Raw genomic sequence first — 72,089 nt, 5'->3', positions numbered from 1 at the left:
TGGATTATTTTTTGTTCTTATTATTACTTGTGAGAAGCTTAATAATCATAACTATTAAACCACTCTTTTACCTTAACCCATGATAATAATAAAGATATTTCACGATTCATGAATTCAGTCCAATATAATATACAAATTCAATTATAATTTTAGTCTTTATTATTTTATTTTTTCTTATCTTATCTTTATTTGCTTTTATTTTTTATAGGCCAATGCTCTATATATACTTAATTTTACCTTCATAGTTTATAATTTTCAATCAATCAACAATCAATAATTTTTTTTATTTTTTCTTTTCTTTCATTATTCTTTCACAATTTTATTATCTTTGCATACTACTCTTTTCATTTTATTATGGTACCTCTTGAACTTTGCTGACATCCATGGATAAACCAACCAATTCAGACTCCTTCAACTTCCCCGCTTACTATGAATAATCAACCTTCTTACTCTGTTCTAGGTCAAGGAGAAAGAGCACACCAGCAAGCAACTTCATTTGGAGTCTCTTTTGGACCTGATACTTCCTTTCAATAAAGAAGCTCGCCCTTCAAACCAACTTGAGCTTTGTCTAACTACTCATTATCTTTGTTCTTTCAATACTTTTTTTATTATTAACAATTTCTCAAATCGAGATTCATTTTTGAACACTTGGATCATTGATTCTGGTGCACAGATCACATTGCACCAAGTTTATCTTGGTTTATTTCTTACACACAAATTTCTTCTATTATTGTTCATTTACCAAATGGTTCTCAAATTACTGTTTCTTATAAAGGTATTGTTCAATTTTTACCATTCTTGATTCTTCATTATGTTCGTTATTTACCTCATTTCAACTTCAATATTATCTTCATCTCAAAAATTACTTCAGCACTCATATGTGAACTCACTTTTTCATCTTCTTCTTGTACTCTACAGAACAACAATTTGGGGACGGTTGATTTGGACAGAATGAGAGAGGGATTATATGTCTTTGAACTCAATTTTGGTAAAAATTGATCCACTACATATTCCATAAATTTCATCCAATCCCCACCTATTACACCTTCAAATATATGGCATTTTTATTTAGGACATTTTTCTGGACAAAGACTTAGTATGTGTTTAGATTTCAGTTTGTAAACGAGAGTTTGTGTAAAATTGATTTTACAAACTTAATTTTGATGAAAAGTAAGTTTGTATTAAAGTGTTTGGTAATCTTTATATTAAAATGGATTATAGTAAAGTAAATATTGTTTGGATTACACTACTCAAAATTACTTTTAGATAAAAAATTACTAAAATAGACATCAACTTAAATAAACTTTTTATATTATTCTATCATTTTAATTTAGATATTTAAATAGATATTATTATTTAATTTTATAATAAAATTAATATTTACTTACTAAAATAAAAATAATATATAAAAATTGACAAAATATATTTTTATATCAAAAGCAAAAATAATATATAAAAAATATATCAAAATATATTTTATTAAATTATATTACTTATAATTTTTTTAATACTCTTGGTATTCTTTTATTTAATACTATTTTAAACTATAAATTTTAATTATTTATGATTTTATTCTTAGTTATAATTAATCTTTTATTTACTTTGTTCTTTTTGATAGGATCAATAATTTATATTATAACAAAATTATAATAATAAATTAATATACAAGAATTACACTTACAAATTTTAACAAAGCCAAACAAAAATATATTTTTTATACAAAATTAAAAGTAAAAATTTAATAAAAAATATAGTTATATATTTAAAATATTTGAATACTAAAGAGACTACAAGCAAGAAAGTAAAGGGTAGAATTGGTAAAACAAAATAAATTCAATCCTAAACGTGATTTTCTAAATGCAGAAGCTACAATTTCCAGCTTCTTATAAACGTACGTTACGAACCTAAAATCACGTTGGCGTTTAGGAAAAAAAAAAGCATCCAAACAAAAAGAGGAAGCGTTCAATGCACTTAAACGTGCTTCTCTTCTTTCTAACGCAAAACCAAACACACCCTTAATCATTTACATAAACAATTTTCTTTTATCTCTATGCATTATGATGAGGCTTGTGACATTTATCATCTTTCTAAACAAAAGAAACTTTCATTTTTTCAAAGTTTTAACAAAACCAATACAAATTTTGATTTATTACATTTTGATATTTAGGGTCCGTTTCGTTTCGACAAAATTCTATTTGTAATCATAAATATTTTTTTACTATTGTTGATGATTTTAGCCGCTTTACATGGGTTATTTTATTAAAATCAAAAGGAGAAGTGCAAAATCATGTAAAAAAATTTATTACTTTAGTTGAAACACAATTCAATTCTAAAGTCAAAACTATTCATTCCGATAATGGACCAGAATTTATTTTACATGATTTTTATGCTTCAAATGACATTATTCATCAACGTAGTTATGTTGAAACTCCTCAACAAAATGGAAGGGTAGAACGCAAGTATCAACATATTTTGAATATAGCTCGTGCTCTTATGTTTCAATCTAATTTACCACAATCTTTTTGGTCTTATGCTGTTAAACATGTTGTTTATTTACTTAACAGAGTTTCATCATCTGCAATTAATTTTAAAACACCATTTGAGATTTTATTCAATCATTCACCAAATTATCATAACCTTAAAGTTTTTGGATGCTTATGTTTTGTTTCTATCCTAATGGCAAACAGATCGAAATTTGATCCAAAAAGGCTGTGTTTATTGGCTTTCAACATGGTTTTAAAGGATATATTGTTTATGTTTTAGAAGATAAAAGAATTGAGATTTCTAGAAACGTGATTTTTTATGAAATGATCCTGCCCTTAGTTACCAAAAATATCTAATTCCATACACTCAGCCCAACATTACCAAACAGGTCTTCTTAAAAACAAGATTCAGTTAGTCTTCCAGTTGAACCCTCACCCATACTCATTAACCCAACTCCATCTAATTATTAATTTTCTCCAACAACCTCTCCTTCTTCCTCACTGTCGTTTCTTAACCAAGTTGAATCCATAATCACCGAATCTCTCTCAAGGCACACACCCTTCTCTCTTTCCACACTAGATACCAGTCCACCATCACCTTCTCATTCCCTATCACTTTTTTCACTACCTGAGCAACTTTATCCTCGTCATTCCAACTAGCCTCACCGATGTCCAGCATATCTCTCTGATTGTTTGTGCAATTCCTCTCTCATCTCTACAAATCAATCTCCCTTAAAGTACAAGTATCCTTTATCTTCAGTCATGTCTTTTTTCTTTTCTTTCATCTTCACATAAAAGTTTCTTTTATCTCTACATTTTGACGTTGAGTCAAAATCTTTTAAGGATGTCAATCAACACTCTAATTGGCGTAGTGCTATGAAAGATGAGTTGGATGCTCTTGAACTGAATAAAATTTGGCGTCTTGTTAATTGCCTTAAGCCGGTTGCCTGTAAATGGGTTTATTGCATCAAACGCAAGCCTGATGGTTCAGTTGATCGATATAAAGCACGCCTTGTGGCTAAAGGGTTCACTCAAATTGAAGGTGTTGATTTTTTGAAAATTTTCTCTCCTGTTGTCAAGCCTGCCACCATCAGATTAGTTTTGGCATTGGCCTCTATGAAGTTAAATTCACTGGTGCTCAAATTTCTATGATTCTAGTCTATGTTGACGACATTGTTCTCACTGGTAATTTCATTTATGAACTTACTGCCATTAAGTCTATTTTGCACCAACACTTCCTAATTAAAGACTTGGGTCCATTAAAATATTTTTGGGTATTGAGGTTGTTCAATCAGTGAAGGAAATTTGCTTATCTCAAAGAAAATATTGTCTTGATCTTTTGGAGGATTCTGGTTTATTAGGTGCTAAACCTGCTTCTGTTCCAATGGATAGTATCACAAAACTATATCAAGACAAAAATCCCCTACTATCTGACCGTTTTGTGTATCACCGTTTAGTTGGCCATCTTATTTATCTCACCACTACTCGACCGGACATTATGTATGCCACTCAACAATTAAGTCAATTTATAGCCTCTCCTACTGAATCTCAAGCATGTGTTACGATATCTGAAAACTAGTTCCGGCAAAGGACTTTTTTTCAAGAAAATACAAAATTCAGCTTCTCGGCTTCAGTGACTCTGATTGGGCCGAATGTCCTGACACTCGGCGATCTTTAACAGGTTATTGTTTCTTTTTAGATAGTTCTTCAAGAAAATCCACCGTTGCCTGCTCATCCATTGAAGTAGAATATCGTGCACTTGCCAACACAACTTGTGAACTTCAATGGATACTAAATATGTTACGATTTTTACGCAGCTCTCATATCTGCCCACCAGTTTTATATTGTGATAATCAGAGTGCTCTTCATATGGATGCTAACCTGATTTTTCATGAACGGACAAAATATTTAGAGGTTGATTGTCACTTGTTTCGACAAAAAGCTCAAGTTGGAGTAATAAAATTTCTCCCAATTCTCTTTGGGCAATTAGCTTACATCTTCACCAAACTTTTGTGTTCTCAAGCCTTCCATCTTAATCTGAATAAACCCAATGTTCTTGACATCTTTCATCCTCCAGCTTGCGGAGCGTATTTAAGCACTCTTTTATCTTAGCCCATGACAACAATAAAGACGTCTCACGGCCCACAAATTCAACCCAACAAAATACACAAATTCAATTATAATTTCAGTCTTTATTATTTTATTTTATCTTATCTTTATCCTTATCTTATCTTTATTTGCTTTTATTTTTCATAGGTTAATGTTCTATATATACTTAATTTTACCTTTATAGTTTATAATTTTCAATCAATTAACAATTAATAATTTTTTTTTATTTTTTTATTTTTTTTACAATATTATTATCTTTACGTACTCTTTAGGTACTCTTTTCCGTTTTATTAATAACCATGCATGCTTCTAGAATGTTTGTTCTATTATATATTTATACTATGACCTTAACTATTATTATCAATAATGCATGTGTCTTACTTCTCATTTGTGTTTTGATATTTGATAGTGATAAGCGATGAAGAAGGTGGAGACTTAATTTATAAATTATTAATGATGAGTTATCTAGTGAAACAAAAACGTTTAGGGCTAATTTATTCACAAATTGGGAAAGGCCATGTGACTTTGTCTGTCCTCGTACTCCTTTTATATAATTAAGTGGAATAATAATGAATGATTATAACATCATTAATTTTAATTTTTTTACTATCTTTATCTAGTACTAATTTTATTTTTTTTGTTTTCTGTTATTAACTAATGAACTTTTAACACTTATTTAAATAGACTAATGAGCTGATTATAGTTGGTTTATCTGTTTATATAGTACTATTTAGTGCAATATTAAAATCATTGCAACAATTTTAAATTTTAAACCTAAATCCGGTAACTTCTAAAACATAAAAATATCATAATACAAAAGTCACATTCCTTTTTCAGTTACTAAAAATAAAAATAAACTCTTAAATAAGTTTTTGTTTACTACAAATTAAAATTATTTGTTTTCTTTTTATTTTATAAGTTCCTAGAAAATTTTCATTTTAATTTTAGTTTAATATAATTTAAAAGTTGTTTATTTTAGTCGTAGTTGTTAGCTTGTTTTGTTAAATATTTGCCAAACATGTTAAATGTTGGTGTAGTATATATATCCTATCATGTCAACATTTTAGTTTGCACCATAAGCCCTTTTAATAAATAACAAGTAAGAATGAATTAAATATTTTATTGAAACTAAAAATTTATTTAAGCTATTATTTTTCATTTAAAATGTTAATATACAATTTTTAATGTCTACAATATACATTTCTTTTAACTTTATTTTTCTCTATATATTTGGATAGAATATGACATTTTGAAGTGGAAATGAAATAAATGTTAATAATACTCACGAAGATAATGATGAAAAGGAGATTCAGAAGAAACAAAAAAAATATGATGTTTTTCTTATAATTTTTTTTAGTAATTTGAATATTGTATATACTAATAAACAAAAATGGAAGTTATAAACTCATAAAAGTTAAAAGAAAGTGATTTTAATCATGCCCATCATTTATATTTTCCGCTTAATAACTGCATTTAGAAATTGAATCTAATATAACATATACGTCCAACTAATTAATAACATGTGCTTGCTCCTCATTTTAAGGACATCACACGATGGCAAGACAACTTTTAATTTAATACATAATCCTCTTATTATTGCTGATGTGTGTAAATTAAAGGATACAATAATAATTTAATACACAATACAATGTTTAATTTTGCTTGGGAAAAATTCTAATTGGCATTCCAAGGGATGGGAGTGGAAGAGGATCCATGATGATTGGTTCCTGTGGATGAAGTAAGAACCACTCATATCTTGTCACAACATAATGCACAAGAATTAGTATATTGATCTTTGCTAATTGATACCCAGCACACACTCTTGGTCCTCCTCCAAATGGAACAAATGCATATTGTGGTATTTCTTCTTCAAACCTACTTGGCTTGAAACTTTGAGCCTCCTTAAAATACTCTTCATTGTAATGTGTCCCATACGTTGTCCATAACACCTAAAATAAGCCACAAAATACTTCACATTTAATTGATAAATTGAAAACTGTATAAAAAAAATTAATCATAAATATATTATTTAATTATACTGGTCTGACTTGAATCATATCAAATTAACTAAATTCTTTATATTGAGTGATTGATTAAGATGTATTTTTGTTAAGTTGGACTGCTGTGACTAATATATCTAACTATTTTGGACAATTTTCAACTGTGATTTAGTGAATAATTAGGTTAATAAATTTAGAAATTAAATCCATACATAAAAATATATAAGAAGCAAATATTATTATAAAATTCACCTTCCATCCTTTAGGTATGGTGTATCCCTCATATTCAATATCAGTAATTGCTTTCCTAAAAGAGCCAAAAATAGGAGGGAACAATCTCATGCTTTCTCTAGCAACTTGCCATGTATACTTCATCTTCTTTATATCGTTGATCGATAAATTTTCCTCTCTTCTTTTGTTGTTCGCTATATCAATATGTTCTGCGTAAAAATAACAATTCCTTGAATAAAATTTAAAAAATAAATTTAAAAATACAGTCTGTCTAATTATCTGTTTAAATATATTAATTTTTTAATGTAATGAAAAAAAAAGCTACGTCATCTATCATTGTTACCTTGAAGCAACTTTCTATAGCATTCAGGATGCTCTGCAAGCATCCTGAAAGTCATAGCAATGGCAAAAGAAGTTGTATCATGAGCTGCAAAAACCAACAACACCACATTATCAATGACCTCTTTTTCATTAATCTCACCATGTATCAATCCATTGACCAATTTTGAAAGAAGCATTCCATCTTTCTCATTATGCAAATTCTCTTCCATCTCCTTCCTCTTCTCTCTAACTGCTTTGGTAAGAGCCTTTTCTATCTCCATCCTTGCCTTCTTTGCCCTCGAAAACCTCGAGCCAGGGAACATAATTGCCGGTGAAAACACCCCTTCTAGAACTCTCTCAAATGTCTCTAGCATCCCTTGTTCCACTTTGATTCCCAACAAGCACTCGAAAACTATGCTAAAAGTTAGGATTTTGGTGGACCGATAAAGACTAATTGTGTTTCCATGACCCTGCCATTTAGATTCCAGGAAGAATCTAACATGGTTGCATAGTTTTGGAACTAGATTCTCTAGTCCTGCATAGCTAAGGCTAGTTCCAATCAAGGAACGAAGGAATCGATGCCTTTCGCCGTCTTTCTCCATAATTGAATCAGTTCCCATGAGCTGAACAGAGGAAGAAGGCCAAGAACTCTTCACCAACTTAAACTCATTGGTTAGAAAGAATTTGTTTGCTTCAGAACCATTAACAACCACGGTTGGAGACCCCATTATCCTTGTTTTGAAGATCTTTCCGTACTTTAGAATTCGTGGGTGGACAAATTCCTCGAACAATTGGTTCCTCCTCTGAGCATTGAAGAACTCTATTGTCTCACCAATCAATGGGAACTTCATGTTCCCTGGTGGAAGCCGCTTCTTTTCTCTTTGACAACATTGCTTGTGTCGCAAGAAATTGAACGAGACTATCACAAGAAGGATTGGTAACAGGATCAATAATAGAACATCATAGATCATGTCCATAGACATTTTTTTTGTTTGAATAATCCGTGGATTTTTGTTGTGTGGTTTGGATACTGATTTGTGAACATATATATAGAAACCTTTGGTGGATGAAGTCAATGTATAATAATGTTAATTTATTTTGAAGTCACTTCCTTTCTAATAAAATTGTTATATAAATTAAGAAACCTATGTGTTACTTAAATTATTTTTTTATTAATTTAATATTGATAATAATTAATTATAATAGGAATACATAAAAATAATAAAAAAAGAAAAATTTTATGTACTCTTTACATACTCTTATTATATTTAATTATTATTAATATTAAACTATTAAAAAAAATAATATAGATAACACTATGATCTGATCAACTTGACTACAACACAAGGATACTAGTAGCTATAGCACCATATCTTTGTGAAATATAATATAATAAAATAAATAAATATTCTGCAGCATTATACTCTTGAAAGGAATACATTTATACATTATCCTTTATCCATAAGCTGCATGGCTCTTACTAGTTGAGGCACTACATATAGAGAAACAGACGGTTCCTGCTGTTTTCTAGTTTAACTTTTTTTTATATTTTTTAATATATTATTTTGTATTAATTTTTATCTGTTTTTGTGTTTCTATAATTTTTTAAAATAAATTAAGAATAATTATATACGTATTTACTTTTTAGTAGTGTACGAGTTTGTTTGGTAAACTTTTACGAAAATATATTTTTTAAGTGATTTTTAAAAATAATTTTAAAAAAATAAAAATAATTTTATGTTTAAATATTTTATGTAAAAATATTTTTTTATTTAATAATTATATTTAGATATAATAATATAAATTTTTTGTTTATTTATTATGTTAAAAATATTTTTTTAAAGTAAAATATAAAAAATTTTTAAAAAATAAATATAAATTATAAATTTTAAAAAAATATTTTTAATTTTTAAAGTATTTTTATTTTATTATTAAAATTTTATCAAATATACTAAAAATTAAAAATAATTTTTTATTATTTTTTTAATAATTTAATAATACCCAAACAAATTCTATATAAATCAGATTATAAGTATATCACTGTTGAATTGGACCAATTTCTTAATCAAAGATATGTATTTATGGATGAGATTACAAGTAGGATTATTTGAGCCAATAGTAATACCATAAATAAAATTCAATTATGGTACGTTTACACAAAAAAATAATTATTAAATTAGTTATTTATTTAAAAAATATATTAAAATATAAAATAATAAGATAAATAAAACATATATTTATACATAAATACTTAATGACAGATTTTTTTTAACAATAACATTTTTAATAACAAATTTATCCAACAAGACTGAATTACGGCCAACTTTTAATGTTCTAAATTAAAAAAAAAAAACCAGGATTACACATACAAAAATGATGAATAATAAGAAAATAGTAAATTTCTTCCTCTTCTTCAAATTGAAACAGGATCCACATTACATTCATGATAAAACAAAATTATAAGTCCTGAAAAGTCTGAGCAAGACTTTTGAATATTTCCCAAACCTTAAAAGAATGACACGTAATCATCATTATGTACCTGAGAAATTCATTAAAAAAAAACATTAATCTCTTGATTTAGGTCAACGTTAGAAGGTGTTCTAAATTATCCAAAAATCCCTACAAATCTGGTTAAGTATTATTATTTTGTGAGACCTTGGAGCCATATATGATTGCTAATTATGGCAGCAACATTGAGATATGAGACATTAATGGTGTTAGTATCACCGTGTCACCGTCTTTTGTTAACTATATATAATTTTTTTTCAAAGGGTAGGCTAATACAACCGTTTAGGGACATAGATAATGTTATTTGCAACCGCCTAAAACCTAATATGGTTGGAACATTTTTGCACAAGTTGTTTTCAGACAATAGAATTGGGAAATATCCAAAGAATCATAGTCATATATGTTATGAAACTGGATTCTGTGAATCTATATAGCTTCTTGTGGATATTATTTTGCATAGGAATTAAAGGTTCATTAACCGTTGTTATTATTATTATTATTATGGTGCATGTCAAATAATGAAGCGAAAGCAAGCTGGGAATGGATTGTATACAGTTGTTGTTTTACAAGTAATAATATTACAACCATACACAAAAAATAAGGTTATAAAAATTGAACTGACCGACCAATAAAATTAGATATTTAAAAATTCAATTAAAATTCAACTAAGATTGAAGTTAACATAATAAAATAATATATTTATGTATGAAATATATTTTTAAAAATAATTTTTTATATTATATTATTTTAAATTGATTAACTATTAAAAATGATAATGAAGAGATATCGTAATAATAAAAAGAATCTATGGTATTTATTGATTTGGAAAAAGCATATAATAGGGTGTTAAGGGAGGTCTTATGGAAGGTTTTAGAAAAGAAGAGGATAAAGATCGCATATATTCGTATAATTAAATATATGTATGATGGGACTACAACTAGTATGAATACTCAAGGTGGTGTGACAAAAATTTTTTTTATTAGTATAGGATTACACCAGGGATCATTCTTAAGTCCATACCTTCTCACATTAGTCTTGGAGGAACTCACAGAGCATATCCAAGAGCCTGTACCATGGTGCATGCTTTTTGCCGATGTTATCGTCCTTATGGGAGAGTCAAGGGAATACCTAAATAAGAAGTTGGAGTTATGGAGAGAAGCTCTAGAAGTGTATGGTCTGCGTATAAGCCATAGCAAGACGGAATATATGAAATGTAAGTTCGGCCTGCAAAGGAAAAACCCTAATATAGAGATGAAGATTGGAGACAACATCCTAAGAAAAGTGAAGAGTTTTAAGTATCTTGGGTGCATTATACAGGATAATGAAGAGATTGAACAAGATGTAAATCATAGGATCCAAGCAAATTGGTTAAAATGGCAAAGTACGTCTGATTTTATATGTGACAAAAAAGTACTTTTAAAATTTAAAGGTAAATTCTATCGCACTACTATCAGACTGGCTATACTTTATGGTACATAGTGTTGGGCGGCCAAAGGAGAACACAAACATAAGTTAAGTATGGCAGGGATTAAGATGTTGAGATGGATGAATGGTCATACGCGATTGGATAAAATAAGGAATGAAGATATAAGAGAGAGGGTTGAAGTAGCATCTATTGTGAAAAAGATGGTAGAATCGCGGCTCAGGTGGTTCGGACATGTGAGAAGAAGACCGACAAAACACCCAGTCAGGAGAGTGAATAGGATGGAAGATGGATAAGGGGTGAAAAGTAGAGGAAGATCTAAGAAGACCATCCATAAGGTGGTCAAATCAGATCTACATGTAAACGGTCTCTCTATAGACATAAATACATGATAGAGCTCAATAACATTGTTTGATTCATATAGCCAACTTTATCTAGTAAGACAAGGCTTTGTTGTTGTTGTTTGATTAACTATTAAAAAAATAAAACAGTTCAATAAGTTTACTATTTTTTTTACCAAAATTTTTTCAATTTTTACTCGCAACTGTAATTTGCCATGAAATGAACTAATTAATTTAATAGCTAGTTTCTGATAACTCCCTTAAATCAGGCACTGCGATTTGGTTTTATATATATATAATTTTATATTTGGTATTCATGAAAATGTTTAATTATTAGTCTATAATGACATATTTGATTATTTTGCTTGAAATATTTGATTATATTCTAATAGCCAATTACTTTATAAAAAAATATATATGAAATAACATATATAAAATATACACAAATATATGGTAATTTATTTAGTGACTAATTTTTTGTATTTATACAAATTTTTAATAATCTTATTATCATAAATTAAAATCAAGATCAATATTTGGTGTTATCTTAGAAGCTACTAATTAAATCAAGATCAATCTTGTTGAATTTTAGTGAAATTATGGGAAGAAAAGAGGTATACAATAATCAAGAAGAACTAATAATTTAAATTAACAGAATTATGTCCTATTTTTTAAATATGATTTTACTGATAGGGTAACATGTTTCTTGTAGCAATGAGCTGGCTCCATGAGAAATGCAACTAAGAACCAATAGTAGTAGAATTTCATACTTGGCAGCTACTATTATATTCTTTATGGTAAATATATAAATTAATTAATTAAACTAAGAAAGAAAAATAAATTAAATTAACAACTTTTGTATTTTAAGTTGGTTCATCCTATCACAAGAACTTCACATGGGAAACTTCAGATTATGGTAACCACCGGAGGATATGGCAAATTGGGTGAATGTGTCAATGCAAGTGGCAAAGCTTCGTAAAGAACACACACATGAATGAATCATAGTGTCTGCATGCATGTAATGTCCATAGCTCTTAAATGTTTGCATTCAATGCAGTTTTATTTAAACATTGTCATCATATGTAGTAGTGGCAGTTTTTTCTTATGTCACTAATACAAATCAAACTAGTGCTGTAATTTTCAGAATTTTTTTACACTCCTATTTAGCATAAGTTTGTTTATTATGTGAGAGCAAGATAATATTTGATTATTTTCAACGTGAAAATTGATTTTCTTCAACAAATTTACTCAATTTTTTGTCAACAACTAAAAAATATCATTTATTTAAAACTAAAATGAAATATTATTATAATTTCTTTTCAGTACCATGAACAAAGATTATTAAATTATTGAGGAAATATTTTGTCGATAAATTATAATATGATTTATACATTGGCACACAAATACCGTGTTATTATTGGCCAATTCTTAAACGCTATTTATTAAGTAAAGAGTGTTGCACTTCATGTTTATTAAACAAATCTTAGTTTTTTATTTATTATATTTTATATCAATGATTAAAATTTAGCACTTTAGATTTAGAATTTAAGATTAATTTTTTTTTCTCATTATTTAACAAGTTAGGTTTTAGAGAGAATTACACTCCTTAATTTCTTTAAAGCGCATTAATGTTCTCCGTTATTATTGCTTGTATAATTCATTATTTAAGAGGTGGTCCTTGTAAAACAAGTTATTTTTTATGTCAAGTCCCTTCAAAAAACTAAAATCACATTATCATCTTACTAAAAAACCTAATAGAGTATACAATTTTTAGAAAACCTAAGGTTCATAATGTTACGATGAAGAGTTAAATTTTGGTAAAAAATGAATATTATTTTTTTTTACTAAATTAATAAAATACATCATAACATGCAAAATCGAGAAAAACAATCAATATCAATATTTTATATTAAAAGCTGTCCTCAGCTTCTCTACCGGATGCAGCAATACAACACTTGTGCTATTGCAAAGGTAGCACCTTTATTAACAAACACCTCAAAAGCTTTCTGGGTTTTGCTTAAAAAGTTTATCTTGACATGATTCAGTTGTAAAGTTGGTTGAAACAACATACAGGATCAGAGAAAAATAACCAATAGGTCAATGTTTTCCTTTTTATTAAATAATGCTTGCTACATGCAACTTTTCAATTTAAGGTGCATGGTATGGTAAAAAAAATATCTTAAGGTAAATATCTTATGACATTTGAAGGATCAACAGAGAATCCCAGAGAAAAGTACCAAAGCACCCTTTTCAAAAAGGCAAAAACATTCAGAATCTGTGGATGTGAGTAAGGCTTAAAGCAGCAGTATTGGCAGAGTTTCCAGTTCTTTACATAGAATAATTACCAAAAATAAATTTTCTCATCTGTTACAAGAGAAATATTTAGTGTACTTATTTTACACGAGACCATATCGACTCATTTATTATTTAAAATAAAAGTCGATATGGTATCTCGTGTAAAATAAGTATAATAACCTTCTGCCTGCCCATATAGGCAGCTTGAAACCCAGTTGTGTTCTACTGTTCTGGGTACACTGTCATTTATACTAGTAAAATAATTGCATTTAGGACCCCCCATGAATTTTCTGCAAGGACAATTGAAACCTTGTAAACTGAAAATGAATGTAAATTTATTATAAGAATTCAAACCATCAGTTCATAGCTGCTGACACAATTGTAGTTTAAATTCTGGAGTTGTCACTTTGAAAAATGCTTTCACTTAATCACTATTCAAGTCTCAAAATTGCATGAGCAATCAACTAAGGTCCCCATAATCATACTTGATGTATAATGCAAGAACTTAAGCAACTTAAAATACCACGTGGTTATGGACAAATCACTGAAACCGACACACCAAAGTAACCATTTGATTTATTCCACATATCCAATGTGATGACACTTCATAATCCTTTAAGGGAAAAGAAAAATAAAGCAATCCACATTCACTACCATAGCAACATTATTGTTCAGCCTCAACTACCCTCTGTCACAGTAATAACTCCCTCACAATTGTAACTTCAGATATTTGGGTCCCTTTTTTCTTGTAGCTTTTTCCCACCTTGAATTGCCTTATCTTAATATTGATCTCATGTGCTTATTAGAAAGAACTGATAGCTAATTAAGTATTTGAATTTGCATGCTAAAATTGTCTTGAATAATGATATCAAAAAATTTTAATTATAAGATTAAGATATTAAGGGGAAAAACTAGATTTGAGTGAATAAGATTACTAGTTGTGTGACCTAAACAGAAAATAATACATATTAATCTTTGGAAGGCCTTCTTTCTAAACCAGAAGTTCCAAGGTGAGAAAAATAGATATAAAAAGAAGAAAAAGAACACGTAGGATGCAAATTGGCAAATCAAATTGATATGTCAGGGAATTCAAATCCTGCATTGTGTATGCAGCAACTCCTTGTCCAGCTGCAGACCCTTAAATAGAGTTCTGATCTGCAGTTGATTAGTTATTAACCTGTCGGATTGGGGGATACTATATAAAAAAAAAAGGTTTAATTACTCTGTTGGTCCCTATAGTTTTGCAAAATTTTCAATTAGATCCCTATACTTTTTTTCCTTTTAATTGGGTCCTTGTACCAATTTTTTTTTCAATTAGGTCCCTCTTAGTAGTAATTGGCTTAATTATATACAGACCTACCTAAAACAAAAAAAATTGGTGCAAGGACCCAAATAAAAAGGAAAAAAAGTGTAGGGACCCAATTAAAAAAACAAATTGGTGCAAGGATTCAATCAAAAGGAAAAAAAGTATAGAGACCTAATTAAAAATTTCGCGAAACTATAGGGGTCAACAGAATAAATAAACAAAAAAAAAATTATCGGTTTTGATTACACCAAGCTTCCACATTATACTACCCTTGCTAATTTACAAGTTTAGATCTCTAAATAGAGCTTATGGGTGTGTTTTACTATTCAAATATACTTAAACTATGAGTTCAGATGAACTCTTGAATTTAATAACCTTGATACTATGAACTTTGACATATCTAATATATAAATGCAGGGTGCAATGCATATAGATCTTATGTTGATCAAGCAAGCAATTTCTGAGAAGATCATTTATGGCCATTGACAAATCGTTTCTGGGACATGTCTCCATCAATTCCCATAAATGTAGGGTTGGGAGATTAAGATGCCAAGTCTCTGAAATCATGTTTAAGAGGGCACCCTAATTTAATTGAGTCAGAAAGAGTATGCAACACCAAGCATTTTATTGTTTTTCATATCAAAAAAAAAAAAAAAAAAACTGATTTGAAGAGAAGTTTTCATCTCATTGTCTGAAGATACAACAAAAGATGGAATGGTATAACCATTTTAAGTTGATTCAACCAATTGCCTCCCATTTCAGTCAAATTAGAGGTCTAAAAGATAAGATTATTGAATAAAATGGAATGGAATGAGCTTCATCAAATACCAATCCATTTCATCTTGTTTTAAAGCCCAAGCAAAATTTAAATAAATTATACTGTCATTTCATGTGGTTAGGCAAAATTACATATGACACTCCCAATTATAAATAGTACACTAACCTCCCTGATATTTAGGTTATAAGGTAGCTGACACCCTTATATTTTATGAGAGAGTATATTATTAAAAATATCCTCCAAAAATTTAGTTGTTAACAAAAATACCCCTCAAAAATGAAAACAACAAAGATATCCTAAAAATTTAAAAAACGTGACAAAGTGTCTCGACGCAAAGTAAAAACAGATACATACTTACTTTATGTCAGGACACTTTTGTCACGGCTTTAAAACTTTTGAGGATATTTTTGTCTTTTAAATCTCTGGAGGGTATTTCTTTCAGCAACTAAATCTTTAAAGAACATTTTTTGTGGGGTTACTCTTGAGAAATGTTGCACTTCCTTTATAAACATGACACTGAGTATTAGTGTGTAATATCACATAACATCAGATCATGAGCGTAATTTATTCAATTATATTCCATGTTTTTCAATCAATTCAAAAATAGATTAACTTTCTTTCTTTCCTTTTTCTTTTTTGGACTTTTAACTCAACTTTCATAATAATAAAATTGAGTAATCAAAGTAAATGGAGGATACCTGCAATTAGTTTCATGATTTATCCCATTGGAGCATCAAAGTTATCTAGAAAAAGCAAATGAACAATTTTTGCACACAATCCGAATCCAGTGTTAGAGATCAACAGGAGAGAAATAGGACTTAAGAGAGAGACAGAGAGAGAGTATAGGTTTATGTTAAACTTAATTAATCATCTGTTTCTAAGTAAATTTTGGAAATTTTGGAAATATATGCATTATGGCATGAAGTAGTAAATAGTGTAGTAAATGCACCCTGCAAAAGATCAACTAACCCGCAAACCAATCTCACCTGCTAATATTTACTTCCTTCTCTGAACTTGTTTATATGTGCTGTCCACTCCCCTCTCCATCTCCAAAGCATTTCAAAATCTCTAAGCTAGAGTGTTCCATCTTGGCAGTCAGTGATAATGGAGAGAAAAAGAAGTTATCATGGTTTACTTACCATGTTAACATTGCTGGCTTTGCTTTCTCAGCACCTTGTCATTCCTGTAATATCCACCACTGTTGAAGGCCACAATAAGGCTCCCAAAAAGGGTGTATCCACCTCTCTATGTAATTTCTCTAACTTAAATATCTATTATACATCATTATTCACGCAAAGTAGTATATATATTTATAGGATCATAGGCTAACATGAAGCAATTTATATCTAACTCTCGCCTAATAGCATGCATACTATGTTTTTCATTTCTTTTTCATGAAGGCTCATGTTTTCTGTTTCTTTTGAAGGCTCACACCATGGTCACCATTCTCATCATCATAGCTCTGGATGTGGAAGCTCAACACCCTCTCATGGAGGTAGTGGAAGCTCCGGGGGTGGTGGAAGCTACAATCCAACCCCATCACCACCTTCAGGTGGTGGAAGCTACAATCCAAGCCCCTCATCACCCTCAGGTGGTGGAAGCTGCAGCCCAAGCCCTTCACCACCCTCTGATAGTGGAAGCGGAAGTGGAAGTTATAATCCAACCCCATCACCACCCTCAGGTGGCAATTGTGGATCACCACCAGAGGGATCATCTCCAACAACACCATCAAACCCTCCCTCAGGAGGTGGTGGCTACTATGGATCACCACCTGATGAACCTTCTCCATCAACACCCTCAACTCCAGACACACCATCAAGCCCTCCCTCAGGTGGTGGTGGAAGCTACAATCCAACCCCATCACCACCCTCAGGTGGTGGTGGAAGCTACAATCCAACCCCTTCACCGCCCTCAGGTGGTGGTGGAAGCTACAATCCAACCCCATCACCACCCTCAGGTAGTGGTAGTGGAAGTTATAATCCAACGCCATCACCACCCTCAGGTGGCAATTGTGGATCACCACCTGAAGGATCATCTCCAACAACACCCGCTACTCCAGAAACACCCTTATCTCCAGATGCACCATCAAACCCTCCCTCAGGAGGTGGTGGCTACTATGGATCACCACCTGATGAACCTTCTCCAACAACACCCACTACTCCAGAAACACCCTTATCTCCAGATGCACCGTCAAGCCCTCCCTCAAGTGGTGGTGGTTACTATGGATCACCACCACAAGAACCTTCTACTCCAACACCCTTAACTCCAGATGCACCATCAAACCCTCCCTCCGGAGGTGGTGGATACTATGGATCACCACCACAGGAACCTTCTACTCCAACGCCTTTAACTCCAGATGCACCATCAAACCCACCCTCAGGTGGTGGTTACTATAACTCCCCACCAACTTATGGAGGCTCTCCACCAACTTATGGAGGAAATAGCCCTCCAACACCAATTGATCCAGGAACCAATCCAACCCCACCCTACATTCCTGCCCCATCTCCCTTCACGGGTACATGCAAGTAAGTTCCTTTCACTACGCTAGTACACTACACCAACTTTCATGCTAATATATATTGCAACACTGTTATGCAACCTGTTAAGTCCTTTTTTTCTCTAAACTGCAGCTACTGGAGGACTCACCCAGGAATCATCTGGGGATTGCTTGGCTGGTGGGGCTCCTTAGGGAATGCATTCGGTGTCACCAGCATGCCCGGGCTCGGTACAGGTCTGAGCTTGCCACAAGCACTTTCCAACACAAGAACTGATGGGTTTGGAGCACTCTACAGAGAAGGGACAGCTTCTTTCCTCAACTCCTTGGTGAACAACAAGTTCCCTTACACAACAGCACAAGTTAGAGACAGATTTGCAGCATCACTTATCTCAAACAAGGCAGCAGAAGCACAAGCCAACCTATTCAGGATGGCCAATGAGGGGAAAATGAAGCCTCGGACATGATATAATTAACTTGGTTTGTGTGTTAGTAGTTTATGGAGTTAAGAGCATTATTATATCTAAAGTTTCTGTTAAGAGTGTGTTATTTAGGTACTTATCAATTATCATGTGTGAATTTACCTTAAGATGGATGATATCAAGGTACTTTAGAATTTAATGTTAGCTATTATGGTTTTATTATATTTGAATAAAAGTTAATATATAGTTATTTTGATAATTCAAGATCCATTCAGAAGATTCAAGTATGAAGTCCTATATATGAAGTACTTATAATAACAGAACTATCACTTCAAATACCAGAATTCTATAATATCGTGCACCAAACAAAAACTAAGGATTATTCTATTACACAATAGAAGGTGCCAAAAAAAAAAAAATAGACGAGTGAAAAATAATGGGGATCTGCAAGTATTAATTATTAGTATTTGGTAGTTGAAACATGGAAGTTTTCTCATTGAATGAGAGGATTCAACATAAATGGACATATAACCTCTCAAAATGAATTGATTATCTAAATAGGGTAATAATGAACTAGCCATACTCAAGACATGACACCTGTTCATACTATATCAATAGCATTCAAGTGATTAGCATGATTGAGTGTGCCCCAAGAAAATATGTGCAAGGTCCATCCTACATGACTGTATCCTAATGAAATCCAAGAAAATGGTTTTGTTGTCAACATATACACAAAAAGCAATTAAAAACAAATGGACCAAGATGCTAGATGGGGTGCCCTTATATGAAATGGAAAGTTCTGAGTCATGTAGTGTGGCACTAGAGACATTGAACAGCTACATTGCCCATTTATGTACCCTGAACAGGAAATGTACAAGGCTGTCGTTTGGTTCAGAGCAAATTTATAAGGGTAGCTAAGCCCTATAAATAAAAGGCAGTCTTCAATAGAAAAGTCGAAAGTATCATTTAAAAAGAAAAACAAGGACACCAACAATTGTCTTCAAGTTACCAATTTTCCAAATATGAGTAAGATATTAACTAAGGGTCCATTACCACTGCAGGTTCACATCACAATAAAGCAATAATTATTTAGGAGAACCACAAAAAAATTAAGAAGGAATCCAAGAACACAAGAGACCCCCCCCCCTTTTTTTTAGACGTTTCTGATCTCAAACAAGTAATGCAAATACAAATCATCAAAATCTCAGTCTGTTAAAACACTTGGAATAATAAATGAATTGATCTGCTTGCTCAAAATTAATGTCTAATAGCCAGATATATAAAGGTTTAATTGATTATTTATTACAAATTTCTTATGTTGAATAATTAATGGGTAACTTGGAGCTTGAAAATTTCAAGCATGTAGGCAAATATGAAGCTGAGTTAATACTATAGATAACATAAGAGCACTTCTGTATATATATATATTTTTTCCTTTTTTTTGAATCAATAAAGAAAGTCATACATCCTCTACTAAGGGTAGCTTTGTATTACTATCTCCTCCTACATTAAAGCTAGCTTCTTATTTCAAATCAACAAGACAAAATTTTCTTCCTAAATTTCATTTTGTCATATATTAAGCTACAAGAAGTGGGTTAAGTGCATTGGCTACACCAATCTAACGACTGATTTTTCCGAATTTCAAAGGCATACCTTTCAAACTGATAACTTCAGACAGTGACATCCAATTAGAAAATTTCAGCCCTTTGGATTGGATACAGTTTTCATTTTTCAGGAGATAGCATTAGCAATTTAAACACGAGAGCGCATCGCAATTCTGGTCTGTTCAGCTCATATGAGATTCAAACCACTTGAAGATTTTATCTGAATGCACACTAGTCATCTCATGATACGCAAATGCAAGGTTTAGCTCCTCCTGGATATGAGGTACGAGATGCTTATCCACCAAGAAATTTTTCTTCTCCTGAAGTACCTTTCTCCATTTTGTTACCCGGCCGTCTTTCTTCATATATCCATTGCGATCAATAAATCCCTCTTTGCGAAAGAATTCGAATAACCTTCGGGAAAGTCTCTGATCAAGACCTGGAACTCTATCTGCTAAAAAGTTTGGTGATAATGGGAGCTCCATGCATTCAACAACATCAGCAGCAATCCCTTTCTCTTTCAAAATCTCCACATATTCATCTATTTTCTGCTGCCTATACAGATCCTTTGGCATGTGAACGAATAGGGTAGGCGGGTAGTTTTCTTCAACATCAAATTTCTCAAACATTCCCTCGGCAATCATGAGGACAATACTATTAAACTTCATAATGGTTGGAAGCAATGATACAAAATATCCCCCAGACGAAGCACCAAGAGCCACCAGGGGAAGTTTCTCAAGCTTCTCTTTACCAACAAACCATTTGATAATGTCTTTGACTACAAACTTTTCCACACCATTATAAGCCCAACATCTTCCAGCACTCGAAATGGTGATCACGGCAAAACCCCGAGCAAGGGCGTTAAGAACAAGCAGCCGTTCTTCAGGCAAACCAACGCAATCAGGGCACTGAGGGGATCGGTCCCAAAAGTTAACGGCACGGCCATCGCATCCATGTGCCAGAAAGAGAACACCTTTGGGTGCTTCAGGCACTTGCCAAATCACATCTGTTCCATTCCTAGTCTCTCTTGTTGGCTTCAATTTCACCACCGAGTCGAAGTTATTCCACTTTTGTTGAGGTATTTCTGAAGATAAACTTGTTTTCTGGCCATCATTAATTTCATGAGCTAAATTAGGTTTTCCATCATCATTCTGAAGCACTACAAAAACAATCACTAACACTAGCATCAGCATCAATCCAAGAGAAATGACAGGCAAAGGAACCCTGCAATTCTGAGAACCATTCCATGACTTGGATTTGTAACCACGCTTCATCATGATGCCAGAAGGTGATGAAGTCTTCACACTGAATTTACAAAAAAACAAAGCAACAGAAAACATATACCCAAAAATGAGCTTACTTTGCTTAATTTTTTCACAAATCTTCTTCAGCTATAGACAGTGTCATACATTAATTCAAGTAAAAACCTACTATTTTAATAGCATACATAAAAAAAATTAAAACAAAGGATTTTTCACCAAAAATTTTGTTGCAGAATATATGTAAATCCATAATAAAGGGGTACTAACACTAACACATAGTGAATTTCTTGCATCATTCAGATCAGAAAGAAAGAGAGAGTAGTAACATAATTACATGGAATCATGTGGCGGAACTGAATATTTGATTGGTGTTGTTGAATGTTGAGTTGTGAGTTGAGTTGGGAGCGTTGAATCTGATGTGAAAGAAACTGCATTCAGGTGTTTCATGATGTTACTGTTACAGACTCAACAGTTTTTTTTTTTTTTTGGGGTCAGAGTTACAGACTTACAGTTACAAACACTTGTTTTTCATGATCATGGGCTTGGGTCCATTCTGGATCAAAACAATTGGGCTTTAACTCATAATTATTGGCCACTTAGAATAGATGTCCTTAGTTTCCAAAATACATAATGATGTCCTTGTAGGAGGCCCATTTAATAAATTAAAAGGGCGTTTTAGTCCCGCTTCAATATAAAAAAAAAAATTAAAAATCTTTTTTTTTTCTTTCTTTCATCTCAAACTAAATGGAGATTGTTTAGACTTTAGATAAAATAAGTTTTTATAGGTAATTCTATTATATGATAATATATGGTGTAACTTTTTGTAGTAGTAATTATAAGAATAAAAAAATTATGTTATTGTATTTTTAGGTGTATAAAGAATTATGTTATTTACGTCAATAATAATATATATGAGGATGATATAATAAAAAAAATTAATATTAAAAAGAATAAAACTCTATATCCAAGTAAAATTATATAAAATCAAATTCAAAACAGTTTTTTACATAATGAATCGAACACGTCATTACAGTGAAACAATTATATAGTACTAAATGAACGGAACATTATCCATTATATAAAATTAAATTCAAAACAGCTTTCTACATAATGAACCGAACATGTTATTAAGATGAAACAATTGTATAATACTAAATGAACAGAACATTATCCATTATATAAAATCAAATTCAAAACAGTTTTTTGTATAATGAACTGAACACATCATTAAGGTGAAATAATTATATAGTACTAAATAAACAGAACATTATCCATTATATATAAAATCAAATTCGTAACATTTTCCTGCATAATGAACCGAACACGTCATTAAGGTGAATAATTGTATAGTACCAAATGAACGGAACATTATCAATTATATAAAATCAAATTCAAAACACTTATGTCTACAATTTAAAGATTATCAATTCAATCCAATTTAGCAATTGCATTCCATTCAATTCTATTTAAAAAATAATCCATTAGCAAAATATTTGTGTTGTTGGTGATGACAATAACGAAAGAAAGAAAGAAGAAGAAGAGGAAGAGGAGAAGAAGAACCTGCGTGCGCGAAAAAGAAGGAGGAGAAGGAGAAGGAGAAGGAAAAGGAGAAGGTATACGTGAATTTTAAAGAAGAAGATGATGTATGCGTGTATTTGAAAGAAGAAAAAGAAGCACAAGAGAGAAGACGAAGAAAAAGTGCGTGTAACGACGCTCTTTTAATGAGTGGTTTTTTTTTTGTTGGTATTAGACTTATTTGAATAAATTTGGATGAAAAATATTTTGACCGTGTAGCAATACCCCATTCACCATTCACAAGAATAATCAATCATTGGTATTAAGGAGTGGACAAGCATCTTATAAGGACATAAGAAATAATTAAATCTAAATTAAAAAAAAAAGAATATCATCATATCTTTCATGTACTTGTACTAGAGCAATAATCATAAAAATGAACAAAGGTCTATCTATGATAACGGAGTTGAGAATGAGAGAAATAAACAATAAGTAAATAACAATGATGCAACTAACTTAAAAGTTTGATTAACATTATTACCACATTTCAAATATTTAATTATCAGCTATCATATAGTAATAGTAATTTGTGATGAATACTTGATAATGATTCATTAGCCACGGGAAACACGAGACATCAAAGGAATGACGTCATTGAAACTATTTTATATTTTTATATTAATTACACATTAATATCTGATAGTTAACTATAAGCAACACAATAATTAGTTTCATGAAAAGCATGCCCTTTTCCATTATTATTATTATTATCTAGAGCAAAATATATATTATTGGTCTGCATCAAAGATGGAAAAAAATTTTGGCCAAAATCTCATAATTTAATAATGATAAATAATAAATGAATGTCTCGTGTTCCATGAGACTATGAGAGGCATGCACACAATAATAATGAAAAATATAAATAGGGAACATTGTAACTGCATTTCCACCAACTCACTCCCTCATAGATTTTCAATTTTCTATCTTTAATTTCCCTTCTCACCCTCAAAGCCATTTCTCCATCTTCAATCTTCAGAACCTTATGTAAGTTAATCTGAATTTTTTCTTGTGAAAATTATTTACATCAATTGTATTTCAACTCTTATTTAAATAATCACATGCATTTAAATACATTTATAATGATTCAGAATTCTAATTTTAAATAAGTAAAAATTAAAAGAATGAATTAAGACTATGAATCATTTTTCTAAGTACATATATTCATTTATTTATGTAACTTTATGCAACTTTTTCCGTGAATGTTTCCCTAGGAAAAAGTATAGTATGATATAATGTGAATTCAATAAAAGCATAAGATTAGCATCTTCTTTTATTTATTTGATTTGACTAGAAATTCATTTTGTTACATGATGCAAAATTTGTGCAGAGAAATAATAATGGCAACAAGATACAATCCAAAGAACATTCTGATAACTGGAGCAGCTGGTTTCATTGCATCACATGTATGCAACAGGCTAATAAGAAACTACCCTGATTACAAGGTGGTTGTTCTTGACAAGCTTGATTACTGTTCAAATCTGAAGAACCTGCTTCCATCAAGATGTTCTTCGAATTTCAAGTTCATCAAGGGAGATATATGCAGTGCTGATATTGTTAACTACATTCTTCTCACTGAGTCCATTGATACCATAATGCACTTTGCAGCACAGACTCATGTTGATAACTCCTTTGGCAACAGCTTTCAGTTCACTCAGAACAACATCTATGGAACTCATGTTCTCTTGGAAGCTTGCAAAGTTAGTGGTGGACAAGTTAAGAGGTTCATCCATGTCAGCACAGATGAAGTTTATGGTGAGAACTAACACTACCATGCACAAATTTTTACTCACATATGCATCAAATACTGCTATTGTTAATGTTGCAAGTTAAGTGTGAAGAGTACATGAAATTAGCCACACATCAGAAAAAATAAAGAAGAGTGAGGTGTTTATAACATGAGAGACACATAAATTTTATAGCACTAAGACACATACAATATAGAAAAGCTTTTGTATTTGTGTTTTTTATGAAACAAATTTGTCTCTCTGTGTTTCAGTTTTGAGAGTTATCATATATAATAGAGGAAGTATAGTCTGTACATGTATAATGGGGTTAGAGATATTCGATTTAGTAGGATATCACCCGGGTTGTTATTCTGGATAGTATGAGTGTATTGTGTTTGAGAAATTAGTAGTATTTTATTGTGGATGTTTATTTTTTAACTCATATTGAGCCAAATAAATAGCTCATTGTACACATGGTATAAATACTCCATTGGCTCTCTAGCGGGATTCAATTAATTAAAGTATCGGATGTTTATTTGAAACTGTTCACATATACTTATTTTAGAATAGTAAAAGTGTATTTGTGTGAATAGTTTCAAGTATTTTAAATTAGATGTTCGATTCAGTAGAATATCAGATATTTATCCCTGGTATCCGGATGGTTATTCTGGATAGTATGGGTATATTGTGTTTGATAAATTAGTAATATTTTATTCTGAATGTTCGAACCTGTACAATAGCGAATGGTTACTTCTTCTTATTGGACCAAATAATCAGTCCATTGTACATATTGTATACTTATTCCATTGACTCCATAATGGGATTAGTGTAATAATGTTACACTAAATTGTATCCAATACATGTCTAATTGTATTTAATACTTGTATTGGTATTTGGGCAACTTAGGTGAGACAGATGAGGATGCAGTTGTAGGAAACCATGAGGCATGTCAACTTCTACCTACAAATCCATATTCAGCAACAAAAGCTGGTGCTGAAATGCTGGTAATGGCTTATGGTAGATCCTATGGTTTACCTGTTATAACAACAAGAGGGAACAATGTCTATGGCCCTAACCAGTTCCCAGAGAAGCTGATTCCAAAGTTCTTGCTCTTAGCCATGAATGGAAAGCCACTACCAATTCATGGAGATGGATCAAATGTGAGAAGCTATCTGTATTGTGAAGATGTTGCTGAGGCCTTTGAGGTCATTCTCCATAGAGGTGAAGTAGGACATGTTTACAACATTGGTACAAAGAAGGAGAGAAGAGTGATTGATGTTGCAAGGAACATATGCAACTTGTTCTCTTTGGATCCTGATACACAAATCAAGTTTGTTGAGAATAGGCCTTTCAATGATCAAAGGTACTATTTGGATGATCAGAAGTTGAAGAGTTTGGGATGGTTTGAGAGAACAACTTGGGAAGAAGGACTAAGAAAAACAATGGATTGGTATCTTAAGAATCCTGATTGGTGGGGTGATGTTTCTGGTGCTTTGATTCCTCATCCAAGAATGTTAACTATGCCTGGAGTTGACAAGAACAATGGCCAAGATAATGCTTCTAATGTTGTTGTTATGAACAATTCTAATCAGAGCAAAATGGTGGTTCCAAACTCAAGGAACAATATGAAGTTCTTGATCTATGGTGGTGGAGGATGGATTGGAGGACTTCTTGGGAAAGTTTGTGAGAATCAAGGGATACCCTTTGAGTTTGGAAAGGGGAATTTAGAAGATAGGTCACAAATCTTGGTTGATATTGAAACTATTAAGCCAACTCATGTTTTTAATGTTAATGGTGTCATCACTAGTGCATTGAATTTGAAGTGGTTTGAGGCAAACAAAACAGAAACTATTGGTGCTGATGTTGTTGGTGTGCTAACCTTAGCAGATGTCTGCAATGATTATGATCTTCCCATGATGAATTATGTCTTTGGTGGTAACTTTGAAGATAAACCAAATTCTAATGATTCTTTCTACTCTAAAACCCAAGCCAAGGTGAGTTCCAAAAACTATGCATTCTGCTTAATTTCTAGTTTATCAAAATTAAACTCTTAGTTAATTTGTAACCTTTAATTCTAATATACTTAGGTTGAAGAGCTTTTAAAGGATTATGAAAATGTATGCATTCTCAAAATTCAATTTCCAGTATCCTCTGATCTTAGCAGTCCACAAAACTTCATCACTAAGATGACAAGATCTGATAAAGTGGCTAATGTTGCTGCTAGCATCACTGTTTTGGATGAACTTCTTCCAATTTCAATTGAGATGGCACAAAAGAATTTGAAGGGTGTTTGGGACTTAACCAATCCTGATACTGTGACATGCAATGAGGTTCTTGAGATGTACAAGGATTATATTGATCCTTGTTTGAAGTGGAATAATTTCACACCTAAAGAAGAGGCTCAATTTTCTACTCAATACACCAATGGAGTTGATGCATCAAAATTGAAGAAGGAATTTCCTCAGCTCCTATCTGTTAAAGATTCTTTGATTAAATATGTCTTTGAGCCAAAGACAAAAAGCTTAGTGCATTGATCAATGCCAAAATTATGAATATGCACAGATACATTTATACACACATGAATAATAATAATGTGACTATCTATGCCTTTTTTTTTTTTTTTTCTCCATTTAGTTTTCATTCTTGGACTCTTATTTTTGTTAAGGTATTATTATGTCTTGTAAGTTACTTTATGGTCCTTTTTTTGTTTATTATTTTTCTAACTGTTCATGAAAATAACATCTGAATTTTTTCAGACAAGGCAATAAAAGTGAGCTAGATGTTACATTTGAGGTTTAATTTTTTCTCTGTTTTTTTTTTTTTTTTACTCAATTCATGATGCATTGTATACATTTAAATTATTACAAAGGAAATGAAATTGTCTATCACTTAATCAATTAGATGACACTAGAAATATTAATTCCTATATACTTCTATTATATTATCTAGTTGACTAGTTATTAATTCCTACGTTTAGACGTAATTCTGTTTTGATTTTTAAGGTTTAAAGTGTTCTATTTGAATACAAAAAAGTTTTATTTAACTTTAATGTAGTCCTACCATAAGGTTCAAGATAAACAATTAACGGAATGTCCTACATGATAACAGTGAAAGAACAAGGTTGATAATCTAAAGAACAAGTAGAAGCTTCAGAAATACAAAATCAACAATAGATGTATCAATGTATTTATTTATCATTCTCCTTAGTTTTATAAAAAAATATTTTATTTAAATTATAAGGATAATGATAAATAAATGTATTAATGCATCCATAATTGATTTTGTACTTCTGGACTCTGGAGTTTGTACCAGATTATTGACTTTGTTCTTGCACTGCTGTCGCGTAAGACATTCTGTTAATTATTTAACTTTGACCTTGTGACTATCTTAAAACTAAATAAAACTTTTTAAATTTAAATACGACATTTTAAATCTTAAGAATCAAAATAAAATTATGTCAACGTAGAAAATTAATTTAGTAATTTACCCAAAACAAAAATACTAAAAATATTAAGTAACCATGTATCCACACAACATATAATTATAGCATGACAACACCGGGCCAATTTCCCATGGCATAATGAATTGAGCCCAAACTTGGAGAGCCATAAATAGTAAATACCCAATGATATATGAGTCACCATTAATAATTTAATGTGCTCACTTTTTGCATAATGCATCCCTTTTCTGCATTATGGATGACCTACCATCAGACTCAACCCATGTGAATCCATTTCAAATTACACATCAAGCAACTATAATAATAATTCAAAGCCTATCAAAATTGATTATTTTTAACTAGTACTTTTAACTATCAATATAATTTTTTTTTAATCTAACAATTTAATAATATATTTTTAACCCATATTTTTAAATATACTGACAAAAAATAATAAATTTTACTTACTCTATATCATTTCTCTAATAATAATATACAAGAATAGAGTTCACTTTATACATATATATCACATTGATGAGTTTTCCTTGATTGTAGCTTTTCTACTTTTCTTTTTACATAGTTTTGTTCTAAATGGAATTATTGGGTTTACAAGATTTCTACATTGCATTTACCATATAAAAAGTTAAGGCAAAAAAAACGTAATTTAAAATAAAAATATTCTTTTATGCAAAGAGAATAAAATGCAAAAATAGAAACCAAAGCTTGCTTCCTTATTGATTTTATTGATCATTCACAAATCACAGAAGACTTAAGTGGCTGGTGGCACATGTCTAATTGGGCCCCACCATACACGTTCCCACCTGATTTTGGGCCAAGAAAAGAGGAGCAACATTGGGTATTTAGTGGGCCATGGTATGGGCCCACTTGGACATTGCTGCATGTTATGTATCACTGTATGTTCCATGTATCAACAGAAGCAGCAAAGCTTTCAACAAAGAACCCAGACAAAAAAAAAAAAAAAAGCTTTCAACAAAGAACAAATTAATTAAAACCTCAACCATGTGAATGTTTCCTTGCTTTCTTTCCCTTCATCCTTGTTCCATCAAGTTTAGCTTTTTGACTTTACACCCTTAACCACATAAAATTCCCCTCTAGTAATAAGAGAAATATTTCTATTTCTATTTTGTATAGTCATTTTCCATTTAATAATAGATCCAAGAGAAGTATAAAGTATATGTTAATTCAATAATGATGAATACAAATAACTATTGATTCACCAAATCATAATGAATACAAATAATATACCTTTTTGAAGAGAAAAAAAATATTAACTACAATGTTATACCCCCCCACCCCCTTTTTTTTTTCTTTTGGTGTGATTACTTATATAGTTGTTTCGTTCCATTTTGTTTCAATGTGGCTAATGATGGTGTCATTTATTTATTTTCTTCCATGTAATTATTATATGCTCATTTTCTAAAATTTAGAACTTTAGATGATTTGTTATTTACTTTGAACCCCTTTTTTCCCTTACGTGTCTTTGTTATTTTTATTTAGGAAACTTTTTTTACGGAAGTAAAAGTAGTAATATATTTTAATATTGTAATTTTTTGTGTTTTTTAAAACTGTGAAAAATATACAAATCGGACTCTCCGATTTCTGCACCTCAAATTTTTTATTTTTAAACCTTTCACAAATCGGATGATCCGATTTTTGTACCTCTAATAAATCGGATGGTCCATCCCAATTTCTATTTCTCTAATTAAACAATTCTATATTTGAGAATAGTACCTCAACAATTCACATTTTAAAAAAATACCATTACCATTCCAATACTAAAAATAAAAAGTTCAGTAATGATGCTATTTTTTTCTCCACGATATTTTTTAAATTGATGGATCAAGAATTCTAAATTCAATTTAAGAATCAATTATTAACTAATAAATTATTATATACATAAAATTAAATTTAAATTTTAAATATTTATTTAAACAAAAAAATAAATTAATCATTTGATCAACTTAAATTAATTATTTTTAAAAATTATATAACAATAATACTAAATATATACTAAAATCAGTTATTAATATAAAATATATATTAAAATATAAATACATATTAAAAATAAATTAAATAATATATATATAAATACAAAATATATAAATACATTAATAATTGATTTTAATAGTTAATTTTAGTGTAGAAATAACATTTTTGATAATATAACATTGTTTATACTCGTATAAGACTAGATTAATTATGAATTAAGTTAACTTGGGTTGGCCGAGTAATTGTTTATTAGTCTACTTAAGTAAATGTTGAGATTTTGAATTTTATTTTATGCATACAGTAATTTATTGGTCAACATCAAACTTTTAAAGAGCTCAGATCTACAATAAATTAATGTTTTACCTATCAAATTAAAAAGAAACGTAGATAATAAAAAAAGTTACAAATTACTAGGCACAGAATGTTGAAAGTTATTTTTCTCAGTTTTAACCTAAGGCCTAAAATAAATGAAATTATATGTACTAACGTTAATATGATCAACGCGGATCAGATATGATATGGCAAAAATTTTGATTCAATCTACACTAAAATTATTGAATCAAATTTAATATTTGTGACATTTAAATTTAGATCCGATGGGATCGGGTTGAATCTCAAATATATATGCAAAATATATAAATATTTAAAAAAAATATTTTTATTAAAAAATATCAATAAAATAGTATTTTTTTATTCTTTTAAACATATTTTAATATTTATTTTTAAAATATTATTGAATATATTTTTTTAAATAATAAAAATAAAATACTATAATATATAATTAAAATAAAATATAAAAAATATTTATTTATTTATTTATTTTTATGAATGTGCAAATATACAAATTGAATATATGAATACTTCTCTAAAATTTATAATTCTATCCTATTAATGTGTGGGTCAGATTCAATTTAATCCCACAATTTTACAAATCAAATTAATATACAAATTTTTAGATTGAATCCGAATAATACCGTAGATATACGAACGAAATCTTGATCCATGATGAACACGCCTCAGTGAAGGACACTAAGTCAAATAACTTAAAATCTTGGTAACTGCATTGATTGCTTAGTTTGTTGATAATACTTCTTTCCTTTTTGTCTTTTATCAGGGTATATTTATTATATCTATTTTTTGTTATGTATTTATGAAATTATTTCTTGAATATTAATATTGTTATATGTTGGCCCATAAATTACAATGTTCCCATCCTCAAATAATAATTCATTCAAAGTTCAAACAGACTATTGATATCTTTATTAAAATTAAGAATTTACTTTTCAATAAAAAATTCTTTGTTTTAATTAAATACACATTATCTTCTAAAAAACCAAGGTCTATTCTTTTTTTAAAATACCATCCCAAATTTTAACTAATAAATATGTATGTGTCGTCACGTACGTGTTAAATTATGTCGGCAGGCATGGAATTTGTGTTGTGATAATAATAATCAGAAAAGCCATGCACATGATGATGCATAGCAATAATAGAGCAAAGGATCTCAATAATAATAATAATAATAATAATAATAATAATAATAATAAATTAATAATAAGTACCAAGCTTATTGAAAAATAATATAAAAATATTATGTATGTGTATTATTTCTTATATATTTACATTTTCTTATTTTTTGTTAGAAAAATTAATTAAAAGGGAGAAAATAAAACATTTGTCTTTTATATACTATATAAAAATATTGTATAAAAAATTAATATATGGACATGCATTAATACTTGCTAGCTAGTATACTATTAGCCAATAGTATAAAGGCAAAACAATATAATAACGCTGCTTCGACATATACAGGAAAAAAAATGTACAATGCCTTTTCTATTTTTATTATTATTTTAGGAGTTATCAATTAGTATGCTATAAGCTAAGTTTGTTGTTTAATTTCTCTTTTCGTCTCATAATAAAGTGAGCCCCTAGCCCCCTATTCAAATTAAAGAAGACTCGATAAATATCAACATATGTGATGTTAGTTAAATTTAATTAACTTAAAATTAAATGTATGTCAATCTAGTTTAAATGGATATAAAGATGATTTAAGGTCTTCTATAGTAATAAATAAATAAATAAATAGGGTTCTTATCAACATAAAATGCTAGTGCAAAATCTCAAATCTACATACTGTGCAACAACGACATCCTTATCCATTTTATTGTCTAAGTATTAAATAATGTCGTGTGTCAAGGCGACATTATCCCAAACGGATGCAAATATAAAATAAAGTTATACATGTATTTAATTATATAATATTATATTAATAAAAATAATTATATTTTATATTAATTATGTAAATAATTATCTAAAAAAATATATATAATTAAATAATTATATAAAATATTTATATTTTTAAAATATTAAAATTAAACTTATATATGCGTATTTAAAATTAATATTTAATTTGACTTTTAAAATTTGAGGTTGGACTCAAATTAACTTTTAAAATTATAATTGATCCAATTGATCAATTCTTAAAATTTACCATAGTAATTCATGTCAGCTTTTGAGCTGATTTTTGTAAATGAGATGTTGATTTTATATGTTAATTTGTTAAAATTTGGACTTCTTACTTAAATTTTGTGATTAAGATCTACTAAACTTTTTAAAAGTTTGATTGACTCTAGAATATTTTCGTGAAGATGATAATAACAAGTTTATTAATTTAAAAATTTTGCGACTTTAAAAATAACGATTAAAATTTTGAAATTCTAATAAATTTTGATTACATAGAATTTGGTAAAAAATTTAAATCACAATTTAGTGTACTGAATTAATATATTATTAGTAAAAATTAGTTTAAAAATTAATGTGAGTTACGATTATAAATCTTGAGATTCAATTTAAGTCCATTTAAATTTTATAGATTACATTAAATCCGATTTAAATGTTAGAGGATCAAATTAAATATTAATTCCACTTATTTAGTGTGTATGCTCTAATTTTATTTGGATCAAAGTAAATATAATGGCATATATATATGCATGTTTATATTGGATCAGCATGACGTATACACATAGGACTTGAAAGTTGAAACCTATCCCTCTAACAATGCAAGAAAACACGAAACCTAATATATAGCAGCGAGTGATACTCAAATATTAGTTAGTATATTGTATGTAACACAGGTTAACCAAAAAGGGAGAGAGAAATGTGTGTTTTCCAAAGTGTTGGGACATTGGCAGCATTATTATTCTGAATAGAGGGACACCTTTTCTGCATATCCATATCCATATCACCATATTAGTATTCTATGTGGTAGCTCCCAGTCACAAGCCATTTCAATTCTCTCTCCTCCCATACTTTCACTTTTCCTTTACAATTTTTTAATATATTTGTTAAAGATATAATTACTTAAGTATTTTTTTAACTGTTTGAATTTTTAAAGAAATAATTTTATAATATAATATTAAAAGTTTTATAATAAAAAATTTATTTTTTTAATTTACAAAATAACATAAAATAAAAACAATATATATATATATATATATGTTCTAAAGTAAATTATTTCTAGAATTAAATAAATATAATTTGTTCTTGTAATAATTTTTTTTTTTGAAGACTTCTAATAAGATGAGTTATATTTCAGTTATTAATAAACAAAGATGATAAATATTTGTATAAAGTATTTTGATGTTTAAATTAGTGTGTGAAAATATAATACTATAACAACAATAATAAAGTCTTGTCTTATTAGGTGGGATCAGCTACATGAATTAAACAATGTTATTGAATTTTATCATGTATTATGTCTACAGAAAAATTGTTTACATGTAGACTTCGTTTGACCACTTTATGGATGATCTTCTTAAGTCTTTCTCTGCCTCTCACCCTTTATCCATCTTTCATCTCATCCACCCTTCTGACTGGGTGTTTTGTCAGTCTTCTTCCCATATGTTCAAACCACCTGAGATAGGGATGACTGACAACAAGTCTCTATGGGGGCAGAGACATGCCTCCGCCCCCGCCACCCATAATCCGTCCCCATCTCCGCCCCGTTCCCACGACGGATAACGGGAACTCCATATCCGCCGAGGATCGGAGTCTCCACGGATATCCACGAATTTTTGGATAAAAATTTTAATCCAATTCCAATCTATGAATAAAAATAATACAATTATATAGAACAATCAAATAATTTAAATTGCATCATAATTAAATCAAATTGATTTCTAATTTTCATCCATTCGAAAATCATCTTCTAACAAAATACAATTCACAGGATAATAAAATCAAACATATTCATATATTATATGCATAAAAGCTACACAATATATATATATATATATATATATATATATATATATATATATATATATATATATATATATATATATATATCATAGATAATGATGATGATTATTGGGGAAAAAATCAAAATTTTTGAATGATTATATAATTAAAAGAATGCAAACAATTTATTAGCTATTGATAATGGCAGATTGGCAGATCTGAAGAAGATGGACGCAGAAGTATAATTAGTAATGATAGATCTGAATATACTGGAGATAGCAGAGGCATGGCTGGAGCAGCTTCATTTTCGCGGAGTAGAGGCGACAACTCGGGTGCAGGCGGCGACGCGAGTGCAAGCGGTGCCAACGCTGTAAAACGCAAGCACGAAACGACACTGGCGACTCAGTAAGAGGAAGTAGGTGAGCAACGGCAAAAGAGGAAAGAGGAGGAAAAAAGATAGAGAGGATGAGACCTGAGAAGCGATTTAGGTTGGAATGTAAGAGTGAGAGTGAATTAATGAAAGTGTGAGGAAGTGAGGCAGAGGCAGCATAAGAAATTGAGATTAGGTTTTCTGTTTCCATCATAATATATATATAAAAGTATATTTATGTAATTTCAGCTATGCGGGAATCACAGGGCGGGTATTTCTCTTCTTGCCCCCGCCCTGTTATCAAACGGATACCTGCTCCTCGCCCCCGCGGGGAGAAAATGACCCTCAAACCTGTTCTTCGGCGGGGGAAATTGTCATTCCTAACTTGAGACGCGATTCTACCATCTTTTTCATAACGGGTGGTACTCCAACTCTCTCTCTCTTATATCGCTGTTCCTTATTTTATCCAATCGCGTATAACCACTCATCTATCTCAACATCTTCATTTCTACCACACTCAACTTATGTTCGTGCTCCCCTTTGGCCGCCCAACACTCCGTACCATAAAGTATAGCCGGTCTTATAGCAGTACGATAGAATTTACCTTTAAGTTTTAAAGGCACTTTTGTTCACATATAAAATCAGATGCACTCCGCCATTTTGACCAACCTGCTTGGATCCTATGATTTACATCATATTCAATCTATCCGTTATCCTGTATGATGCACCCAAGATACTTAAAACTTTTAACTTTTTGTAGGATGTTTTCTCCAATCTTCACCTTTATATTAGGGTTTTTCCTTCTCAAACTGAATAAACTTACATTCCATATATTCTATCTTATTACGGCTTATGCGCAGACCATACACTTTTAGAACTTCTCTCCACAAGTCCAACTTCTTATTTAGGTCTTCCCTTGACTTTCCTATAAGAATGATATAATCGGCAAAAAACATGCACCATGGCATAGATTTTTGGATGTGCTCTGTGAATACTTCCAAGACTAATGTGAAAAAGTATGGATTTAAGAATGATTCCTAGTATAATCCTATACCAATAGGAAATTTTTTTCTCACACCACCTTGAGTCTTCACACTAGTTGTGGTCCTATCACACATGTCTTTAATTGCACGAATATATGCGATTCTTACTCTTCTCTTTTCAATGTCTTTGATTTATGTCACGAGGATTCACCTATGATTTTATATTGGTTGTTGAAGACCTAACACAATCCTCTTTTTTTATTCGGACTTGGGACCGACTATGTACCGCAAGTGTAACATAGGCGGAGTTGTGAAAATATAATACTAAAGATAAAAAAATGAAGACTGGATTTTTTTTTCATTATTTTGCTCTTTAAGTCTTTTTTTTTTTGGCGACTTTGCTTTTTAAGTCTGTTATTTTACAAGTGAAGCATATCTATTTCATTATCGTTTGACGGTTCACGGTTGCAAGTGTACTAATAATGTGAATAAATGAGTTTAATTGAATGATTTGATAACATAATAGTTACAATAATAACGATCGAATTATTATAAGATCACAACAGATATATTAAGATAAAAAATCAAGTAAACTTAGAGTTAGTCTCTCCCATCTTTTACTAAAATTATGCACGCACACTGCTGGTTCTTTGTTGGCATTTTCTTCGGAACATATTTCATTTGTTTTAAAATAATTGTCGTTTTATTTTCTGAATTTAATAAAAAATTAATATATTTAGATAGGGATAGTTACTTTAAACAAATGGAGAATTTGATCATATTTCAATGTATTGGAACTTATCAACGCTCTATTTTTTTTTCCCTCTCTCGCTTTTTTAATTAACTTAATCGTTTAAGACATTAAAGGAAAAGAATCAACATTATTTACTCTTAGGGAATTACGAGCATGTAATAAAAATAAAGCAAAACTAGAAGGAACAAATAATTAAAGAAAAATATTCCGGAGCCATTGTTTGAGATATATATATATATATATATATATATATATATATATATATATATATATATATATATATATATATATAATTTTAGTTTATTTAATGTATTTTTTTATTTTGTATTCATTAATTATCGTTGAAATAAATAAATAATTTTAAATATAATAAATATATAATTACAAATATTACATATATTAAATTAAATAAAGTAACTTTGTGCTAATCTTTTTAGCATTACTCATAATTAAATTTATGAGTGTATAATTTCTTTATAATAATACCTATTTATAGCGATTAAGTTGCAAATATCAAAAATTCAGATCCTAAGATATTGTACATTATATATTATCTTATTTATTTATCCTATTTGAGCAAAGACAAAATCTTATAATTAATAGAAGTCCACTAAAAAAATTTATATAATTGCTTTCTCCCCCACACAGTGATATGTATATGTAATTATATACGTGTATTCTTATTTAATTTAATCCAAGTAGCTAGCTAATGCGGGAGAAACAAATACTTTTCATTTGAAAAAGATGGTAACTACTAAAGTATTTGAATTTGATCATCGTGAAAAGAAAAATAAATAAATAAAAATATGTCGGTAAGTCCATGCTGTGGATTGAGAAGTAGATGTAGAACATGAAAAAAGATAGCGACATGTTGACCAAATAAAAAAAAAGATATATGCGATAGTGATGTAGATATTATAGAATAACTATATATATATATAGGAATTAATTTTTAATTAATTAGATAATATTAGTTATTTTATTATATTTTTTTATTTTCTTTTTCAAAAAAATTAAAATTTAGAATTAAGGCTTCAAATTCAGAATTTAAAACTCAAAATTTAGAATATAAAATTTAAATAAAATTAATTTTAAAAAAATTAATTAATATTAATTTAAGAAATTTACTTCGTAATTAAATTCCTAGCTGCTTATATTAGGCAATGATATTCATAATCTCATAATAAATAACAAAACTACTACTGGATACAAAGTTATTTGAATGGACAATATTCATTATACAAAACTTTATCACGTTATTATAATTAAATTATATTCTGTATATATAAGCCGTTGATAATATATAGTGATATTAACAAATTAAAATAATATATTATTAAATATAAAATGTGAATAGCGCCCAATAAATATAGATGCATGAAATAGTGGTTGGGTCTTTAACTTGACGGGTAAATAAAGAAAGAAAAATAGAATTGAAAGTCACAAAGTGAATAAGGATGGAGATAAATAATGGAGAAGATGGCTATATAATATTTCACAATATAACATGTGTTGCTAATAATTTAGTAGGGTCCATCTAGTGTACAGATGGATATATACAGATTTTTGTTTTTTTGTGGTTAAAAAAGTGTGTTATTAAAAGTGTTGTTTAAAGAAAAAGTGTTACCCTTAATCGTTAACTTGGCTCTGATACCAATTTTTAAAATGTAATTTCTTTTTCAAAATTATTAACTCTTCATATTTTGCTTCGAATAAATTTATGATTTGTATAGATTTGGTTGGTGGTACTTTATAATCAAAAGTATTGAGCATTTCTACTATTACTAATTCTGATTTCATTTTTATAGTTTTTCAATCTTGTTTTAGTTTATAATATTCTTTTTTGCTTTGATTATTGTATATAAAATTTTTTATCTGTTTGTCTTTTTCTTTAATATAATTTTTCAAATCCTCCAAAACTTCTTTTATTTTTACACTTTCTGTTGTTTCTAAATATCTTTTTAATTTTTCAACTTCATTCTCCATTTTTTCTTTCAACAGCTTTAATTCTTTTAAGTCATAATATGGTGTTCCAGGCATTTATAAATTTTTTAAGTTTAGCTCCAACTTGTTTATATTTGTTCTTATTTCTATCCTTTTTATTATAAGGTCATTAATTTCGAACTGAAGATTATTTAATTCCCTTTTATACTCCTTTATTTTACTTTTTAATTTTTTCGCCCTTTTTCTTTTTATTTTGTTTTCTGGTCTTTCAATCTTTGTATACTTCATTATTTATCTTAGAATTTCTGCAAATTCTATCATCGATTCATCACTATTTTCTAGAGATTCTATTAATTTTTCTAACTCTTCAACTTCTCCTTTCAATTTGTCATAGATTATTTTTAGAGCTTCAAATGCTCTGTGATTTATTTCAGAAAACTGTAAATAATTCAACCGATTTTCTCTTTCAAAGAGCTCTTGTTTCTTATCTTGATAGGTTACATATATTTTCTCTTTATTTATTGTCATAACTTAGTGTTTAGGGTTTCATTTAATTTTTCAACCTTTTTTGTTAATTCTTTTATTTCAGAATTTTCTTCTTTAATCTTTAACTTAGATAAACTTAAAGGGCTATTAATTTTGGATTCTCTTATTTGAAAATTCGATGAAACTAATTTTTCTGATGGTTCTTTTAGTAAAAGAACTGGGTTTTCAATAGCTTTATATTTTGATATTTCTGTTTTTACAATTTTCTGAAATAATTCATCGACATAAATTCTCTCTCTGTTTTTAAATATTATACTATGATGGCTATTTGTTAAAGCATAATTTATTGCATATGTAATTGAAAATGGTTCATCGTCTTGTTCCATTAGATTCTTTCGGTGAAATTTATAAGTCAAACTTATAGATCTTCCAAGATTTTCAGTTGATAAAGGTATAGCATATCCAAGATGGGCATTGAATTTAACATTTACGTTTGCCAAGTTTCCATGAACAATTCCAATTATTTGATCTATTGGGTCATCAGTAATTCTTTTGTCACAGATTGCTAAGCTTATCGGTGAATTAATTCCTTTCATATATGTGGATTTGATTAAGACTTGTATAGTACTAATATGAATCCATCCAATTTTAGATCTTTTTTGTTGATCCTTAATTTTCTCAATCTGTTTACTCAATTCTTCATCATTTATCAAAGCTATTTCAAGTTCTCCATTAACAGATTTTATCTTTATAGGGGCTTCAAGTTGAATTTTCCCATAGTATATTATATTTTTTCTATTAAAAACTTCTTTTAAAAGATTTTGTTTATTAAAATTTTTATTTGATTTGAGATTTAATTCTGTTTTTAGAACAGCCTGTTTTTCATTATCTAATAAGGCAGATAATCTATAATAATCAGATTCTTCCGTTAATTCTAAACTTTCTAAATAATTCATAACTATGAGATTAAGATAAAGGCGTACCTTTCTGGAGAAAAACTTCCTTTATTTAGAATATTTTACATAAGATGTTTTTATCTCCAGAGGGGAGATTGTAGATACTAACCCCAGAGGGGAGTTTAGAATTGGTTTTTCCTAAGGGAATTCTTCTTCAAACTATAGAATCGCCTCGGCCGCTTCCTCCTTGCTCTCCTAGCATATGAGTACTCTTAGCCTTCTGCTTTCTATTGTTTGATGATCTCTACAATTGCCTTAGCAACCTATTTATAATGGTTGGGTCTGATGGACAATTCCCATCCTTACCCTTCTTATGACGTCATTGTTTATTATCTTGCACCAGCTACATTGTTGGTGCTCTATGACCTAAGCGCTTACGTCACTATGCAATAATGTTGAGAGATGCTTCAGGTGTGCTGTCCTCTTCTTTCATTATGTGGCCTTCAGATGCGTTGTCTCCTTCCTTTATCATGTGGGTTGATTCTGTTTCATTATTGCTTTCTTCAGATAACTCTGAGACACATAGCTGGCACTTGTGGTCTTCTCTGTCTTTTATCAAATAGCAGAGATTCCTCTTTATCCCTTCGGGGAGCTTTTCTAAGAGTCCAGATAAGTTGTAGAATGCTGATTCAAATTCCACTAAGAGTCTCATCTCTCTTTCTTCAATTTCATTCCTTTTACTGGACACAAGCAAAGTATTTCTGCTTTTATAATTGATTCTTGTGTGAGATTCCCTTGTTATCTTTTGAGTTCTTTCGAAGACCCTTGCTAGTGTGCTGGCTAGTCTTCCTTCATGACTGTAGATTGTTAAATCTTGAACTTGATCAATTGGTTGAAAATTTCCTGGGAAGACGGACATGAAGATTACTTGATGTGCTGGAACCAAGCATTCCTCTTCTTCATTAAAAATAGGTTGACTATTCGTAAATTTTAGGGATATATCCCTTGGATTTACGTTGTCAATCATATTTTTAAATCTCTTTACTACATCAATAAATCCTGCAGGAAACTCACTAATAATTTTCAAATCATTAAAAGTTAAAATTGTATCAATTAATCCATACTGGAAAAACTGATAGGTGTCAGATGGGGAAGCCTCTGGAAATATAACCAGCTTTGTTAGCTGTTCTTTGGCAATAGGATAATATCCCAAGATTGCCCTTTTTTCTTCAGTCCAATTTAGGACTATGTTAAAGGTTTCTCTGAGATTTGATCTACATACCCTTTTCTTTTCCTTGATTTCGGCCCTTGTAGAAATGCTTCTTATTATTCCTGTTCTCTGGGTTTGAATTGGAGCTTTATCTGCTCTTTTTAGGGTTTGCTCTGGATGAAGAGCTTCATATTCCCTGAAAGATTCCTTTGCTTCTTCCAGTGTTAAAAACCCTCCTTTATGAATTATCCTTGATTGATGTGTAAATGGTGCTGCTTTTTCCCAGGCATCATATACTCCTTTCATGGGGCCATTATAAATTACATAATATTTTTTATCTTGGGTGGATTTTTTGATAATTTCAGCAATTGTTTTATTTTCTGGAATTTTTTCTTCACCTGATTTGTCCACCACGCTTAGCTGGCTGAACTCTGATGGTTTTGGTTGTTGTGTTAATTTCATTGCTTCGATGGCCTTTTTGAGGGATTGGATCTGTGTCCTTATTTGCTGACAATGCTTGCATTTTTCAAGTTCTTGTTCGTATTTCTGAATTTCTTGATCTAATGCGTTGTAGACGAACTCCATTCTCTTGTTAATGTATCTGCAATAACATTTTTGTCACCTTAATATATTCAATTTTTATTGGATATTGTAACAAAAATAATTGCCATCTTACCAATCGTCCATGATTATAATCAACTTTTAAATTATATCGTATGAAACCTGTTAGATAACTTGAATCTGTCCTTAATGTAAATTCTCTGGGTAGTAAATCAATTTTCCATTTCTTAAGAGATTTAATTGCTGCTAGAGTTTCCTTTTCATGAGTGGTATATCTCCGTTCTGTTGGAATAAAAGTCCCTGAAATATACCTGCAAAGTAATTCCTTTGGGGAATATTTAGAATCTAGTGATTCTTTTTCTTGTTCCAAATTTTTTATAGCTTTCTTAGCTTTTAGACATCCTGACCAGGTTATGTCTGAAGCATCTGTTTCTACTATTAAGTAGTCATTTTCTTCTGGAATATAAAGTTCTGGAAGTTTTTCACATAATTCTTTAATCCTTTGAATTTGCATACTGTCTTTTTCATCCTATTTCCATTCTTTTTTAGTACTTATTTTTGGAAATAAGCTTTTAGTGTATTCTGTTATATTCTTTAAAAATCCTTGATCAGAAATATAATTTATACATCCTAAAAATCTTTGTAATTGTTTTCTATCTTCTATTTTATTAGGAAATAAATTTACCTTTTCTAGGACATTTGGCTGAAGTTTTAGCTTTCCTTGAGTGGATAGAATTAATCCAAGAAACTCTATTTCTTGTTTTGCTAGTCTTGCTTTCTTTTTGCTAAGAACTAGTCCTTTTTCTTTACATCTTTCTAAAACTATTAATAATTTTTGAAGATGATCTTCTTTATCCTATTTTGTAAAAATTAGTATATCATCAATGTACACTAAAACAAATTCATTTAACTCTTTTAGATTTTCTTCCATAAATCTTTGATAAATACCTGGAGCTTGTTTTAATCCGAATGGTAATACATTCCATTCATAGAGTAACACACTTGTTGATTCTTTTGTTGGGCAAGTAAAAGCAGTTAATTTCTTTGTTTCTTCGTCTAAACGAAGTTGCCAATATCCCGATTTTGCATCAAGAGATGAAAACCAAGTCGCTCCTTTTATTTTTTCTAAAATAGAATCTTTTCTTGGAAGTTTATGAGCATCACCAATAGTTGCTTCATTTATCTTCTTATAGTTAATTACCATTCTTCGTTTTCCCCTTTTAATTTCATTATTGTTTTCGACATAAAAGGCTGGAGCCGCATGAGGACTTTTACTTAATCTTATAATTCCTTTTTCCAAAAGATCTCTACATTCTAAAGAGAACTCTTCTCTATCTCTTGCAGAATAAGGAATTTTATTTGGAACATTTATCTCTTTTGTAGGATCTTTTAATTTAATGCTTACTAATTCGTTATTTGTATTTTTAATATCTAAAGGATTTTCAGCACAAATTTCATCCAAAAGTTCCTCTATCCTTATTTCAAGATTATTTTTTGGAATATTTATCTGAAAGTATAAATTTAAATAACATGTTTCTAATATAGAAAATATTTTAAATTTTAAGATCTTATCTATAATAGTAGTTGGTATTTTTATACGTTTTGATTTTTGATTTATTGAAGAATCAAGTGGAGCTTTTAAAATTATATATGTTAATTCTTGAATGAATGGATGATATAGTTTTAAAAAGTTATTTCCTATGATAAAATCTATTCCAGAATCTAACATATATATAGATGGAACAATGAACCTATAATTTTGAATAAAAATTTCAGTCATCTCTGTTTTTTGGTCAATTTTATGTATTGATTTGTCAGCTATTCTAACTCTTAATGGTTTCTTTAATTTTTTCAATCAAGTTTTATATTTGAACTAGCAAAGCATTGTATTACTCCAGAATCTATAAAAGCATTTATAAATTTTTCTGTTATTTTTATAGTAATAAATGTGGCATTATTACTCAGTCTCTGAGTCTGTTTCTGAGAAATATTCAAAAATATAGTCTAGGTTATCATAAGATTCCTCTAAAGGTTCCATAAAACAAGACTTAGCAATTTCTATTTGTTTAGTAAGATCTTTTTTATCCTTCTTTTTCGGACATTCATTTGCATAATATCCTTCTTCTTGGCAATACCAACATTTACAGTTTTCTTTTTTATTTGGGCAATAGTCACTTTTTTGTCTTTTGTTTTTATTGTTATTTCTTGTTCTAAAATACCTCTTTTTTCTCCAGTTTGGATAGTATTTTCTTTTTCTAAATTGATATTTTCTCTTTCTCTGAAAATTTTTATTAAGCCCATATTTTTGGGGTATCTCTTCATTATCCTGGCAGCAGATTCTAATTATATTTGCAAATCTTTTTTGAGTTGCTTCTTGCATACAACGCTCTTTTATTTCCTCTCTTATTGCAGCGGTTGCTCCACCAAAATTATTTTCAATTGTCCCTCTATTTATTTCTCTTATAAATCTTCCCATTATAAATTCATTAGCAGGATATGGAAGTTTTGTTATATACATACTAAGATAATGATTTTTATCTTCTTCTTTTAATTTGTAATAATGTATTCTATATTCACATATATAAGATTCCACATTACATAGATCATATATTTGGATATTAGCTAAATGGTTTTTTGCTTCTTGATATTCCTTATCATAGACTTCTTGTCTATGATCTATAATTTTTTTTCCAAAAAATTCTTTATATAGAATCATCATTATATATAATATCTTATCATAAGCTGTTGTTTTTGTTGCTAAATTTTCTATTATTTGGTTTTCTATTGATGTCATATAATCTCTTATAGTTCCTTTAGTATGAAATCCTATGTAATTCCAAATATCTCTTCTAGACAATTCACTAAGCTTTGGATTAGTAAAAGCTTCTAATAAAAAGGAATTCAACCAATTTTCGGAAATTTCTTTTTCATTCTTTTTACAGTCTAAATCAAGCATTCTTTCTCCTTCCATTTCCTGGATTTTAGGAACGTATTTTGATGGTATTTTTGTATATTTTGAATCTTTATTTATAAACCCTTTTTTAAAAGCATAATTATCAAAACCTGTTTCCCATTTATATTGAGATTGGTTATCTTTAGATGTTCCAGCTTCATTTTTTACTTGTATTGGAACTGCTGGTTCTTCGTCACTTGAATAATCTAGGATGTGTTCTTCATTTTCTATATTTTCAGAATTTACTAATTCTTCTTCTATTTGAAATCCTTGTTCCATCATATTATTTTCTTTTTTAATTGTTTAAAAAGCATTGTAACTTCTTGTAATTTTTCTTCAATATTCATAATTTTAGTGGTGGTTTTACTTTTAGATCTGTTATGTTGATTATATTTTGAAATTTTTCTTCTTTGAGATTCTCTTTTTCTTTATTTCTTTGAAATTTTATGGATATTAATATTTCTTCAAGCATATCTACTATAGAATTTAATTGTGGGTTAAAAGTATGATAAAGATGTGGGGAATCATTTCCATGGTAACATTTCTTAGAAATTCCGTGTGAAAAATAAGTTTTTTCAGGTTTTTGAAGTCCTTCGATAAAACTTATAGTAAAATAAAGATTTTGAGAAAAATCATTTTGTATTGATTTTAAGAATTCGATGTCATTACAGTTAACATTAGTTAAAATCATTAATTTTTGATCTATTAATTTTGATAACTTAATTATTTCTTCTCTTAAATCTTCTAATTTACTTTTTTTCATTAGGTGACGCTTTTATTTGTAAAGAGTTACGGTTTAAAGTGTGACTTTAGAAAGTGTGGTGTAACAAATCTTTAAATCTGTACTAATTTTACTCTGTATACTAAAATTCACCTAATTTAGTAACATAAAATTAGTGGTAATTTTCCTTTCACGAATTGAGATATTTACCGTTGAACATGGTCATTAAGCTTCTTTTTGCTAAAGTATATTCAAACTTCAAAGATTTGGTGGTGAATTGAAATACACATATAATAAATGATAGAAATTCATGTGCAGTCGACTTCACGTAAAGTTGATAAATGAGAGTCGTTAGATAATTTAATTGATTTGACTAAATTTTTATTTAACAGTTCTCAACTATCAATTTCACGTGAAGTCGATTACATATATATTTATGATTGAAAATTGATGAGGCTAAAATTTAGGTATATATACAATTTCGCTTTTTCTTTTTCCGTAGGTGTCACCCTCACCACTTTCATACCCCAATATCTAATCTAATTATTTAGGTGAAAATTCACTATGTACTAGCAATGCAAGTGGCCAATTTTGTGAACTTATATTATATACATTTCTCAAATTTCTGGTGAACACTCACTACCAATTAATAACGTTACTATTGTTATTGATGAGTATATCCCTAATTCCCTAGTATTGGAATAATTATAGTCATTGAAATAACATAGCTGATTAATGACATTATAAAATAATGCATTTTTTTCCTTGTGGTTTCTATTCTATGATTGAATAAAAAAAAAAGCTAATTTGACAAAAAGAAAAAGTAATAACCAGCAATTACAACATTTACGTATTTACAACACTTGCTACTATACCAAACGATTATTTTTTGGCTATTTAATTTGCACGAATTAATAATTCATTTGATATTTGAATTTACACGTAACTTTAATTTAATTTTTAAAATTTTAATTATTTTATTTACTTTTAAAATTTTACAAATATAATTTATATTAATTTATGAGATAATTTGTGATACATAAATATTAATAGAGCAACATATAAATAATAAGATATCATGTTAAAATTTATAAAATAATTTTATTTTAATTTTGACATTCAAATAACATAAAAACAATATTGTAGCACTTGTTTTTGAAAAAAATTTCTAATAAATATTACTTAGAATATTGTTTTTGGACTATTCGAACATAAAAATTAAAATTCTATTGTTTTACAAAATCTAATATAGTATCTGATTATCTATATTAACATTCTATTAACGTATGTAAATTAAAAATTATTTTAGAGACTAACATAAATTATATTTATAAAATTTAAAGATTAAATAAAAATAATTAAAATTTAAACAATTAAATAAAAAATTATATATTAATATAAATTTAGAGGCCAAATTAAATATTATTTCTATATGTGTGATAAAAAATACTTCAATATAAATTATATAATTGGAAGCCTAAGTGGGTACACTTCTATAGTTATCCATCCACCTCTCACTTATTAATAGGGCTGGTAGTATCGTAGGATAGGGTTTAGACTCTATCCTAACTCTACTCGCGAGTTGAAATTTTTTTTAAAATTCTACCCTACTCTACCAGTGGGTTGAGAATCTCTCAACCCTAACCCTACCACACCTTAAAGTTCTAAACCCTATCCTATCCGATCTTATCCGAAGAAACAAAAAAAATTCAAATAAATATAAAATTCAACCGTTCCAAATTTTCTACATATTAATAAAATAGAAAATAAAAAATTAAGTTCAAATTAAAATTAAAAATAATAGAATTTTAAAGAAATCTAACATAAAATTATAAATAATATGATCATCAACGAGTTTAGTGATTATTTCAAGTTTTTATAAAAAAAAAATTGTGAGTATAAGACTCATTTTTTTCACTACATACATAACTTTTACATATATATTATATAATATATTAGGGGTGCGAATAGAATAGGATAGAGTATACTCTAAACCCATATCCTACCCTACCTTATACGCAGATAAATTTACACCCTATTTTACTCTGTCTATAGCGAATAGATTAAATAACTCTACTCAAACTAATTAGTCCAAATTGAATACCCACAAATAAGATATATATTGCCAGCCATATTTATTAAGTAATTCAATGATATTAGTATACTTAATTATGATATTAACTGGTATATTTTTACCTTTTAGAAAAGATAAAGAACCACTCGAATACATGTATTCATATTCATATATATATATTATATTATTATTTATTTTTACATTTATAAATACTTCCATAAACTGTTTAACAAATAGAACGTATATTAATATTAATAAAGGAAAAAATATTATATGTGTATTTTATGTATATATCCTACGTTTTCATATTAAAATAATTAAAGATAAACTATTTGTTTTCTATAACATAAAATAAAAATGCACATTTAGTAATATTTACTAAAAATAAGTACAATTAATTTATTTTAGTATTTTAAGTCGTTTATAACTTCCAAAATGGCAACTGAAGTTAGCATTGTAATAATAATAATAATAATAATAATAATAATAATAATAATAATAATAATAATAATAAGAGTGAAATTTGCAAAAGAACTAAAACTAAAAGAAAATATTAAACCCAAAACAGAGTCTCTAATAATCAATTTAAATTGGTCAAGTAATTATTTATTTATCAGTTTAAACAAATATTAAAAATCTAAATTTCTTAAATTAATTTTCAATTTACGGTAAATTAATTCTTAATTTATCCGATCTAATAATATATGCGAAAAAAAAAATGGTCTCTAAGTCTAAGGTAATGTTACAAGTAATACATATACTTATATCTTATTAATACCAAATATCTATTATAATTAAATGCAATAACTATTAATTGCACTATATTTTGAGCTAGGACACGCTTGTTTCACTAATGCCTTCTTTTTTCTTATATGCACTTAAATGTTATACAAAATACAGCTACAAAACTCACTGGAGTAAATAGGAACACAAATCTGATGAATTAAAAAAAAAAATGGAAGTTCTAATAACACATGTGGAGGTTGGAGACATAACCGCCGGCCTCAACATTAATTATGGAAGAAGAAATAGTTGAAATGACTTAAATAAGTAATTAATTAGAAATTACCACAGTACTAATTAATTAAGTTCTCAAATTACTGAATTAACTTGAAAAAAAAATCCTAAAAATTATTTTCAACTTTCAAATACGCGTTAACTTTACTTTTCTTTATTTCTTTTTCAACCTTTTAAAACCATGAATTGAGAATATGAGTTCCTTATTCTTTTTCTTCTTCCTCACCAAATAAATAAATAAATAATTGCCACAATCCACAGGAACTGCTTGCCACGTCAGATAGGTGTCGGTGAGATAGTGTCAAAATGGTAAATAAAGCTAAAAACAAGTGGCAAAAACGACAATAAAAAATCCCCAAAACGACGACGCGTATATATAATTATCGTCGCCATTGTTGCAATCTAATCATTTCCCGCGGCTTTGAATTTCGCAATTTTTTTCCACCGTCACTCTAATTTCTTTTATTTTTCTTCATCCAAACAAGAAAATCAGTACAATTTCCTCAGTTTAATTTTCCTCGCGGAAATCGATTCCAGAAAAAGAAAAAAATAAAAAAGAAAATTCGAAACCCGTGAACTCATTGCTCTCATCACACCGTTGCAAATGCGAAGCAAAACGACACGCGCACATTCTTTTTCTCTCTTTCTCTAGCTGATGAGTGATGGAGCAGTTATAGTAGTTGTTGAAGTGAGGAAGCAGTGTGAAGTTTTCAGATCTGATTTTTGATTCAATCGTAGGGGAAAATGATGAGCTGGATGGAACTCAGAAGAAGATAATGAAGTTCTATGTATCTACCACCGGGATAAAGAGAGTCACCTTATCGTCAAAGGCCGCCGCAGCAGCTAACGCCGCCGCCGGAGGAAAAGGATCGTCGAAGTCTACTGCCGCGGATGCCGCCGTTAGTCGCCGGAGTTTTTCATCCCGGACTGTGCTGCCGGCGGTGGTTCTGTTCGGGATCGTGTCGCTCTTCGTCTTCGTGAGGATCGCGGTTTTGGTGCTCGAATCTTCCGCTGTTTGCTCCTCTCTCGGTAATAATTTTTCATTTTCCTTTTCTTTTTATCTGTCCTATTTGCCGTGTTTTTCTTTTTAAAATAAATTATTTATTTACCTCTGCACTTTTGATTCAAATTAGTTGTTGTTAGTATTAGCACTAGCAGTAGTTAATACTCAATAGTTTCGGTAAGTGAATGAAGTATGAATAAGGTGAGCGTGTATGTATTTTGGAGTGAAAATTTTGTTTGATTAGGGGAGAAGAAGGTGAAAAGTGAAGATGCGTGTGAATTTCAGTGTAGAGTGTAGTTAGTAGTTAGTGGTTACTGTAGATAGTAAAAAAAGGCGAGGAATGTTATTGTTTAGACGTACGAAAATGGAATGGTTCATGTCTTTGGAACCTTTTTCATAATTCCTTTTTTTTATTATGATTTTTAAGTAAATAAAAATAAAGACCTTTTCAGTTTAATTTGTCTTGTTATGGGGACCGCTCAGTGACAACTGACGAGGATATTGATTTTCTAATATATTTTTGAGAAAATAAAATATAATAATAACCGATTAAAAATTAAAATATGAAGAATTTATCTTATTACTGTTTGATATTTTATTTTTAAATATAAGTATACTTTTAATGAGTTTTAAGATTAATTTTGTTATATTTTCAGCATAGTGATTTTATATTACTTTTATTTATATAATTTGCAGTACAATATATAGTTGTATTAAATATTTTTATATTGAAATTAATTAATATATAGGAGTAATTTTATTTGTTGAAAATTTAGTGACAGAGTGACAGTACTATATATTGGTTAAAATGATTAATGTAGGTTGCGTGGGATGGAGGTTCTTCAGCGGGGGTGACCCATCCCTGGTAAGTAATGTTCCTCATCGCCAACTATGGAACCTGTTCCATGTTTGCTACAATTAACTTTGCTATTTGCATTTTGTATTCACGTTTTTATTTTCTTTTTTTTTTCTTGGAGAGAGTAATAGTAGATTACATAATGAGTTCAATTTTTTTCTTAAAAAGAAAAAAAATAACGGGAGTTTATTTTTTTGCGAAGCATAGTTACATTTTAGAAAGAAATTAAATTAAAACTTTATTTGTAATAATGATACAATTACACCATAATTTGATCTAAACAGATGATGCGTGTTTTTTAATTATTATTTGGTGGTGGTTGGTAATAGAGAGACGGGATTTATATTGCCTTAAGATTATGCGTCAATTTCTTTTGTTCATATTTGTTTCCATAATAAAATAATCTCAATAAATAATATATGGTACGTAATAAGACCTTCTAGGCTTCTATTATATGTCTAGGTTTAGTTTTAAGTTTTCTAACTAACAATTTACTTTTCATAACATGATTAGTTTTTTGTTGAAGTTATTTTATTATGTATTCATGAAAATAAAAAAAGTTATGAAGAGCAATATTTAAGACAACTTCTTCCAAATGTCTATGCAATATAAAATAGAATGTATGTGTACCATGCAAGGCTATACATACTCATCTTAGTCATCTGTTATTTTTTCTATCGGCTTAATTATAAGAATGTAATTTTTTTCTTTTTTTTTAAAGGACTTGTATTATCATTCGTAAATTACATTTCATAAAAACCGGGTTAATTTTATGCTTATAGTAACCATTTTCTCGCTTTAACAACCTCAAATGTATGTTTAGTTTTATGAGAACTGCTGGCATAGTCGCATAGACTTTAGCTTATCTTACCACCATTTATTAGTTTATTATTCAATGTTTCTGTAACATTCATTCTTTTTCTTGTCGTTTATTGCATGTATATATGCATAAAGAAACTCAGAGATGAGCTGACGAGAGCGTTAATAGAGGTAAATGATGACAACGTTAATGAAGGAGAAGTGGTGTCATTCAACGAGCTTGTGAAAATGATGGCGTCTGAGCAAGACTTTAAGGCGTTTGCTATCAAGACCAAAGCCATGGTACAGAAAATTTTACTGATTTATTCTTTAGCTATAGTTATTACCCTTGGACCTTGGTGATAACGATAATGGCGTCTTGTTAAATCGTTTTCCTCGTGATTCTTTTTTTGTTATCTTTTGGCGTTTAGTAACAATCAATCCTGACACCAATGAGATTATTTGTATGCTTGCATCATTGAACCTTGGAACTATAAAGAATGTTGTAAATATAGGAATTTGAATATATATACTGCATACCATAACAAAGGGTAGATTTATTAGGCAGTAGTCCCACGGTCCAACAATATTTAACCAAGCATAGCGTATACATGCAATTCATCAGTACAGTTGACCCTATTAATTCATAAAAAAGATTAAACAAATACCGATTTTGTTTGAGTAGTTCTCTAGGTAAATAAATATGTGCAATCTCATATGTCCGTATATGTGCAGCTGTTACAGATGGAGCGCAAGGTGCAATCAGCAAGAAAGCAAGAATCAGTTTATTGGCATTTAGCTTCACATGGTGTACCAAAAAGCCTACATTGCCTTTGTCTGAAATTGGCTGAAGAATATGCCGTAAATGCCATGGCCAGAACACGCTTACCTCCTCCTGAATATGTGTCTCGCCTTTCTGACCCTACATTCTTCCACATAGTTCTCCTAACTGACAACGTCCTTGCTGCATCTGTTGTTGTAACCTCTACTATTGAAAGTTCAGCCAGCCCTGAAAAATTGGTTTTTCATATTGTTACGGACAAGAAAACTTACACTCCAATGCATGCCTGGTTTTCCATAAACCCTGTGAAATCAGCAGTTGTTGAAGTCAAGGGATTACACCAGTACGATTGGTCTGAAGAAGTGAATGCTCGTGTCAAAGAGATGGTGGAAACTACTCAATCAATTTGGAAACACTACTACAGGAATTATGCAGAAGAGAATGAACTACTCGACTATAATCAAGAGTATAAGAGATATTTGGAAGCTTTAAGACCCAGCAGCCTTTCCTTGTTGAATCATCTTCGAATCTACATCCCTGAGGTAATTAATTTGTTAATTTTTTTTATAACATTGAAGATTGATATATTAACAACGGAAACATATAATGGTCTGAGGTTTGATGTGTAAATTTAATATAAAGCTTATCCATAAAAGTTTCCATATCTTTTTTCACATTCTAAACAAACATATACCATTGATGATATATATGGCTGCTTTTCTTTTCCTTTCTTTTTTCCATAATCTGATGTTGGTATGAACACAGCTGTTTCCAGATTTGAACAAGGTGGTGTTGCTGGATGATGATGTTGTAGTACAGCATGACATATCTTCGTTGTGGGAAATTAACCTTAATGGTAAAGTCAGTGGTTCAGTATTCAAGTCATGGTGTTATAATGAGGAAAGCTGTTGCCCTGGAAATAAATACGTGGACTTCTTGAACTTTTCACATCCTATCATATCAGTCAACTTTGACCCTGACAAGTGTGCATGGCTCTATGGCATGAATATCTTTGATGTTGAAGCTTGGAGGAGAACAAATATTACTGAAACCTACCATCGATGGTTGAAACTAGTAAGCCTAGCTATAAAACTCTATTGCATTTTCCTTACCCATATGTGAAAAAGAAGAAAATGTAAAGTTATATATGTTTGGTTCTTCTGTATTATTAATTAAATGTGTATTATTTATCAATGTTTACACAGAATGTGAAGCATGGGCTATCATTGTGGAACCCAGGAGTGCTTCCACCTGCATTGATTGCTTTTGATGGTCAAGTGCATCCGGTGGATTCATCATGGATTGTTACCGATTTAGGTTATCGCCATCAATCAGAACAAATTAGAAATATCAGACATAGAATGGAAGATGCTGCTGTTGTTCATTTCAATGGCCCTGCAAAACCATGGCTTGAAATTGGTTCACCTGAAGTTCGTGGTCTATGGAATACATATGTTGATTTCTCAGATAAGTTTATTAGGAGCTGCAGGATTACAGCGTGAAACATTTTCCACCATCCACCTCCCCAGGCCAGTATTATTGATGAGATTGAAGCAATTATGATGAAACCGTATGGGATCGGAGGGAAGAAGGTTTTGCCTTCAGTCTCTGACTCATGCTAACAGATGATATATATAGGTGATGAAGAACTACTACCACACAATATATACCTTATTAGAAAGAAGCAGTAGCTGCATCAGTTTAAGAATCGATCATATATAAAACATTTATAATCTAGTTGTCTAACAATGCTGTAAAAATTACTTGCTTTTTCTATATGGATCGGAGTAATTGTTTCACTTGTATAGCATTATAATCAATAATCCAATAGGACGTGTGACGTTAAAATACTTGATAAGTATTTGTTCTAATATAAAAGGAGTTCTGTTTATTGCAAAACTACTTCTTAACATTACGTACACTAAATGTTTTCTCTTCCTTTTACATAATTTCAGCCGTTTATATTTCTGACTACATAAGATTATATTGAGAATTCTATGTAGTATTCTATCCCTTTGTTCATGGATTTCAGTAAATCAATTCAGTGTAACATTTGAAAGAATGATTGTTAGAGTTTTCAATAATTTATTCTGAAACCAAAAAAGGAAAAACTAATTAACACCGATGAAACTACTACCACAGGTTGATAATAACAACTCCAAAAACAGTGGTTTGTGTAAGCTCAAGTGTCAACTGAACTACTGAAGTAACTTAGTGTGGAGGTAAAAGCTAGAGCCAGTGCTAACTGTGCTATAAAGCTTTTAATTACACGTTTGGAACAAAGATATTTCGATAGAGATATTTAATTTGTGTCTTTTCTTCTGAAAATTACATTAAAATAGATGATATTTCAGTGTGTCTTCTATTTTTTTCGTCTTAGTTCTACCTATACCTCTAGAATTAAAATAGCCATTGACATTAAATTAAAGAATGTACAAAAATGCAAGATGCTATATATATAGATAGATATAGAATCCATATTCGTGAAATGCTGTGGAATCAGAAAATGCCATTAATATTATGTACGCCTCCTTTGCTGTTCCCTTTTTCAAGCTTTAAACTTGAAATTCTTCAAAAGTAGGGACATGTTCTTCCCAACTACTTGTGAGTTTCTTTTTTTAAAAGAAAAAATTTTTTTGAGTTGCCCTATATATACAAGAAGATTTGTATCCTAACACTTGTTTAAAAAAATGAGTGAAGTGACTATTGGATCAATCAAGTTAGTTAAACATAACTTTTAGCAATTAATAGAAAGCATTTCTTTTTTAGCATGAAAGTTCAAGGAAGAAGAAAATGGACACAAATTTGTGGATGATATATCCATATAAACATACGGATACTCCAACATTTTCAATTAACTTTTACTCTTCCAAGTTCACACATTAATAAACAAGCATGTTAGTAATACTAGTGGCAAACAAACAAATAACAAAATAATACGAGATAGGGATGAATAAAGACAAGCTTTTATATTGAAGATACATAAACATTGTAATAAGTATATATATAGGTGCGGAATGCTTGTAATTAAAATTTGATAGTAGTAATTAAAGGGAAATTCTAAAGTGGCACTCATTCAGGAAGGTTGGATATATGTATGGAGTATGGAGTATCCATTATAGGCACCAACTTGCAATTATTCAGATAGATGATATAGATAAAATGAAAACCATATAGCATAATTTCCAGAGGCTTTTGTTTCCAGCATATTATCAGCTGCATCCAAAGGTGAAAACAAACAAATCATGAGAAACATATCAAATTATACAATCAATGTGTTGCAAGAACGAAAATAAAAGGGCTCCCAAAACCCACTAATTACTGCATACAAGAATTTAATTTAATTTGAATGTATGTCACGAAAATTATTTAATTTTAAAATTTTAAATCGATAAAAAAATTGAGAGAAATAAATAGTTATATGTTGTCTCATATAGTTTCATAGGTAGGAACACTTTTTAATTTGAGTGTGATGTGATAAATTTTTTTTATTATTTGTTTTATGCTAAAAAATTTTATTTGGAATTAACAAAAATAACTAAATTTTAAATTTTTTTTGTTATAGAAGTTTTGATATTATGTCATAAAATTATGTATTTCAAGAGTTTAAAAAGTTTAAATTAATAGAATAAAACACATATATTATTATATAAAAATATTATTAATTGTATACTAAATTTAGCCATAAAAATAAATCATTATGTATTTTTGTATAAATATATGTATTATTTAATTTATATTTTAACATTATTTTATATTAACAACAATTTTATTAATTAATTTTTGTATACATCTAGTATGATTGATAATTATATATTTAATAATGTACACCATTTATTAAGTAATTTTATTAGATATCTGAATTTCTATTATAAAAAAAATCGATACTTATTAGTTTTTTTAAGGAAAAAAATTTAGTGCAAGACAAATAAAAAAAATTACACAAAATTTATAAAAATCCAAAAAAAAAACTTTACATAAAAAATGTTCAAGATATATAATCATAAATCATTTATATACTTCTTTCAGCCTAAGACTACTGAAATTATATAATAATTAGCAGAACTTAATTATTATCTTGTTTGACCCTTAGCTTTATGTTTATGTTTGGCATGAATAAAAATTTGATTCAACTAAGAATTAAGTAGGTAGCTAGATAGGGATATGAATAATTTAAGTAGTAATTAAATGTGCTTACACAAGCTGGAGTGCAGTGTGATCTTGGCGTGAATATTGATGATTATTGGAATCTAAGAGATTTACTGGGAAGAAATTCCTGTCATATGTTTGTGACGCTATGGTGGACTGATCTTCACACATATTCCCATGCATCAAATTCTGCTGCTCTTGTTCCTGTTGTTGTTGCTGCTGTGCTCTCTCATGTTCAGCTATCTGCATATATAATATTAATTAATTAATTAATTAATTGAAGACACATATGATTAATTAATTTCATGTATGGACGGAAGAAAGAAAAGTCAAACAAACAGACCTTAGCTCGCAGATAATTGTTATGGTTTTGCAGCTCAATTTCCTGCACATGTATAAGTATAAACTATATATTATATTATGTACACACAAAAAATCAATCATTAAATTAATCTTTCATAAAATATAGCACATTAACGGATTTATATATAAATATATATTAATTAATTTTTATGGTGTACATAATATTTTTTTTATATAACTATTTGCACAAGAGTTTATTTTTTGTAGATTTATCTTTATTTTTAATTTCTATTATAGTAGTAAATAATACTAATAGCTTTGTATGTTAACTAAACCAATTTTTAGTTAGTCCGCATAATATAGTAAATTATTAAGCTTTAGGGAAAAACAATGAATTAATAATTATAATAAGATCTTTATTAGGGAATGGTATTATTGATGAGAAGTACCCGCTTTTGCATGAACTCCACATCAGCAAACAACGTTTCATGCTGCAAGCAAGAATTTGAATGCGTACGTCAGACCATATATCAGAAACAAATCTACAACTTGGATTTGGAACAAGGACAATAATGTTAAAATAATCCGCAAATTAAATCACATGTAATAATTCAAATTAAAGTATTTATTAATTATTTTTTTTATTTTTTACCTTATTTCTAATTCGATAGATCAAAAACTAATTTGCTGTAAATTTAAACTTTATTTAAGGGTGGAAACTCAGGTATAGTCGACTTCACGTGAAGTTAATATATGAGAACTATTAGATGATTTAATTTATTTGATTAAATTTTTTATCTAACAGTTCTTAGATATCAACTTTACTGAAATCGACTGAATTTGAATTTTCACCTTATTTAAGAGTTTGATATTAACTAATAAATTGAGACATGTATAAAACGAAATTAAAACTCTTCATGCTTACACAAACAGACAACTGATTTAACTATTCGATAAATTCAAATTGATTGTACTTGTTAATTATTAGCAAGTTCTTTAACAAAACAGATATTATGTATCAGAATGGCCTAACTTAATTGTGATCATTAGTTAATTATATTTAATATCTATACCTTTCTAGATCGAACTCTGCTTAAACCTTTCTGCAATCTACTCTCAAGGTTCTTTAGTTCCTTGAGGCTCAGGGAGCTAAGAGCTTCACCAAGGATGTGCCTGCAAATCAAAACAAATTCAACATCATTAGTTATTAATTAATAATATGGATGCATACATTAATATAGAATTGAATTAGTTAGTTTTCATAAAAGAACAAAGAAATAAAACTCACCTATTTAGATTTTGAATATCACGAATCTGTCTTCTTAGTTTGGACGATTCTTGCTGATAAAACTAATGATATTTATAAACAATATTAAGTATATATATAACAATATAAAGTCCTAAGAATATAAAATATAAATCACTAACTTAAACGAATAGTGATTAAAAAAAAGATGACCTACCTAGTCCTTGAGCCCCATTAAAAATGATCGACTTCTATATTTCAAAACTAATAATAATGTGCATTTTTTTTATATCATGTGTTCAATTTTTTTTTCAGTTTTTTTTAATTATATTGTTTAGACTTTAAATTATAAATTTTTAAATTTAAATCCTAAATTATGAACTTAAAAGAAAATTTAGCTAATATTAATTAACTAAAACTTAATTTTCTATATTCCCGTACATATATAACATCATTATATTATAATTAATAATATAATTTACCTGTGTATTAGCTTCAGATACAGATTCTGTGTTTGAGGAAGCAGCACTTGCTTTCTTATACCTTTCGATAGTTCCTCTAACACTGCAAATAATTATACAATCATAAAAAATTAAAGGGTAATGTGATGTTATAAAGTTGTGACAAACTAGCTATATATAAATCAATATTAGTTATTAATTATCAGAGATCAATTAGTAATAATAATAAACAATATAATATTGAACTTTAAAAGAGCTGAAATTATAATTGAAGCCAACAAAGTTGATAATGAACATTATTATTTTTTATTAATTAATAATTATATAGCATCTAGCAGGTAGCATAACTAAGATGACGACAAGTAGGAAGATGCTAATGCTACTACAACTTATTGTGACTCAACCTTAATATTCTCGAGATTCTGATTGGTTGTCCCTGCCACGCTGGAACATAAGATTCGACAATGCCATTGACTCAAAGTACGTATTTATATATTTAATATACTTAGTAGTTATTAGTAAAACTAGTAAGTACTTCCATTCAAATCCTGCAAGTCTAATATAATATAATACTATTTTACTTTTTTTTTTTGTACTTGGAATACTATAAAAATAATAACTAATATGATGATGACATATGTTATATTAAATAATTTAATCACATTTATTAAATTATTTAATATTTTTTTAATTATGTAAAGAAGGTATTTTATCTGAATAATCACCTAGCTAGTATTATTTTTATGAAATAATATTTGAAGGGTTTAAAAAGAAAAAAATTGTATATATAGGTAAAAAGAATGACCTTTATAAACAAAAACTTAAAAGAACTAATTGAAAAAAAGTACAACACTACTACTAATATATAAATTTAAGGGTATTTCACTAAATAAGTATTATAAATATATAACACTGTAATCACACTCTATTTATAGGAAAAAAAATGATTTAATTCTTTCGCTTTCAATATTCTGTCATGTTGTATGTATTTTTCCTTCTAAAGAATCAGTGTCAGTAGCACTCATCAGAAGATAGAAAGAAGTAAAAAGAAGTGCATGCTATCTCAATAAACACATAATAAATCATTTTAAAAATTAATCTCCTATTACCCTTCTTGTTTACCCTCTCTAAATATTTTTTACTCTCCGACACAAATTGGTGAAACAAGTGTAACAGGCTAAAAAATTTGAATATGGAAGTAGGACGAGTGTTATGCTTTAACGTGATAATTTTTGTACTTAAAAATTGGACGGTTCGATTTCTGTATTTTTTAAAATTCGGATGGTTTGATTTGTACTCTATGAATTAAATCATCCCATATTTTAGAAAAATATCACGGTAAATCACAATTAAAAAAAAAAAACATTATTGTTAATCCAATATTAAAAAAAATGTGTAAGTAATAACTTATTATAAGTGTGTAACTTTTTTTTTTTTTTTAAATTTCTGTGTTTTGTTGAAACGTCCAAAACTACATAATTGAGAGTAGGTAAAAAATTGACGTCAGGAATATGAGGAAGCTTTATTATATTTCCAGAAAAATGAAAGCAATCAAGAGAGAGAAGTGATTTGCTTTTATCCATTCTTATATCATGGTTTTGCTTTTAGCTCTTTCTTATTAATTAATGTTTCAATTTAATAATAATTAATAATCCGTATTCTTTTGTTTTATTTAATACACTCTGTGAAGAATTAAATTAATTAGTTTGGATAATGTTTTTCAAAACTCTTTATTCACCTGAAATTTCTTATGCGGAGACAGTGAGGTATGGGCATTGATAATTGCCCATAAACCCTAACCGCAACCATGATGATTCCTCCACTATATGCAAGGACAAAAATCCAAGAAAGTGAGGAATGAAATGAAATTTCCATAACCCTAAAGTCACAACTTATTTATTGGTTATGAATTAATTCTGCAAGAGAAGAAAAAAATCAGTAACCATATTTGAGCATGAAACCCTAATATGAATAATAATAGTGAAAAAAAAAATCACTAAAGAACCCTAAATGTTGCTCCTTTCACAGGTAGTTGGGTCTAGTTAGGTCAAGTTAGTTGAATTCTTAGTACAAAATTTGGTGATTTAGTCGGAATAAAATAAAATCCTGATTTTTGTCTTGTGCGGAAAAGTGAAAAGTGAAACCCTAACTCTAAATTGCGGATCTGACATGCAAACACTAATTAATTAATTAATTAAAGCATATAGAGAGAAGGAAGAGTGAAGAAGATGAGAAGAAGAAGAAGAAGTGCATTATTTACAGATTTGTACTGGAAAAAGAAAACCTTTTTGAACTTTGGTATCTGACATGTGTAGAGAGAGAAAGAGAGAAGAGAATGTTGCACAAGAGAAGCTAAAATTCCAGAACTGAAAGAATCTGTGTGTACCCTAATTATTTGTGAATAGATCTGATTCTTCTTACTTCATCATCATCATCTTTTATCATATAATCAACTACTTCAAGTGTGTGTTGCACCTTCTATATACATTATTTCATTATTTTCTTTTCAGTTATTAATTACACAGATTTGCAATTTATTTTCAAGAAAAAGAAAAACTACACAAAAAGAGAAATTTTTTTTTATTAGAAAACAATTTAATTTGAATGAACCTGTTGTTGGCGTACTCGTAGAGGCGGCCGCGGCTGGAGAAGACGACGAGGGCGACCTCGGCGTCACAGAGGACGGAGAGCTCATAAGCTTTCTTGAGCAAGCCGTTGCGGCGCTTACAGAACGTGACTTGGCGGTTGGTAGTGTTTTCAATCCTCTTGATCTCAATCTTGCCTCTCCCCATCTTCTTTTGATGATGTTGTGAGGATCCTTCTTCCGGTGCTTGATTTGGAAGTTCCATGGTCCCTTGATTCTGCTGAGACTATAAAAAAAAAATTAAGGTATTAGTTATTTATTTATTAATTAATCATTTCACTATTAGCAAAAAAACAAACAAACAAGGAAAAAAATACTATCCATTAGCATAGAATAGAAAATTATGATAAAATTAAACAAGTGATGAATAAAAGAAAGAATGAACACCTTTGGGAATGAAAACCCTATTTCAAGTTGTTTGGTGTAACACAAAACTCAGGTGAAAGTTTTGCAGATTATGGAAGTTGAGTTGGATTATAGCTAGAAAAATAGACCTTCCAACCATTAACCAATTACTTTCACTTGTGTTTTTGAGAGAGAAATTAAGAGAGAGAAGGGTGAATGAGGAAGCTAGCTAATAAGGTTGATATTGAAGTATGAAAGCGCAACAAAACACAGAAACTTCTCTGATTTAATTTGTTGTGTTCGCGTGTCAGACATATTTTGGATACAATATTTATTGACACTTGTTCCACATGTATTTTTTTGTGTCCAATTCTGTTTTAATAAAAAATAAATTTTTTTCGAATAAGTTTGGACATATCTAAATATATATTATCATGTGTCAGCGTATATGTAGCTTTATTCTTAACATCTATTTTTTACATGAGTTTAGAAATAGTATATATTATTAATTATTAAAACAAAAAATATTTTAAATATTTTATATAATTAAAAAATATTAAAAATAATTAAAAATTAATTTATATTTTAATATTAATAAAATACTTAAATATTACTATAATTTATCTAAAAAATATTTTATATTTTATATATATGTCATATCTTCATGTCTTATAACAATTTTAAATTCGCGTATTTATATATTTTGTATTGTATGTTCTGTATCTATCTCAGTATTCATGCATTATAGACTAATAATAATAGCCGTCCATTTCTTTATGTATGTATGTATGTGAAATAGTTGATTGAGACAATAATAATGAAAGGGTAGTTCTTTTTCTTCTTTTTGAAAGTGACTTTGGTGTTTTGATTAGTAGTGTCTAGTAGTGTGGGGTTTTGGTGTAAGAATTGAAGGACTTATATATATATATATATATATATATATATATATATATATATATATATATATATAAATGAATATAAGAAAGAAGAACTTGGAAAAGGATTAAAATTTGTAAAAGTAGTCTTAGAAGGAGAAATTGAGGGGGACATAATATAAGTGGAAAGAGTCTTTTGGATTCTTTTATTTTTGGAGTTTTATTATACAAATTACAAATCTTAACTTTGTTTTTCTCTACAATGCTTAGTTGATAATTTGATATAGCTAGGTTTTTTTCTTCCTCCTTCCACCACCTCATCCACTCTTTCTCAAGCAGCTCATAGTTATTTAAAAAAAAAATACTATCTAAATTTTCATTTAAAAATAAAAATAAAAGATTAATTTTTAAATAATCAGTATTAACAACTTTAGCTTTATAATTTAGAGAATAGGATTAAAAATTTATAATTTAGAATATAAAATTTAAGACATATAAAATAATGTTTAAAAATGAACTAATATTAGTCAAAAAATATTGATTATATAATATTATAATCTTTATTTAATTTTTCTATGAAATTTTACTAGGTTTAGAGAATAAAATATTTTATATAAAAATGTTCAAAGATCAGAAAATTTTATTATTTTTTGTCAATATTTTTAATCATCAATTTAATATTTTTTGTTTTGTATAATATATTTTTAATCTATATTTTTAAATATTATTAATTAATTCTAGATAAAAAAATAATAAATTTTATTGATCTTCTAATATTTATAGCCTTATATAGCAGTAGTTGTAGTTGCAGTTGCTATTGCAGTAACTTTGAAAGTTGTGTTATCAAATGTAAACTCTTGTCTTTAGTTATAGTTTGAACTTGAGTTTATTACAGTTCATTGCAGTTTCGATGTATAACTCCATTATGGTCAAATTACATGAATTAGTATTATTAAGAGCGAAAATTGATTGTTGTAACTTCTATTTGTTTTGGGAATATTAATCTTTTGAGCTCAAGTAAAAAAATATTTTTTTTAGTTAATATTAATTAATTGTTTAAATTTATTTATTTTAAAATTCAAATTTTTAAATCATAATTCTAAACATCAAGACTTAACAAATAAGATCAAAAAATAATTTTACAATAAAAAATTAGTTAATATTAACTAATTAAAATTTAGTTTTCTAATTGTTTCTAATTTTACCGTGTGTCTTCAAAAGATAAAGGAAGAAAGAAATAAAAATAATAATTAAAGAAAAAAGGGAAAAGAATGAGAGAGACACTCGGACACAAAAGAAGTGGCAGGTGAGTATGGATCTATAGGTACACTTATTTTTTAACCTCAACTTTAAGGAAATGTGGAGATGTATGTTACTATTATATATATTTACATAGAGTTAAAACAAATTTATTAGGAACCAATTTTTTTTTTCAATTAGTAGTATTCAATTAATTTTTTCTTTCTTTCTTTTCTCTTTCTTTAATTTCTATTCCTTCTATTAGCTAAGAATAAAATATTTTTGAGCTTTTTATTGATTATTTCTGATAAAAAGGTTGGTTATCTAATTAGATACACAAGTATTAGAATATAAACATGCCTGTTATTAACCCAAAGAGAAAAGTTGAAGCGCTAGTAGAATATTGTTGTTTTTTCTAACATTTTTAGTTATTAATCTATTTTTTTATTTTAGTAATTTAATAATATATTTTTAATTTATATTTTTAATTTATATTTTTAATTTATATTTTTAAATATTAATAATTAATTAGTCAACATAATATATTATGCTGGTATTCTATTATTCCTCTTAACCTAAATTTAAGTAACTTAAAATTAGACCTAATTTTGTTCTTATTTTAAGCATGTTGTTGTGTTAATAGAGTTTTGCGAATAAGAAAATCTAACTACTTAGTTATTATTGGAGTAAAAAAAAAAGTATATTTTTTGCTTTTTACGATATTTTTCCGTCTGACATAATAATGATTAATTCATTGTCGATTTGAATTTTATCTAATAATTTATCGTTTGCTAGTGAAATATTGCATAAAAAAATAAAATTCGAACTTTTAATATTTGATTAATCAGACGAGTGAGTTAACTATTCGACTAACCTAACTTAGTTAAAAAGAAAATATACTTATTTCAACCAAAATGATCATATATATTAATTTTAATTTATTATAATAAAATTTAGTTATGATGGTACTAGCTAGATGTTATACTTGATTAATATTTGTCAAGTATGGGCTTCAATTCCCATGTGATGTCTTGATCATAAAATTCAACTTTCTCAATGGTTAGAGTTAAATTGTCTTTTGCAGTAATGGGAAAGTGATGAGTCAGATATTTCCAGTTGCAACATTACTATTTGTTTCCTTTTCCGTACTTAATTGATTTCCATTACTTTGGTTAATCTTTAAATTAATTAATTTAATTACCATTATAAAGCAGTGTTTGACATAAAATAAAGGGTGTTGAAATCTTGGGACCACAATAATGAATGGTGGTGTGACCCCATAACTCGATCCCTATGGATCCGAATATCGATATTTGCATAAAAATAGAAGGTTGATGCAATAATCAGCATAAGCAAATAATATAAGTTGCGGGAAAAATGGTTTATTGCTCTGACAAATTAAATCAACTAGTGTGACTTGCAAACTTTTTCAACACAAAATTTATTAGGATGCTCTTAAATTCAATAATGGAATGACTCAAAGGCATCAACAAGTTTAATTAGTGTTTAAGGCTAATTAAGTGTTAAATTTAACTCTTAAATTATTACTTTATGGTATATAGTAGTTGAACTTTTCTCTTTATTTTTTGGAAAAGAATCTGCTTTTTGATTCACTAAAATAAAAGTAATAATAATAAATACATGAATAATTAATATAATAAATATTTCCCACTATAATTAGTAGATTTTAAATTTGAATTCTAAAAATGACTAAACATTGTTTTATGAATATATATTGTAAAAAAATTGTAGGGAAAAAAATTGTGCGCATTATTATCATTATATATATACAGTATGTGGCTAATTGTTTTTTATATTAATTAAATATATGTGTAATACATTGTTATTGAAAGATTATGTGTTTTTTTATATGGTGTTTTATTCAAATCGGACGGTCCGATTTGTTTAAATAAAAAAATAAACTAAAAATTAGAGGGTCCAATTTGTTTGAAGAAAAAAATAAACTATAAATCGGAAGATCTGATTTATATTTTTTATTTTTTTATTTTTTAAAATAAAAAACAAACAATCCGATTTTAACATTAAAATTTTTTTTATTTTTAAAATCACAAATCGGATCGTCTGATTTGTGATTATTTATTTAAAAAAGAAAATAATACAAACAAATCGGTGCTTCCGATTTATATATCCCATACTAGTATGAAACACACTTCTTCTCACAGCTTCTTGTTATACACCTCTCTCTTACATAAAAAATAATAAGCGACAGTATGCATATTTACATTTAAATTAAAGGGATAATTATAGGTCCAAACGGACAAAGAATATTGTCAAGTTGTCTTTGCTTATATAACGAAATTTAATTATCTATGTTACTAAAGCAAGAGTTGATGAATGATATATCGTACTACTGACTCAGTTCTATAATTTTTTTTTTTTTAAAGATGAAACTCTTATACGTCTTGTCAATGTTTGTCTCTAAACGGCCCTATATTTAGGAAATTGCATGATTCACTGATGAAGAAATTTAGTACAATCATGGTAAAAGAATTTTTGTGTTTCAGATAATGCATTATTATGTCACCAAATAGAGAACATTAATTGAGAGTCAAATGTGGGAAGAAAAAGAAAAGAAAATTAAAATAAAAGAGTGTAGTTTTTTTAATTTCATTTCATGACTTCAAATACCCTAAGCATAATGTTGGGCATATGATGGATAAAGGGTCATGCATGGTTCACTTCCATATATATGATAAGACTTCTACAAGTTAAGTATCTCAAGGAAAAAGAAGGCAACAAATCTAAAATGCTTGTTCTAAAGAAGTTTAATATATATATTTTTCTGATGACCCATGATATGATAGTTGTAAGTTCTACATCAAATGATTCATTGGATTCTTCTATGATAAAAATTAGCTTAAAGATGTGGACCAGCATGATGGATATATATATTAATTATTGCGAGAATAATATATAATTGATTAAACAAGGACAACAATTCGTTAGGATTTAAATATTTAGGATATTAAAATTTCAATCCAGCAACATATATACTCCTTATAATAAATACTGTTTTAATATTTTTTAATAATTATACACATATTTTTTATTTTATTAATTAAAAATTAACTTAAATACACAATTAATTTTTATATGGGTGTCAATAATATTTGGCGTATAAATAATATTCTCTTAAATTTTTTATGCAAATTTTTTTTAACCTTTTTAAGTTATCTTTGAATTAGCTTGTTAGTTTAACTCTGCTTATGTTATATTTGCAGTACATATCCAATTCCAAATATGGATAAAGGAGAAAGGTTATGTTAGGTTTTCGACAGCTAATATAAAAATTTAGTCGAATTTTTATGACATAGATCAAAGATGTTATTGCACTAAACCTAGGTTGTTGCCCGAAAGCAATGCACTGTATAACTCGCGTACGTACAATGTCAAATGAGTAAGAGTCACTGCATCATCAGTGCTCGAGTGTAGTGTTAAATGAGAAATATTTATTGCGTTTTTGTGAACGGACGAGGATAAATAAGTTAGTTCACAAAGAAAAAGGTAAAGATAAAAGTCGGAGCAACAGAAGATTGAGATTTGGGACATCGAATATAGACACTCTAACAGAAAAATTCATGGAGTTAGTGGATACCATGACACGGAGGAAGATTAATATCATGTGCCTATAAGAAACAAAATAGGTCGACACAAAATCTAGGGAGTTGGATATCTTTGATTTCAAACTTTGATATACAGGAAATGTGAAGAATATGAATGGGGTAAGTATTATCGTGGATAAGCAGTGGAAGAAGAACGTAGTGGATATCAAGAAGGTGAGTGATCGGATCATCTCTATCAAACTTGTGGTGGAAGGATGTATTTTTTCACGTGATTAGCGCCTATGCACCACAAGTGGGTTCGGACGAGCAATACAAGATAAGATTTTGGGAGGATCTAGAGAGTTTGGTCCAAGACATACCTTCGAAAAATAAGATTTTCTTATGAGGAGATTTAAATGGCCATGTTGGAAGAGAAGCAATTGGGTATGGAAGTATTCACGGAAGCCATGGTTTCGGGGTGGTTAATACCGAGGGTAAAACTATTTTGAACTTTTTCTCAATCTTTGATATTTTCATTGCAAATACATGTTTTAAAAAGAGAGACGAACATCTTATAACCAAGAGGAGTGATATGACAAGCTCTCAAATCGACTTCTTCTTGTTAAGGAGAGTCGACTGAAAATTTTGCATTAAGTGTAAAACTATTTCGGGAGAGATTTTAACAACACAACATAGGATGTTCGTCATAGATTTTCGTGTTGAGTAAAAGTTGAGAAAAATACATCATACGAAAAATCCAAGAATGAGGTGGTGGCGGATAAAAGGTTTGGAACAAAGAAGCTTTCTATGACGGGTAGGAGAAGGGGCAAAGAGGGAAGGGGATGGAAGCGAGGAGGAGATGTGAACAGAGATGACAGAAAGTTATTAGAAGAACAGCAAAAGAAAGTTTTTGTGAATCTAGAGGGATAGGACCAAGAGACAAGGAGTTCTGGTGGTGGAATGCGAGTGTACAATAAAAGATAAAGGCAAAAAGAGAGTGCTTTAAAGAGTGGTCTTTGTTCCACAATACAGATAATTATGAAAAATATAAGGCGGTTCAGAAAGAGACAAAAATGGTTGTAATAAGAAAAGCAAGAATAAGAGCATATGAGGGTCTCTACCAGTCTTTAGGCATGAAGGAAGGAGAAAAAGGTATATATAGAATCGCAAAGAGCCGTGAAAAGAGAACAAGAGACTTGAAACATGTTAAGTGCATAAAGAATAAAGATGGAGAGATTTTGGCTCAAGATGAGAAGATTAATAAAAGGTAGAAGAAGAGCTACTTCTACGAGTTATTTAATGAATGACAGAAGACTCTTTCGAGTCTTGATCGATTATGCACGAGGGAAGAAGATCAAAACTTTGACTACTATCGAAGGATTATTTGAGACCTCGAGGTAAAAGATGTAAGACTCGGAATTTTTTAAAAAATCTTATTATGAGCTAATTTCAATTTTCTTATTCATTAAAGACTTTATTTTCAGAAATTATTTTATTAAAAGTAAATAAGTCAAATTTTGATAATTAAATTAGAAATTCTACTTAATTTTATAATTATTGAATAATTTTCTATATTTAAATTATAAATTTTAATAGTTTTAAAAGAATAAGAATTTTATATGATTTAGTTTAAATAATTGAAATTTTAGGATTTAATACTTTAATTTTATAAAAAAAATAAATTATATTATCTCTAATTTTAAATAAGAATATTTGATTAAAAGCTAATTAGCAAATTGGTAATTAAATAATATTTTTAAAATAATTTTAAGGGATCAAATTAGATTTTAAATTAATACTTTATGTCCCAATTTTATTAAAATTATCAAAACCCTAATTTTATTCTAACTCTAGCGGCTATTTCCCCTTTCCCTTCTTCCTCAACACACACACAAAAAACAAACCCAACATTTAGCATACTTCAAAAGAGAAAAACCAGAGAAAGAAAGGAAAAAGAGAAAAGGGAAGAGTGAGAGAGAACGGGAAGAAGGGTGACTATAGGAGGAAGGCTTGTCCACAGCACCACTATCGAACTCGTCATCGTGCCACCACCGTTTAGCCCGTTTGTCGTTGTCGTCAACACTGTTGCTCGGAGAAGAGAACAATGCGACGCGAGGGGAGATAGAGAAAGTTCATGTCGTTGCTGTCGAAGAACACATTGCTACCGAACCCAAAACCATGACTAGGAGAGGAAGTCGCTGCTTTGCCGTCAAACTCAATCGTCACCGCTGGGAGAGCAGAACCGCACGAGAGAGAGAGAGAGAGAGAGAGAGAGAGAGAGAGAGAGACGCGGGTAAGAAAGGGAGGGTCGCGTCCAGCCGTCGTCATCGCCATTCGCGCCTCCAGCTGTGTCACCATCGTTCGTGCTCACCGATGGAGAAGTTGTCGTCGAAGAAGCAGAAGGCGATGGAAAGAAGGAAGCTGCTCTGTTCTTTGGTCCTCCTCTGAGTTCCGTAAGTCGCTCTTATCTCGAAACTCTTATTGTTATTATTTTGTTATAAGTTATTTGGTTTTATGCAACATTAATATATCAGGGTTGAGCCTCAGTTCTTACATGCTATGTTTGATAAGCTGTTGTTGCTGCGTGGATGGTCGGATTTGACGCCGCCGCTGCGAAATCAGAATTTTACGGGTTTTGTCGCGTAGTTAAGTTGCGATTGAGGTAGGAGTTTTCTTTAAATTTATTTTATATTATAGAATTGTTATAAATAGATATTGATATGAAAAACATATTTTTGTGATTATGTGAGTCTTATGGATGGGGTTGTTTATTGGATTGAATTATGCATTGCTTGAGTAGTGTGTGGTGGCTGATAAAAATGAATTTGAAAAGTTGATTTGATTGATTATCATAAAAAGTAGTTTTTTGGTTTTGGAGTTAATTTGATATTAAAAAAGAATCGGCATTGGAATTTATTTTGTTGATTTATCAGAAATGATATTTGAGAATTGAAAATGGTTTGAAATAATAGAATTGGTCTGATTTTGAAAATGATTTTAAAAGGGTTTGAGGAATGGTTTGGTTGGGATCCTTGAAGGGTGGCAATGTCCAAGTTTTAGAGGGGATGCTATCGAAATTTTTATAAAAATTGGAGGTTTCGTTTGAAAAGGATTACGTTTTGAGTTTGATTTATTTGGAAAAGAATGAATTATGTTTTGAGTTTGAATTATTGATGAATAGAATAGGAGATGTGATGATGATGAGTATGATAATGAGGAATGATAATGATTGAATTTGAATGATGATGAGGTTTGATTTTAAAATATTGTTTTTTAATGAATTAAATGATATTGAGAATGATTTGAAAATAAAATTGAATTTGATTGTGATATGTTATCGGGTAAGATGCAGTGGTGTTATCCACTTATTTTGAATAAGAGTTTGAGACTCTGAATAAGATGCAAGAGTTGAGTTCTGTTGCTGCTTGTTTCGGGTTGAGAACTGTAACACCACCTGGATGAAAGGCAGGGTGAAGTTGTTCTTTGCTCCGGATATGCGGATAAGATGCAAGGGTTGTGGGTTGGTCCCACTTAGTTATATATATATATATATATATATATATATATATATATATATATAAAAGCTACTTATGTAATAAGTTATGTATATATGTATATGCTTATTTGTTTTCAATTAAAAAGTATTCCTGTTTTTTTAAAGAAAACCGCAATACGGTTCGAGTTAAAACCTCATATTTTACTATTAAGTATATGAAGTCATCGTAATACCTATTGCTATTAGAGTGGCACAGTCGGAAGTGTGACATTCTGATAGTGAGGGTGTTATAAAAGAGACTCTAAAGCGGATGAAAAATGATAGGGTAGTAAGACCCGATAATATTCAGATTGAAGTTTAGAAGAGCCTTGGAGAGAAAGGCATCAGTTAGTTAACCAAACTTTTTAATGAGATTTTAAGATCAGAGAAGATGTCAGATAAGTGAAACTTTGGTACCTATAAGAAAAAGGGGGATATATAGAATTGTGGAAATTATAGAGAGATCAATCTCATGAGCCATACCATGAAGTTATGGAAAAAGGGTGATAGAACGGAGGTTGAGATAAGAGACACAAGTAACAGAGAACCAATTTAGTTTTAAGCCAGACAAATCCACTACTGAAGCTTACCTGTTAAGAAGGATGATGGAGAGGTATCGTAGTAATAAAAGGGATCTACATATGGTGTTTATTGATTTGGAAAAAGCGTACGAGTGCCAAGGGAGGGCTTATGGAAAGTTTTGGAAAGAAAGAGAGTAAGGAACGTATATATTCGTGCAATTAAAGACATATATGATGGGGTTACAATTAGTGTGAAGATTTAAGGTGGTGTGACAGAAAAATTTTCTATTGGTATAGGATTACACCAGAGATCATCCTTAAGTCCATATCTATTCACATTAGTCTTGGAAGTACTCACAGAGCATATCCAAGAGCCTGTATCACGGTGCATACTTTTTGCTGATGATATTGTCCTTATGGGAGAGTCAATGAAAGACCTAAATAAGAAGTTGAATTTATGAAGAGAAGCTCTAGAAGTGTATGGTCTGCGCATAAGTCGTAGCAAGAAGGAATATATGAAATGTAAGTTCGACTGTCGAAGAGAAAACCATAATACAGAGGTGAAGATTGGAGAAGACATCCTAAGAAAAGTTAAAAATTTTAAGTATCTTAAGTGCAATATACAGAATAATGAAAAGATTGAACAGGATGTAACCATATTATCCAAGTAGGTTGGTCAAAATGGCGGAGTGCATCTGATTTTTATATGTGACAAAAAGTGTCTTTAAAACTTAAAAATAAATTCTATCGTACTACTATCAGATCGGCTATGTTTTATGGTACAAAGTGTAGGCCGGCCAAAGAGGAGCATAGACATAAATTAAGTGTCACAGAGATAAAAATGTTGAGATAGATAAGTGGTCATATTCGATTGGATATAATAAGGAACGAAGATATAAGAGAGAGAGAGATAGAGAGAGAGAGAGAGAAAGAGAGAGAGAGAGAGAGAGTTGGATTAGCATCTATTGTGAAAAAGATGGTAGAATCGTATTTTAAGTAGTTTAGACATGTGAGAAAAAGATCGACAGAGCACCCAATCAAGAGGATAGATGAGATGGAAGATGGACAAAGAATAAAAGCTAAGATAAAAAAAGACCTAAAAAGATCATCCATAAAATGATCAAACGAGATCTACATAAAAACAATCTTTATATAAATATAATACATAATATAACTCAATATAATATCGTTTGTTCCATATAGCCATTCCTTTCAATTTTTTTTGACATAGCAT

At 29.3% G+C, this 72,089-nt stretch overlaps 6 protein-coding genes across 9 annotated transcripts; 3 read left to right on the top strand and 3 right to left on the bottom strand.

Moving 5' to 3' along the window:
• Positions 1-6,094: 6,094 nt before the first annotated feature.
• On the bottom strand, positions 6,095-8,158 carry LOC112703902 (taxadiene 5-alpha hydroxylase-like). The gene is made up of 3 exons (XM_025755526.3): positions 7,167-8,158; positions 6,845-7,032; positions 6,095-6,541 (listed from the first exon to the last, which is right to left on the bottom strand). The coding sequence occupies exons 1-3, from the start codon at positions 8,125-8,127 to the stop codon at positions 6,245-6,247; spliced, it is 1,446 nt and encodes a 481-aa protein (XP_025611311.3). The 5' UTR covers positions 8,128-8,158; the 3' UTR covers positions 6,095-6,244.
• Positions 8,159-16,734: 8,576 nt separating this feature from the next.
• On the top strand, positions 16,735-18,970 carry LOC112702029 (uncharacterized). 2 transcript variants are annotated; one of them, XM_025752884.2, is made up of 4 exons: positions 16,735-17,044; positions 17,222-17,668; positions 17,711-18,320; positions 18,426-18,970. In XM_025752884.2, the coding sequence occupies exons 1-4, from the start codon at positions 16,900-16,902 to the stop codon at positions 18,754-18,756; spliced, it is 1,533 nt and encodes a 510-aa protein (XP_025608669.1). In that variant the 5' UTR covers positions 16,735-16,899; the 3' UTR covers positions 18,757-18,970. The 2 variants fall into 2 exon arrangements, with proteins under 2 accessions (XP_025608669.1, XP_025608668.1); XM_025752883.3 differs by having other exon boundaries at positions 17,222-18,320.
• A 1,137-nt stretch (positions 18,971-20,107) lies between these two features.
• On the bottom strand, positions 20,108-22,066 carry LOC112702030 (uncharacterized). Its single transcript, XM_025752885.3, has 2 exons — positions 21,912-22,066; positions 20,108-21,620 (listed from the first exon to the last, which is right to left on the bottom strand). The coding sequence occupies exons 1-2, from the start codon at positions 22,022-22,024 to the stop codon at positions 20,498-20,500; spliced, it is 1,236 nt and encodes a 411-aa protein (XP_025608670.1). The 5' UTR covers positions 22,025-22,066; the 3' UTR covers positions 20,108-20,497.
• Positions 22,067-24,001: 1,935 nt separating this feature from the next.
• LOC112702028 (trifunctional UDP-glucose 4,6-dehydratase/UDP-4-keto-6-deoxy-D-glucose 3,5-epimerase/UDP-4-keto-L-rhamnose-reductase RHM1) lies at positions 24,002-27,675 on the top strand. The gene is made up of 4 exons (XM_025752882.3): positions 24,002-24,136; positions 24,480-24,904; positions 25,783-26,870; positions 26,964-27,675. The coding sequence occupies exons 2-4, from the start codon at positions 24,490-24,492 to the stop codon at positions 27,408-27,410; spliced, it is 1,950 nt and encodes a 649-aa protein (XP_025608667.1). The 5' UTR covers positions 24,002-24,136; positions 24,480-24,489; the 3' UTR covers positions 27,411-27,675.
• Positions 27,676-48,741: 21,066 nt separating this feature from the next.
• LOC112702027 (probable galacturonosyltransferase 15) lies at positions 48,742-53,873 on the top strand. Its single transcript, XM_025752881.3, has 6 exons — positions 48,742-49,565; positions 50,361-50,404; positions 51,350-51,496; positions 51,929-52,516; positions 52,740-53,048; positions 53,180-53,873. The coding sequence occupies exons 1-6, from the start codon at positions 49,313-49,315 to the stop codon at positions 53,474-53,476; spliced, it is 1,638 nt and encodes a 545-aa protein (XP_025608666.1). The 5' UTR covers positions 48,742-49,312; the 3' UTR covers positions 53,477-53,873.
• A 1,051-nt stretch (positions 53,874-54,924) lies between these two features.
• On the bottom strand, positions 54,925-61,386 carry LOC112702026 (agamous-like MADS-box protein MADS1). Of its 3 annotated transcripts, none has more exons than XM_025752878.3 (9): positions 61,165-61,386; positions 60,744-61,003; positions 58,155-58,236; positions 57,715-57,776; positions 57,500-57,599; positions 56,876-56,917; positions 56,467-56,508; positions 56,173-56,366; positions 54,925-55,190 (listed from the first exon to the last, which is right to left on the bottom strand). In XM_025752878.3, exons 2-9 carry the CDS (start codon positions 60,980-60,982, stop codon positions 55,187-55,189), a joined length of 765 nt encoding a protein of 254 aa, XP_025608663.1. In that variant the 5' UTR covers positions 60,983-61,003; positions 61,165-61,386; the 3' UTR covers positions 54,925-55,186. The 3 variants fall into 3 exon arrangements, with proteins under 3 accessions (XP_025608663.1, XP_025608665.1, XP_025608664.1); XM_025752880.3 differs by having other exon boundaries at positions 57,715-57,767; XM_025752879.3 differs by lacking the exon at positions 54,925-55,190 and having other exon boundaries at positions 56,169-56,366.
• Between the last annotated feature and the right edge of the window lie 10,703 nt (positions 61,387-72,089).

The sequence above is a fragment of the Arachis hypogaea genome, chromosome 7 (genome assembly GCF_003086295.3).
Source record: "Arachis hypogaea cultivar Tifrunner chromosome 7, arahy.Tifrunner.gnm2.J5K5, whole genome shotgun sequence".
Lineage (NCBI taxonomy): Eukaryota > Viridiplantae > Streptophyta > Magnoliopsida > Fabales > Fabaceae > Arachis > Arachis hypogaea.
This window is presented reverse-complemented; position numbering and strand designations above follow the sequence as displayed.

Coding starts and splice junctions, on each gene's coding strand:
- LOC112703902 (XM_025755526.3), bottom strand. CDS start 8,127: ATGTCTATGGACATGATCTATGATGTTCTATTATTGATCCTGTTACCA. Junction 7,033..7,166: donor CTATAGAAAGTTGCTTCAAG/GTAACAATGATA, acceptor ATTTTTACGCAG/AACATATTGATATAGCGAAC. Junction 6,542..6,844: donor CCATACCTAAAGGATGGAAG/GTGAATTTTATA, acceptor GGCTTATTTTAG/GTGTTATGGACAACGTATGG.
- LOC112702029 (XM_025752883.3), top strand. CDS start 16,900: ATGGAGAGAAAAAGAAGTTATCATGGTTTACTTACCATGTTAACATTG. Junction 17,045..17,221: donor GGGTGTATCCACCTCTCTAT/GTAATTTCTCTA, acceptor TTTCTTTTGAAG/GCTCACACCATGGTCACCAT. Junction 18,321..18,425: donor CCCTTCACGGGTACATGCAA/GTAAGTTCCTTT, acceptor TCTAAACTGCAG/CTACTGGAGGACTCACCCAG.
- LOC112702030 (XM_025752885.3), bottom strand. CDS start 22,024: ATGAAACACCTGAATGCAGTTTCTTTCACATCAGATTCAACGCTCCCA. Junction 21,621..21,911: donor GTTCCGCCACATGATTCCAT/GTAATTATGTTA, acceptor TTGTAAATTCAG/TGTGAAGACTTCATCACCTT.
- LOC112702028 (XM_025752882.3), top strand. CDS start 24,490: ATGGCAACAAGATACAATCCAAAGAACATTCTGATAACTGGAGCAGCT. Junction 24,905..25,782: donor CAGCACAGATGAAGTTTATG/GTGAGAACTAAC, acceptor TGGGCAACTTAG/GTGAGACAGATGAGGATGCA. Junction 26,871..26,963: donor ACTCTAAAACCCAAGCCAAG/GTGAGTTCCAAA, acceptor TAATATACTTAG/GTTGAAGAGCTTTTAAAGGA.
- LOC112702027 (XM_025752881.3), top strand. CDS start 49,313: ATGAAGTTCTATGTATCTACCACCGGGATAAAGAGAGTCACCTTATCG. Junction 49,566..50,360: donor CGCTGTTTGCTCCTCTCTCG/GTAATAATTTTT, acceptor TGATTAATGTAG/GTTGCGTGGGATGGAGGTTC. Junction 51,497..51,928: donor CTATCAAGACCAAAGCCATG/GTACAGAAAATT, acceptor GTATATGTGCAG/CTGTTACAGATGGAGCGCAA.
- LOC112702026 (XM_025752878.3), bottom strand. CDS start 60,982: ATGGAACTTCCAAATCAAGCACCGGAAGAAGGATCCTCACAACATCAT. Junction 56,509..56,875: donor TGGAGTTCATGCAAAAGCGG/GTACTTCTCATC, acceptor ATACATGTGCAG/GAAATTGAGCTGCAAAACCA. Junction 56,367..56,466: donor ACAATTATCTGCGAGCTAAG/GTCTGTTTGTTT, acceptor TTATATATGCAG/ATAGCTGAACATGAGAGAGC.